The sequence below is a fragment of the Camellia sinensis genome, chromosome 4, assembly GCF_055761805.1.
Source record: "Camellia sinensis isolate YWXY chromosome 4, ASM5576180v1, whole genome shotgun sequence".
In the NCBI taxonomy this organism is placed as follows: Eukaryota; Viridiplantae; Streptophyta; class Magnoliopsida; order Ericales; family Theaceae; genus Camellia; species Camellia sinensis.
The window spans coordinates 6,101,715-6,173,803 of record NC_138964.1 but is presented as its reverse complement, the minus strand read 5'-3'; the positions used below and the strand labels follow the sequence as shown (position 1 = coordinate 6,173,803).

Below are 72,089 nucleotides of genomic sequence, written 5' to 3'. Positions count from 1 at the left end.
AATGTTGGCTACACATTTTGTACTAAGCCAGTGACAATCCGACGCGTGGCGAAGTGAGGGTAATATGGGGAGACCAGGTAGGTCTTCGATCTTGATCATACACGTGGCAATTAATATTGGTTGTTATAAGATCTGAGTAGTAGCAGATCAACAAAGAGACGTACAGTGACGTGGCTTCAACGGTTGCTCACATTTCAAATTCGAATATAAGGGGGAAGCCTAACCGCAAGTGAAGGCGTAGTGGAACTACTTATAAGGTAGCATGATCAGCAACTACGGAGGAGCAGTTCGACGGTTTGAAGTACAATTCGATGGTTATCTTCGGAGAGTATAAATAGCAGGAAGGACTTCAGAGAAGGGACGAAGAAAAATCTAAAGAATCACTTTACATATTCCAGTGTTATTTCCTGTCCTTTATATTCCTGTATTTTAAGTTTCTGCGCTGCACTTCATTTGTAGGAGTAGTTGTCGAGTATATTGCCGCTGTAATTCTCTACGGAACTGAGATCATTGTAAGTTCTTTTTATACTAATGAAATACTCCAGTTTAGTTAACTGTTCTTATGTTCAAATTTTCTGAAGTTAAATTACCAGTAAGCCACCAGTAAAAGTCCTCTTTATTGAGGTCGAAAGAACCATAACACAATCGTCTGAATAATTGTTTGGCAATTCTGTAAGGACTGATTGATCCTTGCTGGCACGCTCATAATTACGAAAGTAACCTTCGAAAGCCAAAAAAGCCAACAATATTATTATTCATTGTCCATGCATGGAGAAGAGTATGGACCACTAATCTCTCTCTCTCTCTCTCTCTCTCTTAGCCGTTGGTTGCAAATCCAAATTTTCAATCTGAATTTTCGGTGGGTTTGATGAATGATTAAGATAAGTGAAATTTAAATATTGATTTACAACTAATTACTAGATTTTCAGCAATTAACAATTTTATGGGTATTTTTAAAAAACAAAAATACATGATAAATGTTTTCATTTATTTGCTTTATATAATAGTATAATAGTATTCATATATGTTATTAACAAAATGCTTAATCTAGTTATCGAGAATCTAGCAAGCTCTGTTTATCAGATCAAGTTTCAGATCCTAACTCCCTCCTCTATATGTGGAATACTATAATTTTTTCTTGGGGTTTGAAAAAGAAAAAAAAGAAAGAAAAAGGAAAAAAAAAAAAAAAACACAACTTTTTCCATTTCTTTGATCTGTTCTTAGGTCAAAGAAATTAAGCAATCTGCTCCCAGTTGGCTTCACAAAAATTTGCTCCTAATGTGGTGCCAATCACATCAACGAAGTTGTGTCAGCCGACTGCATTTTGATTAAAAAATGGTTCAGAAACAAAGCACATTTTTCACTTGAGCGTCCAGCCTAACACTCCATTTAGATTGTAGGGTGAAAAAAGAAAAAAAAAAATTTGAATTAGATTGTAGGGTGAAAAAAGAAAAAAAAAAATTTGAATTTTCTCGCAATCAAGTTTGGATGAGCGAAAAAACAAAACATGTGAAAAAAGACCTGAGTAAATTTTTTTTGAAAAAAATTGCAAGAAAACTCCAGAATTCGACTAATGTAACAAAATAAACATTAAAGTTTTAATTTAAACAATTTAAACAACTCCAATATTTTGATTTGATTTCAATCTAAACCATCAACTTATTTTCGTTAAGTAAAACTAACGAAAAAATGATAAGAAACTCTCATATGTAGATTATGTACAAGCCAAGCTACACTAGTACTACTAAGAGAAATCTTGCTTTTTATTATTTTTATTTATTTATCTAATGATACGATTCTGTAGGAAGTAACAGAAACTTCCTTTAATCTAATGATATTACGTCAAATGAAAACAATCAAAACCAGAAAGAACATGAGACATCAAAATAAAAAATCGATAGCCAAGTCTTACATAATAGTAATACTACGTGCTCTCTCACTTTTACTGTTACTGTCCTTTCCTTTTGGTTTTGGGCACATTTGGAATACACGATGACCAAAAGAGAGGCAAGAGTGTGCAAGCTGCCTGTACAATAAGGCCACATGACAGGCCTGAGAAATCATTCCCCGTCACCCCAACATATGATGCAAGTGCAACACCCAAGTATCCACTCACTATAAATGCAAAAGCAATGGAAGACGTGAGAAATGCCATTAGTGATCCCTCACAGCCTGGTGGGCAAAGCTGTGCCACAAGAACACTAAATGGTAGAATCTTGAAGAAACACATAACTTCAAGTAAGCATGAGAAGACCACAACATACACCGAATTCGGCACTGGGCTGTTTTCCAGTCTCTGCAACCATAGCATCATTTGCAACCTCAACTATTGAAGCACCAAAGTTCCCAAGGAGGAATAGGATGATTTTAAAGAACGAGATATTGGAAGGAGAAGGAATAGCAATGGCAATCCAGGACACCGCTTGTAAGAAAGTTGCACAAACATATGAATAGTATAAATTAGCCAAAAATAAATTTAGATAGCAAGGGCTTTAGCAGATCATCATAAAACATTTTTTTTTTCCTTCTGTCAGACATGTTTTTCAGCATCAGTTTTAGTTGTCAATACCACGAGAAGACCATGCAGGATTCATAATGCTGTTCCAAAATCAACTAAACACTGCTTCAATAATAAAGATCCATTTATTGCCATCATTTTTTCAAGAAAGGAAGGCAATAAGAGATCTCAAACTCACGTTTTTCATTTCTTTTTTTGGTAAGCAAATTACAGACAAATCAAACCTACAAAAGACCAAGGATGCCTGAGAAGTGGACATCCTTTTGTGCTCCCATTTTAAGCCAATACAATATTGAGATTTTTTACAGCCCAAGAAGACATTATTTTCAGAAGTCTAGCCATAATAGCGAAACCAATGCCATACATAACAACTCTAGCATTTAGTTTTGTCATAAGTAACCATATTTTATTAAATTGGATAATTTGTTATTAGAGTATTATCATTTTGTTTGTGGGTATGCTGAAAGTTCGAGATATATCTGTAGTGAGTAAAATCACTACAAGAAAAAATACTTTCTGTGACCAACATTTTGGTCGCGAAAAGTACCATATTTGGTTGCTAAAACCTTTTCGCAACCAAAATATGTTGGTCGCGAGTTGGTCGCTAAAGCCTCGTCACAGATAGTTTTCTGCGACCAAAAAAGTCTTTGGTCGCTAAAAGTGACCATTCGCGACCAACTTTTTTTGTCGCGGAAAGTCCAATTCATATTAGCCAAAAGTAAACTTTTAGTGACCAAAGATAAGTTGGTCGCCAAAAGTCAGCGCCTTGACCCCAAAAAATTAATTCTTTTGTGCTGCCTAGGACTTGAACTCTTGACCAATGAGTCGCCATGCACCCAATCCACTCTGCCAATAACGTGCTTCTTGTTCATATTTGACAAAAAATATATATAACCCATAAAAATTGGATTATATATTATTTTATAAAACTTTTAATGCCTAAACAGAAAAATAGCATGTAATTCCAGTAGTATCATTTTTTTTAAAATTTATCCCACCATAACTTTCCGCGACCAACTTTTTGTTTTGGTCGCCAAAGGGTAATCTTCCGCGACCAAAAAAGCCTTTCGTCGCCAATAGTATACTTTCCGCGACCAACTTTTTTTTTTTTGTCGCCAAAAGGTGATCTTCTGCGACTAAAAAAGCCTTTGGTTACCAATAGTATACTTTCCGCGACCAACTTTTTTTTTTGGTCGCCAAAGGGTAATCTTCCGCGACCAAAAAAGCCTTTGGTCACCAATAGTATACTTTCCGCGGCCAACTTTTTTTTTTTGGTCGCCAAAGGGTATACTTTCTGTGACCAACTTTTTTTTTGGTCGCTCAAAGGTGATCTTCAGCGACCAAAAAAGCCTTTGGTCGCCAATAGGTATACTTTTCGCTACCAACTTTTTTTTTGGTCGCCAAAAGTTTATTTTCCGCGACCAAAAAATTGTGGTCGCTAAAAGTTAAATTTTGGTCGCAGAAAGTGAACTATTTGCGACCAAAAAAAATAGGTGGTCACCAAAAGTGTTTTTTCTTGTAGTGAATCCACTTTACATCCTGTTATGGCATTAGAGCACTTCACCCCCTCACACTTATGAGCTCCACTCTGTGCAGGAGCACTTTATATTTGATTTCTATATACCAATTCTTTGCACTTGAATATATACTCTATCATCAGAATCTTGTGATTCAGCTATTCACAATTTATCAACAATCGATATGAATATATGGGTGAATATGTTTTTTTTTTTTTTTTATCAGCAAAGAAAAGGAACTTTATTGATGAAACAGAAAACTATTACAACAATAAAGAAAGAGGAGGATGAGTGCAAAAAGTATCATAGCGAACCTAATTAATCCCAACTAGGTTGGCACCAATAAGACTGCCTAATCATATGCTAGCACACCATCACGAGTTGGTGAGGAACCAACCACAAAACCAAAACAACCTCACCCAGAAAACTAACCAAAACAGATCAAAAACAGAACAAAACAGCATTCCATATTTAGTAGTTACTCCTTATGACAGTAGCCCATCTCCAGCATAGAGTAATTGCTCCTTTTATCAGTAGCCCAGCAGCAATACAAATTAGATCAAGCTCAAGCCTCAGAATACCTCAGAAGCAGAATTAGCACATATAGGATACAAGTCAATCAGCAATACCACAGCAATACACACAGCATACACAGCTCCAAACCATTGAGTTTCCATCAGGCCAACACTACTGCAGACCCCAAACATCATTTTATCACCACCATTTTATCATCCCATAGAAGCTGCACAGACCAGATCTGCCACAGACAGAAGTAGACCAGAGCAGAACAACCAAACTTACAGCAGCTCTTCAGGCCTGTACATAGCAGCATACACAGCAGATCCCAAACAGCCAAAACAGCCACCAAGTCAAATAATAGGATTCTTGGCAGACCAACAGATCAAACAGAGATCAGCACAGATAGATAGACAAGCCAATTCATAAAGCAGCCACCAAAACAAACGGAACAAAGTAGACCAACAGACCACAGCCTAAGCAGCCAAGAAGCAACCCAGATCAAACCAGACAAGGCCACACCAAACCTGAGGCAAAATTGACCAAAGAGACCGAAGAAAACACCAGTAAATCAGATAAGCCCCCTATCCTGTTAAACAATCACCAAAACTTGCAGCTAACTGCTTCCAAACAGAATCTGGATTAAATGCAGCAGCAATAGGATAGGTGATCTATTATCAGTTCAGCCTTTTTCATAAAGCACCAAAACAGATAGCCTCAAGACCATATATCAGTTCAGCCTCCTACCTTAGTAGGCCAATAGATTTGGTCTTTGGCTCTACCTATTTTCACCCATCCAGACTTTGCAGCCTTCTACCTACCAAACAATACCTGATGTCTCTGAGAATAGAAGTGGAAACCTGATGGAAAACTCACAAACAATGAAACCTAGTTGTGCAACCAATGAAACCTGATCGATATACCTGCTTTATTCAAGGGCCAGTTTTACACAACTGGGTGTACCACAAGCCACAATTACAGCATATTAGAACAAAACAGATCACAATAAGATCACAGCAGAACAGATTTAATCAGCCCCTGACAGCACAGCAGAACAAAATTAATCAGCCCTACTCAGCCCGTGACACCTCCACTGCTGCACCCACACAACACAGCAGTACAGAAAAGCTCCAAATCAATGAGAGTCCAAAAAAAAAGGCAGATCACAAAAACACAGCAGCTCACAGCTCGCAGCTCACAGATCACAAACAGGACTGTTCTCAACTCCCCTGCCTAATACAATATTGAACCTGAGGCAAATTGAAAACTTCATCATTCATAGAGAACACCACTTTGGCTGGGGAGGATTTAACCCACAAAGCTATTCTTACTTTGACAGTTTCACATAATGCTTCCAAGTTAGGCTGAGAGCCCTTAAAGACACAGTCATTTCTATGTTTCCATGTGGACCAAAAAACAGCCAAAGGCACAACCTTCCACAGCATTTTCTCATTCTTTTGGGTGAATATGTTTTTGGGATAGAAATTATGGTGAATCAGACGATTCACAATCGATTCACGATTTGATTCACTTTTATGATTCATACAATTCTTAAAACTATTGTGTCTGATAGGTTCTAACCTTTTTTTTATAGTGAAAATGACATAATACAACTTTGAAGAGTGTTTAATACGAAAACAAGTAATACTTGTGCATCATTTGTCGTTATTTTGGTAATCAGAGACTATTTAAATAGTATTCAATTAGATCCCGCCAAACCCAACATGATCTTGTACTTTTTTCTCAATTTTTTTCTCCAACAAATGTCATAATACATCTTTTAAAGATGCTTAAGGTTAAAGTAACAAACATACATGAATTATCTATTGCTAATTTCAAGAAATAAATATGGTTCAATAGTATATGGGTCAGGACCGTCAATGATTTCATTTTTTTTTATATTTTTAAATAAGGCATTTTTTGAACAATAACCACACACCCGTTTTAAAGTGTTTTGGTTAAAAAATAAACAATTTCATTTAATTCTTTCTTCATATTACACTCTATATAAGGTTTCTATGTCCATTTTTTGAATGTCGAGAGAGATTATATTATGGTTGGTAAGATTTGGCATACATCTCTTGACATGAAGTTAATGCCCTCCCAATTGGATGGTGTAATTATATCTTTATAGAACAATTATTTTATAAAATATGTCAAAATCAATTTATTTCATTCTTTTTCATATATACATTTGTTTAACAATCTGTTTTACAGTTTGTATTGAATCTTAACGATTCTTGATTCACAATACGATTCTTGATTTGACAACTATATATATATATGTATATGAAAAAAATGCAATTAAGTTAAAAATGAAGGATATATAGGTATATGTACGACATAGGAGAGAGAATGTGAAATAAGAGAAGGAAAAAGAAGAAGCCAGAGAAATATTAAGATCATTTCACATTTGTCATTAGCGGTGTTAGTATTGCATTTTAGTCCAAAACACATAAAACCGTTTTGGCTATTTATAAATATTAGGGATGAAATGTTCCAGGGTCATGCCACGAGGGTAGAATGAATTTTTCCCTGAATTAAATTACAAGATGCTTAAGGGAATCTCATTAATTTAAATGGCACAATATATTCAAGTTAATTAACTTAATTAATTATTTTAAAATAAAAATTCCATATACTGAAATCTCTGAATGACAATCAGATTAGAACATACATAGATTCAACTAAAACTCTTACTATTGATATCGTGACTAGTTCATTGATTGCCATTCATGTCAATATATAATATTTTTAAATATAGTCATTTTAGATTTCATAAAGTAACAAATCTGGTGTTTGTGCACGTGGACGTGTAGAGCATGCATGCATTCTTACATGTGTGCGCATCAGTTGGGGGTAATGACTTCAACACATTTTGAACCAACACTTCTATAGTGTAATTAGATCAATTGCACCTATTTCCCGTGACCACAAGCACATAGTTTTGGCATATACAAGTTTTGTTAGCAATGAAGATTGGACCACAACCAAAAACAATTGAAGAGGAAACTTTATTAATTCTTTCTATTTCATTCCATTTTCAGTCAATTCAATCTTACATGATGTTGACAACTTGTTACAGAGGAGGAGCCACATCAAACAATATGGGAAATGTGACTTGGCCAAAAATTTTGAGAACAAGTACATAAACAAGGGACAAATTTAATGAAAATTATTTTAAGCAAAGAGGAAGGAATCATCATTGAGAAGAAGTAAAAGTCTAAGAAAGCATATTACCCAAAAAAAAAAATGGTGTAAAAGTATTAGAGCACATAGTAGAAGGAACTTCTACTTAGTGGTGTTTCTTACTAAGAAACTCGATTCTACGCTCTCAAGTAAGAAACTTGCTTCCGTCAAGAAAGAAACTCGCTCCCAACTAAGATAGAAACCTCTCAAATATATAAATCTCATAGAAACAGAAGAAAAATAACTTAAACTTATTCTTTAAATTTTTTATTTATATTATATCTATTTATACTTAATAAAGACAATTTGTACTTGATATGAATCTCTAATATTTATTCATAGTTTAATACAAATATTATAACTAAGTAGTAAAAAATAATTGTTAGAATATCTTTACATATTTAATAAATAAATATATACACGCTCTCATAGGTGTTACCAACCTAAGAAACTTCTATATACCATCACTCCTCCGCCCCCGCTCCCGCTTCCGCTCCCATCCCGCCCCTGATTCGTACAACTAAGTTAGAGCACCTCCTTCCATTGCTTCAAATCCGATGTGGCATACTAATAGTAACATTTGAAATCAAATAAAAGCTCCACCTGGTGCTTCAAAGGTTGACGTGGCTTTTGGCAGCAACACAACTGTTATCACCATAAATCTGCAATTTTATTTTTTATAATTGTAGGACACGTGGCATCCTCTTATTTATTTGGAAGTTAAAAGAAGTTATGGAGATGATGGAGAATATGAAGGACAAAGTGGATGAGTGGAAGGATACAGGGCAAGACAAGAATGAAGATGGAAGAAATGGGTAGTTACTAATTAGTTATTGCTGTATTTTTTCCTCTATAAATAGCCATTAATGGCTACATTGTAAAGATCCAGAATTCAAATCAAAGACAATTGATTTCAATATTTCTTGTCATTTTCCTTATCTTAGGAGTAGTTTAACATAGATTTATATTTCGAAGCATTTTATGCACTTCCTTTTCGAAGCATAGGAGTAGAGGTAAGTAATTATTACTTTGATTGTTCACTCAATCGTCTTTCTCCGTCCCTCTTTCTTCTTTTACTTTTTCTTTTCTCTACACTTGACAATTTTGAAGTCCTCTTCGTTGAGGCAAAAGAACCGTCAACACAATCGCTTGATAATTGGCTTGAATTTAATCTGTAAGGGCTTATTGATCCTAGCTGGCACGCTCGCATTTATAATATTTTCCTTCGTAGGAAAAATAAGCCAACATATATTTTTGGCACGCCCAGTGGGACGTCAAGTGTAATAAATGGAAAATGAATTGGATTTGTCCATTTCAAATAGCCTAGATGAAATTTATTGGCGTAAACAAGAAATTTTGGATATTCAAGAAGAGATCCATTTTCTTGATGAAATAAATTTTCATCCCTTACAATATTATTTGGTAGAAGAAAGAAGACACCATTTAATTGGAGAAATTCATCAACTTGATATGGAAATTCGCCAATGGAATGATGAGTTATCAACTCTCACTACCAAGTCTTTAACTGAGGCCTTAATGGCCAGAATTGGTGAATTTTTTCAGAATTTTTCCATGGTTAGAAATAGCAAAAGTAAAGAGTTGATTTCATCAATGGCTTGGGGGGTTCAAGAGTCTGTTTTTAAAGAGCCAAATTATGAAATTAACATAACGAAAGAGCATGCATGGCTCGGGGGGTCTCAAAACCAATTTTTAGAGAGTCAAGTCATGAAAATAACATATCTATGGGTGATTTTCATAAGCCATTAATGGCTAACATGGAAAAACAACCCACTTTGCCAAATAATTATGAAAATCTATTCGGCAAAAGTCATGTTTTTAAACAAACATGGTCAAAAATAATGAACAAGCCACTGTTCATGAATTCAAATTTTTTGATATTTTTCAAAATATCAAAAAGTATGAATTTTCATGGTCACACTATACCATGACTTTTGTTGTTCGAAATCCATTTTGGATTTGTGGATCACATCAAACGTTGACTTTGATGGAATGACTAACAAATAATATTTCGTTATTGCAATATATTGAGCCAAAAATGTTGTTATTAGTTGATCCATAAAACCATCACCATTTGGTTTTGTGGTTACCTTCGAAACATGTCTCAAGACACTTCGAAGTAGATTATTCATTGAAATAGCCATTAATGGCTAGTTAAAATGCCAAACTAATTTCATCATAATCCAACTCTTTGGATTTAGTTCGAAGAGATGTCATGAGCACTTTCGAAGGACGACTTTAATCCTTTAGTAACATATGTGACTTTTGAAGGGTAGTTTTGTCATCAATAAATACTTTCGAAATGTAAAATGGGACGAGAAAACTTTCAAAATGTGTACCTCCCTTCAAATATATGTAAAATGGCAATTAATTAATTGTCGAATAATGCCTATTTTTGGCATGATAAGTTGGTTCGAAGAACAACAGTTTTGGTGTCTTTGAAGAATTAATAATTAGTTCGAAGCACAAAATTAATATTTTCATTAATTATGTGTGAACCAAAACATACAAAATTTGAATAACCATAATATTGGCCAAAAGTTGCTTCGAAAGCCCTTTTGCCATAATTTTGTAAGCTTCGAAGCATTCCATCTTGCATTAACAACAGCTTCGAAGAAAAAATAATGATAGTTGTGAACCTTCGAAGCTTTGCCGAGTATTTCCAAGGATGTAATTCGTCCTTTGTTGGCATTTTCGACCTTCGAATGATAATTTTAGTCCTCTATGCCACCTTCGAAGCTGATTATTTAGCATGTGTAACAGTTTGCTAAGGTGAATCATTGGCTTTGTCTTGAAAATATGTGGTTATCCTTCGAAACTTTTCTGTAATAATATCCCTTCAATGCATATATATAATTCGCAACATCTAGTCATAATTTCATGCTCATTCGAAGCACTTTATTGGTGCTGTTATATCATTCGAAGCACTTTGCTGCTTAGGTTAGTCATGTGCTTGGTTTGGCCCTTCAAAAATTCAAGTAAACATCATGTGCTTGGTTCGACCCTTCAAGAATTCAAGTAAACATCATTTTTAAGGGCCGCGGGGGGTAATGTTAGCACCATAAATTTGCAATTTTATTTTTTATAATTGTAGGACACGTGGTATCCTCTTATTCATTTGGAAGTTAAAAGAAGTTATGGAGATGATGGAGAATATGAAGGACAAAGTGGATGAGTGGAAGGACACATAGCAAGACAAGAATGAAGATGGAAGAAACGGGTAGTTACTAATTAGTTATTGCTGTATTTTTTCCTCTATAAATAGCCATTAATGGCTACATTGTAAAGATCCAGAATTCAAATCAAAGACAATTGATTTCAATATTTCTTGTCATTTTCCTTATCTTAGGAGTAGTTTAACATATATTTATATTTCGAAGCATTTATTTTCAGCATTTCCATTTCGAAGCATTTTATGCACTTCCTTTTCGAAGCATAGGAGTAGAGGTAAGTAATTATTACTTTGATTGCTCACTCAATCGTCTTTCTCCGTCCGTCTTTCTTCTTTTACTTTTTCTTTTCTCTACACTTGAAAATTTTGAAGTCCTCTTCGTTGAGGCAAAAGAACCGTCAACACAATCGCTTGATAATTGGCTTGAATTTAATCTGTAAGGACTGATTGATCCTTGCTGGCACGCTTGCATTTATAATATTTTCCTTCGTAGGAAAAATAAGCCAACAACAACATGTCAAAATTGACTTGCTAATATGCTATAGAGTTGTAGCTTGCTTTTTGTGCTCCTTTCGGATACGACTAGCCCTATAGTTCAGACTCCTGTGGTTCTAAATCTGATTCCACAAGTGCAATGTGAAATAAATAAACACAAATGAGTCCAAATCCGACAATTCTTTTGGAAAATTGATTTTGAATCAAAATGCCAAAAATGGACTGCTTTGCCAGATTACAGAGTCGCCACCTAAATATTTTTAGAAAATTTAGGAAACCCGGGACTCGTGCCAAAGGCCACTTATCCGTCATTACCAAAGTGTCTCGGCTCGGGAACTTAGGTATGAGAGGGGAAGATTATGAATTGAGCACCTCAGTCACCCGATCAAAGATCGGCCTCTACTAATCATGATGTGATTTTTATTTACATTATATGCTCTTGTTCCGGTTATTAGGCTATCTTTACTATGTGATGCACCCAAGTTATAGACAAATTTTGCAAAAGTTAGAACACTTTGATTTTATGTTTGTTTTGAAAATGTGTTTTGAATACATGTCACTTGGAAAAAGCGAGCTCGTATTTTACATTAATCAATTTATTCCAAGTTAAGTAAAAAAAGCCTTCATCCACTGGCATTCAAACATGTATATCACTTAAGCACTTAGCCTCATAGAAAGCGTGCTCGATATGGCAACACAAAACATACGATGTGATATGCTAAAACACAAAATGCTCACCCAGTACTCCGAGGCAAGTCAAACAAAATAAAATAATTAGAAAAACACGCATACTCCTAAACAATGCAAAATGACTAATGTGACACATACAATCATGCAATTAATAGGCTCGGCTACTAGCATGGTATATGATTCAATTTAAGACATGCGATAAATCATGTATTCAAGCAATGAATTTGAAATCGACATTAGTTAGTATGATGAGCCGAATCCAAATGTATGTGAGACGAGTGTATGCAAACGTGAGAAATGCTAAAGAAACATGATACTCTACACTACCAATATAAGTGGGTAAATAAAATGGAGAAAGAAATAGGGTTGGAAGACATACACCGTTATTACATATTTGCCCTCATGCAAGAGGGTTAGGATGGGCGTCCAAGTGTCCGGATTAACTAATTATTACAAATTCGAATAAATGAATTAAAACTAGCTAAGTTAATTAGTTAATTAACTACTTATTACAAATTCAAGGGACACTAAGATATTATAATTTATTACTATCTAATTTATTACAACAAAGATATTATATCAATACTAATTACACAACAATAATATCCAATGCAATTGCAACAACAATTAATATTTACAACAATAACAATAATTACAATAATAAGATAATAATACAAATACAAGTAACAATGAGGCATAATGATTGCATGAACAGTGTCTAGAAGCTGCTTTGTCTGCCCAGACTGTTTTGCCTCACCCTTAGCCACTGCTCTCTGTTTTAGCAAAAAACTCACTGCTTGCCAAACATTGGGAGCCAGCCGGCCCCAAATGAGACCCGACTAGGCCAAAAAAGTGCCGGTCTTGCCGTAATTTTATGCCAAAAAAAGTTTTGTGCTCTGAGGTGAGAACAGTGCAGACAGAGTCTTTCTAGGCCATATTTGTCCTTTCTGCACTTCTCTGTTATGTAAACTCAAGAGAAGAACAAATTCGAGTCCGAAATAAGCACAAGTTGATGGCTTGATGATCTCGAGCACGTTTGGACAATATTGAATAAATACAATCGAAAACCACCACCCCGCCTTCCTATCATGAAGGCTCAAAGAGGGAAGTAGATACGCTCTAAGTCTCATCAACGTATCATGGATTGATAAGTGGCAATTCTCGGAGCGATGGACTTGGCATAACATCTGGCCAAATCCAACCATCTAAACATTTTCTTTATGTCAGTTTCATTCCTTTTAAACCAATTTTGTTAATCCTTTCCATTCTTTAATCAATTTGTCCAAAGTGATGTTTAAGTCCACTAAATAAAGAGAAACATCAAACGAGAAGTGATCCATAGCATGAAAGAGAGATTATGCCTTGACGATGAACCTCCGAAGAGATTAAGCCATTAAGTATATGTCTCTTTCTCATGCCTTGAATAACAATCAATCGCTTGAAATGACTCAAACGAAAGAAAAGAAGAAAGGAGGGAGGGCGCAGAAATTATCATGCGAACTTGATTATTAGGATGAGACTCTTGATATGAGAACTAAGTAAAGAAAAGCCATCAACTTAAATGACTCGGTGTCTAAGGCCTAAACAACCGAAGCCATGAGAACTTACAACACAGCAAGCTAGATGTTCAAAGCATAAGATATTTAAATAAATTAAAACAGCCCCCTAAACAGCCCCTAAAGTGTAAAAATAGTGACAAAACTACTTCAAAAATGAGAAGAAAGTGAACACAAATAGGAGAGGACAGGCTAGACAAGCAAGCTTGCACTACAAACATGATATTCAAAGCATAAATTAATTAAATGAGTCAAACAGCCCCTAAAACCAAAAAACAGTAGCTAAAATGATGTTAAAAGAGCACAAAACAAAGCCAAAAGTAAGGAGGCACAAAGCTAGCAAGCAAGACTAAGGAGGGGTGGCTAACCCCTCCTCTTTTTGGACTTCTAAACCATTTTTTTTAGCCCTTTAAAACTCTAAAATTTAGTATATAAAGACAAGAAAAATAGAGGAAAAGAGTAGAAAAAGATAGAAGAAGAAGGTGCAAAATTATACCTTTTGGAAAGAGAGGTAAGTTGTTAGTTAACAAACTTGAGGGTGTTGGAGTCAAGTTTGTGTATGTATAGTTGATTCCAACACCCTCAAGTTTCTAAAATTTAGTTTGAAATCTCAACAAAAAGCTCCAAGAACAAGCTCCAATGGTGTATGTATTGTGTATGTATAGTTGAAGAAGGTTTGAAGGTGAAGAAAGGTTTTGTAAGGAAGTTATGTCTAAGCTCCTACAAATATCTCCTAGAACAATTTTCTAACCTCTAGGTTCTGAAAATATGCCTTGAATTCTCTAAAAGAAAGCTTTAAATCCAAGCTTTAATGGTGCATGTATTGTGGGAAACTTGAACGTCCAAAAGCTCTCATCAATGTCTAAGCCTCTTGGAAGGTTTTTCTAACTTTAAAATCTGAAGTGGGAGGTCCCATTTATAGAATTTGAGCCAATTTGGTCGAAAATATCTTCAAACAAAGCTAGCTGTCCAATTCCCGCCAACTGTCTATTTGGCGCTATTGAGAGCCGGTCGGCCCCCAAAACATACGGTCGGACCCAAAAATGAAAGGCCGGTTCTAAAAGGCACAAATTCACTATTTTTCATTGAAAGCCGGCTGGCTCTAAATGAGCTACGGTCGGATCTAAATGTACCTGGCCGGCTCCAAAAATCTACATTTCAGGCCCGACTTCAAACCGGCATATCTCCCTCATCCGGACTCGATTTTAGGTGATTCTTGAGTCTAAATTGAAGCCCTGGAAGTATACTTTCCAATGGTGGTGGCCTCACAACTAAATTATAATTTACAAAGAGATATGCCTAATTTAGTGAAGGCTGCTCATTTCTATCTTAACGGATTGATGCCCAACCTTTTCCTAAACTAGTTTTCTTCCTTTCCCTCCTATTTCCTTCAAATCTAAACCTATAAATAAGATGTTTTTAAATATTTTTCAAGGAGTTCACTTCCCTTCCATGTATCTCCACTTTGTCCTTACTCAGTTTATCGAAAAGTGCCATATTTTAAATGAAATGCGAGCCTCAGGACGTCGTAGAAACATTTGGAAAAATATTTTGAAAAGAGGGTTTTAAGGTCTAAAATAGTTTTGGTCAAAATGGGGTATAAGGTTTGGGATTAGAACTTGAATCCAAATTTTCTCTCTGAGAATTCAAAAGATTGCACAGTGTAACTTTCATCATCGGGTGTTTGGAATAAAGTGCCCAAGTCTTAAGGGCGATCAAAAATGGGGTGCGTACAAGAGTTCATGCCTTTCTTTATTTTGTTTATTTATATAAATGAAGTCCAATTAATTACGATGCAAGAGAGGATGAAGTTGGTGATGTTGCAGTGTCACACGACCACACAAGGAAATTGCATACCATTGGTTGATACACATCAGAATTCAGAGATTTCATTTAAAGCCACTTGTGTATTCACGATAGAGGATCACATTCTCAATTCCAAAACGAATTAGTTGAACATTTGCGGCATTTTCAAGGGGACAATTGTAGTAAGTGATTTATTATGATATTTATGTATTGTTATGTTTTATTTAAATATGTGTTGTACTCTAATTTTACTTTTTTACCAAATAAACAAAGTATTTTATGCAAACAATGAATAAAAGTTTTGAATTTTATGTAAAAAATTATTTTATAACTGTAGCACTTCTTTAGAAATAAAAATACTATTTAAATGGGGATCAAATCTCATTTAAAAAGAAATTCATTTTAATTAGTAAAATAAAAGAGTTCAAAAATTATTAATATAAAAAATGATAGAATAATAGATTTGACATATCGAGTGGAGAGATTTTATTTAGAAATGTCAAATTAGCATATGCTAATTTGCCACCCAAGCCTTTAAAAAAAAAATTGACATACCAAATTTTGAAGGTTTGAGTGAAGATGCTCTAAGCACAATAGCTTTCCAAAACTGATTGAGCATACATTTGTTTTAGTGGGTTCTAACAAATTTGGAAAGAGATATGTCAGCTTTTAATGGTGATCATAATGTTGTTAAGATTCAAAATTAAAAAATGATGAGCTAGGTTAGTTCTTCCTAGGTTAGGGAAACTTGATATTTTTTAAAATGGAAGTTTCTTGTAGTCATTCAAAAATGAAAAGGTTTAGTTCATCTTTCTAGAAACATGACTACATTGATGATATTTCTCCAGAATGTTTGACTATACTCCTGGACACCAAATGAAGAGCACATGTCCTGATCATTATGATCAATTATTAAGTTCATATGTTCACATTCATGTCCTTATGGGTCTAACATGGTTTTAGCTACCTAACGCAACCACCAACCTTGATCTAGGCTAGGGATTAGTTGTATAAAGTTTAAGCAAGCACTGAGCACATACAGGACAGATTATTATGACCAACTCCTAAGTCCTTGTTATTTCATAAGAGGGGTTTTCTGTAACACAAGTTACTAATTAAGAAAATCAACTAGTTGAAATGGTAGAGAGACTGATGAAATGTTAGGATGATAATTAGGTCTATCGGAGTTCCCTTGGCCATAGTTATATGGCATATATTTTACGCTATGTACACATGTGCCCAGCAAAGGGACAGCAAGACTTGCCTCTTTTACTTGCTTTAGCATTAACATTAGCATTAGCATTTGCGAAGGGAAACCTATTGACCTTCAACTTCAGAAGGGGATATTCCAGATGTTAGACAAGTTGCCATGACCTAAACTACTAAAAACATAATTTATATCATCGAAATTGTATGATAACTCACAGAAACGAGTTTATCATATGTAAAAAGGTTCTGATTTTGGGGGAATAAAAAATGATGCTGATCAGATGAATCGAATTTACAAGATAAAGTAGTCAGAAAGTAAATCATGCCTATAATATGCTATTTTAATTAAACAAAATAAAAATAAAGAAGAAGAAGAAGAAGAAGAAGAAGAAAACAATCAAAGGAGGAGAAAGGAAAGTGTGGATAAATGTGAGAGAAGCCAAGAGAAAAACTCAAACTCCACCAAATCAAATTTTGTTCGGTTCAAAACGTAGAGATTTGAAAGGGTTTTAAAGAAAAAATTTGCAAGAATTGTTGGGTAACTCAAGGAAAGGAAAAATCTAGAGAGAGAGGGAGGTTAGAGAAAGAGAAGAGAGAGTTTCGGCCTTGTGTGTGTGTGAAATGAGGGTTGATTTGTGTTTAAATCAACCGGGGTGTATGGTTTGACTAAACTACCCCGTGCCGCTATCGTGACCCAGACGCCTTTATTAGGGCTCGGCCGTGTTTCATTAGGGCCCGGCCGGCCCCAAATGCAACCTAGTTTGTTTTTTTTGGTTTTGTTTTGTTTTGTTTTTGTTCTAGTTATTTTGTTTTGTTTGTTTCAATATTGGGCCTTGCTGTAGGTTTGGAGAGTGAAAAAGAAAAAAAAAAGCAAGGAAGAAAAAAAAAAAAAAACAAAAGCAAAAAGAAAATAGGAAAAGGAGAAAAATAGTAAAAAGAAAGGAAAAAAAACAAAGCAAAATTGAGAAGAGAAAAATAGAAAAAGAGAGAGATTTGTTCCTTTTGTGTTGTTTTATTCACATAAACTTGTTAATTCAAGCATCGTTTTGATTATTTTGATTTTATATCTTTGACTAGTTTGTTAAGATTCACATTTGAAAGCTTCGTTAAAATTCGTGTTTAAGTTTTGTACCTAACTTCGTGTTTGCATTTTGTACCTTGGTTCGCGTTTTAATTTTGCACCCTGAATTGGGCTATCTCAGCGGGCTTTATTTTTCGAGGCCTTCCAATCTTGCTATGTCAAGTGTTGAATGGTTTGCCCTTTTATCTATCCCACCTCTCATCCTATCGCATGCAACGTGTTAGGATTGTTCCTCGGTTAAAAACATTGGGCGTGTCCCGGTGTTCACACCACTTTTCCTCCTCTCACGTACGACATGTGAGGATTGTTCAACTCGGTTAAAAACAACAGGTGCGCCTGTTTGTTTACGCCACATTTTCCTCCCCTCGAGTGCGATACGTGAGGATTGTTTACCTCGGTTAAAAATAACAGGTGCACCTGTTTGTTCACACCACTTTTCCTCCTCCCGCGTGCGACACGAGAAGATTGTTTACCTCGGTTAAAAACAACAGGTGCGCATGTTTGTTCACACCACCTTTTCCTCCTCTAGCGTGCAATGCGTGAGGATTGTTTACCTTGGTTAAAAACAATAGGTGTGCCTGTTTGTTCACACCATATTTCCTCCTCTCATGTGCGACGCGTGAGGATTGTTTATATTTTGGTTTTGGTTGAAGAATTCACCATGTTTTGAGTAGAACATCTCATTTGATCATGATTTGGAGACTTGGAATCTCATTCATATCATGCATGTTATGTTCATGTTATGTTTTTAACAATTCAAGTTTGGTTTGTGTACAATTGGCATGCTTTTGGGCCGTGATTTTGTGAATGGTTTGCAATTCAAGATGTATTACAAGTTTGTACATGTTTTCTTAAGTTTTGGGCCCAAAAGATGTGTTTTGAAGCTTTTAAAAAATGAGTTTTGAACTTGGGAGTACAATCTGAAAATTCTAGATTTTGAGCTCTTTGCTTGAGCATAAATAGTTGTGCTCGAGCGAAGATGTAACAATCCCGACCCCTGATTAACGTTAATTCATGATTAAATAAGCCTAATCAGTAATTAAGGTGAAATTCTGAATTAATTGCATGGGTGTCGCATTATTGTGCTTATATTTGTTTATCGTAGAATTATCTATTTGCATTTCTGTTTCGTTCTGCGAATAGAAGGCCTTATTGGCATCTGATTATGAAATTGACTTGATTTATGTGCCATTTAGGATTTTTAGAACATTATGGTAGGTTTAATTAGAATTCGATTCGGAACGATTAAATTATAATAATTAATGTCAACTAATTAACCAATTCCTAATTAAGCCTATATAAGGCACCTATTGTACCTCCACTCATTCTTTTTCTTCATTTCAACACATCTTTGAGCTTACACACACAAACCAAACGAGGGAGAGAGAGAGGGAAGAGGAGTTTGAGCTTAAATCAAGAGGATTGCTAGAGAACTTATAGATTTTGACTTGGAGCTTCCAACAATTGTTCATTTAGAGCATCGTTGACAAGCCTAGGTAAGAATTCAACCTTTAGATTGTACAATTATGATGTGTAGGACATGAACTCTAGAGAATTAAGTTGGATGATACAAAAATTGAGTAGTGTAATACAAAAAATTGAACTTAGATGGTTGACTATAGGAGTGTATCATGCATGCATACATATATCATGGCATATTCATAAATTTCAAGTTGGAGTTTTGATCAATTGGCATGCTTTGGGGCCTTGATTTAGTGAAATGATCTTCAAATCATGGTATTTTACAAGTTTTTAAATGTTTTTTGGAGTTTTGGCCTAAAAAGATGAGTTTTAAAGTGTGTCATTCGAGTTTGAAGCTTGGGAGTGTAATCTGGAAATTCCAGATTCTGCACTTCCGCTTGAGCGTAAAATGCAAGCTCTCAGAAGTTTACATGTTTTACAAACCGCTCGAGCGACAAAAGTTGCGCTCGAGCGAAGACCTCAGTCATACGCTCGAGCGACCGTCGAGCGAAAATTTCATACAACTAGTACTTTTGCAGAATTTATAGACCGCTCGAGCGAGGGAATTTGCAGTCGAGTGACCCCTCACATGTTTGTATGTCCACTCGAGTGAGGAAAATTGCGCTCAAGCATGACCCCTATTTCCAACAAGTTTTGTTAAGAGTTCCAAAATGCATTTTGGCATCCACATTGCATCCTAGGCATTCCTAGGTCATCATTAAGACACAATAAGAGGTTAAGACCTAGAAACACACTAAGAATGAAATGAAAAAAGTTAAGTACCAACTGAGTGTGTGTTTCATTATGTGTTTCTGCTATGTGTGTGTAGGTCACGCACTACAAGTTATCTGATTTGTTTGTTCTATAAGTGGAGCCATCTGTGAGTAATAACTTTGTAAAGTTATATTTAATTTTAATTATTTTCTGATGTTATGAAATGATCAGTTTTCTGAAATGCGATGTTTTGTATGAATGAATGATTGCTCGAATTTCTGAAATATATTCGTGGCATCCTTAGTACAAGGCCCTTGCCCAGGGGTAATAATACCGTGGTCTACAAGTACAAAGCCCTTGCCTGGGGATAATAATACCGTGGTCTCATGGCCCTTGCCCGAGGGTAATAATACCATGGTCTTATAGCCCTTGCCCAGGGGTAACAATATCGTGGCTCAAGTATGTTACAAGTTCCCGGTACCGGAGGTTCCTTATAGAACTAACAAGTATGATAACGTTATTGGATGTACTATATATGATGAAGCATGAACTCTGACTTCTATATATAGTTTGAACTAGAATATGAATATAAATATGTTTTTGATATAAACTCTGGTTTCTGAATCTGTTATGGACATCATTCATTTAAATCCATTACTCTGTTATTATTCACTAGGCTTCCGCTCACTAGTTATATTATGTATGTAGGTGAGCAGACGCGTGACCATGCCTAAGTTGCTACCTGGAATGTTTTGAGTCAACCAACTACTATGCCTTCTAGGGACGTTCTTCTTTGAGAAGTCAAGTTTTGTGAACCTGTTGAAGATGTTTTGTTGTTTATTTTGCTTATCTATATGTTGGGCTGGTCCCTCATGACGTTGTATGTATGGTGATACAAGTCTTATGAAAGTTTGACATTATATAAGTTTAAAACTTATTTGTCTTATGTATGTCTTCATAGCTCTATGGATCTTATATTTCTGCTTCCGCAACCCCTTATATTCTGTTATTCTGTTAAAAGGTCTTTGGTAATCCCAAGATTACTGGCCGGTTACGTCGCTAAACCTAAACGGGCGGGTTTGGATCGTGACAGAAGAATTCGTGCAACCAGTACTTTTGCAGACATTGGCCCTCTGCTCGAGTGACTAAAGTTGCGCTCGAGTGAGGACCTTTCCTTCTGAGTACTGGCTTGAGCGAAGGAAGTCAAGCGCGAGCGTAAAATGATAGCTCCCAGAAGTTTTGTAGACTACGGAGTCCACTTGAGCATAGGAAGTGGCGCTCGAGCGAAGGGCCCAAATTTTGAAAATTTAGCTAAGTATTCTAAGGCATATTTTGGCATCCTCATTGCATCCTAGGCATTCTTAAGCCCTAATTAAGAAATAATAATGAGGATAAAGATTAGAAACACACCCAGACAAGAAAGAAATAAATTAAATGAATTCCGAGCGTGTGTTTCAATGTGTATTTGTTCTGTGTCTGTGTAGGTCACGTGCCGTAGGCTATCTGGTTATCTGCTCTATTTGTTTACTTTATATGCACTGTTTGTCTACTATTGGAGCCAACTGTGAGTAATAACTTTGTAAAGTTATGTTCAATTATAAGTATTTTTTGAATGATATAAGATGATCTATTTTTTAAAATATTACTTTATGTATGTTATCTAATATTTCTAAAATGTATTAATGGCATCTTTAGCTTCAGATGACATCTATTATCTGTTATGTTATGTCCCAGTTATAGGCCAAGTGTACATCTCACGAGCCAATTGTTATGGATCCTTTTGTATGCGTCCCATTTATGGGCCAACTGGACGTCTCATGAGCCAACTATATCATCTCCGTGCACGTGAGTCAACTGTTTGCCTTTATGGTCGTCTCTTTATGGATCAACTGTTTCTGTTAGTACTAATGGATGTACCATGTATGGCTATCTGTAAATTCTGATTGTGGATATGATTCTGAATATGTTTATGTTATATACTCTGTTTTCGGAATACAAATATGAATCTGTTTCTGATATGAATTGGAATATGTTTTTTGAATCTGTTATGGACAACATTCATTAAACCCTTTACTCTATTATTATTCACTGGGCTCTAGCTCATTCTATTATTTATGTATGTAGGTAATGAAACGTGTGACCAGGTTGAGAGAAGATCGCCTGGATTTGTGTGAGTCAGCCAAACTATTGTGCCTCACTAAGAGGTTCCTGTAAAGCTTAAGTGCGGTCAAGTTTTTGGTGGACAACTTCTGTGATGACAGTTTCTGTTTTTGTTCACTGATTTTCTCTTTGTTTTGTATCTGTATATTGGGCTAAGTCCCATTCCGTTTTGTCTATATATCAGGTGACGTAAGACTTCTGTCTATATAACATCACTTATATGTATATAAAGTTTTAAATTTTCGGTCTTATGTATGTCTGCATAGTTCTTTGGACATTACTTTCTTATACACTACGCCAAAATTGGGCTTTAGCGGCAGTTTTTTACCGCCGTTAAAGGCTGTAAAACCACCGTTAAAGCTTTTAACGGCGGTATTAACGGCGGTTTCGTTACCGCCGTTTATGCGCGTGTCGAAAAAAGTACATTTTTCAAAAAATAATTCTTTCTTCTTGCACTCCCCAAGTCTTGAACCCTCAACCTCTCATCCACCCACACCAACCACTCCACCACAGCCACTCTTCATGAAATATATTTCCTAAATAAATATTTAAACATTACTTTTACTTTATTATAGATGGCCATGTTCAACCCTAGCCGCATGTGGTCACCACTCACCGTAGCTCCGCCGGAGCTCGGCCGACAAAGACCGCCATCATTAACAACGGTAATGAGAGGGCTTTAGCGGTGGTTTCATTACCGCCGTTTAAAAATGGCTTTAGCGGCGGTTTTTTAACGGCGGTTTCATTATCGCCGTTAAAGGGTCATTACCGGCGGTTTTGTTAACGGCGATAACGAAAACCGCTGTTAAAGATACATTAACTGCGGTATTAACGGCGGTTTCGTTATCGCAATTAATAGTATCTTTAAACGGCGGTAACGAAACCGCCGTTAAAAAAACCGCCGTTAATGCCCTATTTTGGCGTAGTGATAGTTGCTTCCGTTAGCCCCTTAATTATGTGTTATTTTATACAAAGGTCTTTGGTAATCTAAGGATTACTGGCCGATTATGATGCTAAACCTATAGGGGCGGGTTTGGGTCATGACACTTCTTCTCATCTTCTTCTTCTTCTTCTTCCTCTTTATTTTTATTTTGTCTAATTAAAATAACATATTATAGACATGATTTACTTTATGACTACTTTCTCTTGTAAAACCGATTCATCTGATCAGTATCATTTTTTATTCCCCCAAAATCAGAACCTCTTTACATATGACAAACTCGTTTCTGTAAGTTATCATACAATTTCGATGATGGAAATTATGTTTTTAGTAGTTTAGGTCATGGCAATTTGTCTGACATCTAGAATATCCCCTTCTAAAGTTGAAGGTCGGTAGGTTTCTCTTTGCTTTTTGCTTTTGCAAATGCTAATGCTAATGCCAATGCTAATGCCAATGCTAAAGCAAGTAAAGAGGCTGGCCTTGCTATCATTTTGGTGGGCACATGTGTACATAGCGTAAAATATATGCCATATAACTATGGCCTAGGGAACTCTGGTAGATCTAATTATCATCCTATCATTTCATTAGTCTCTCTACCACTTCAATTAGTGAACTTGTGTTACAAAAAACCCCTCTTAAGAAATAACAAGCACTTAGGAGTTGGTCATAATAATCTGTCCTGTATGTGCTCAATGCTTGCTTAAACTTTATACAACTAATCCCTAGCCTAGATCAAGGTTGGTGGTTGCGTTAGGTAGCTAAAACCATGTTAGACCCATAAGGGCATGAATATGAACATATAAACTTAATAATTGATCATAATGATCAGGACATGTGCACTTCATTTGGTGTCCAAGAGTATAGTCAAACATTCTGGAGAAGTATCATCAATGTAGTCATGTTTCTAGAAAGATGAACTAAACCTTTTCATTTTCGAATGATTACAAGAAACTTTCATTTTATAAAATTTCATGTTTCCATAACCTAGGAAGAACCAACCTAGCTCATCATTTTTCAATTTTGAATCTCAACAACATTATAATCACCATTAAAAGCTGACATATCTCTTTCCAAATTTGTTAGAACCCACTAAAACAAATGTATGCTTAATCAGTTTTGGGAAAGCTATTATGCTAAGAGTATCTCCACCCAAACCTTCAAAATTTGCTATGTCAATTTTTTTTTAAGGCTTGGGTAGCAAATTGGCATATGCAAATTTGACATTTCTAAATAAAAGCTCTCCACTTGATATGTCAAATCTATTATTTTATTATTTTTTATATTAATAATTTTTAAACTCTTTTATTTTACTAATTAAAATGAATTTATTTTTAAATGAGATTTGATCCCCATTTAAATAGTATTTTTATTTCTAAAAAAGTGCTATAGTTATAAAATAATTTTTTAAATAAAATTCAAAACTTTTATTCATTGTTGCATAAAATACTTTGCTTATTTGGTAAAAAAATAAAATTAGAGTACAACACATTTAAATAAAAAATAACAATACATAAATATCACAATAAATCACTTGTTACAATTGGCCCCTTGAAAATGTCACAAGTGTTCAACCAATTCCTTTTGGAATTGAGAATGTGATCATCTATGGTGAATGTGCAACTGACTTTAAATAAATCTCAAGCACAGACAAGGGATTTCGAACTATTTCCATCAGTCAACCCAAACCAAATCAAATAGAACCTACAAAACTAAAAGCGAAAATCAACAACACTGGCAGCAGACTAAAAAATAGTAGTTTAATCGAAAAAAAAGTTAAAAAGAAAATATTGAACAAGATTCATAAAAATCATTTATTCGAGGTTAATTGAGAGAGAGAGAGAGAGTACTGGTGGGTTGGTGGAAGAAGGTAGTAGCAGATATAGAGTCGAAGCTCTTCTGAATAGGAGGTACGAGATCAGGTGGGACAGGTTATGCAATATGCATTGCATCACCAAGGATCCTCTAGAGTGAAATTTTTCTAAAGTTTTCTAGAGTGTTATATTGTGTGGTTGAGATTTACTGGCAAGTTGATGTGACTTGCCAGTAAATCTCAACCACACAATGTAACACTCTAAGAAACTTTAGAGAAAAATCACTCTAGAGGATCCTTGCTCGCATTGCATAGCGTGTCTTTGTGCTGGTCGATATTATCATCGTGATGTCGTCCTCCAAGATTAACAGATTAAAAAAAAAAATTGAATAAAAAAAAGTCCAATTTATATGTTAATTAGTTGGATAAAAAAAATTACAGTAATTTTTTAGGGTGCTCAGTTCATAAATTATTTTTATAAACTTTCAAGGTCATAGATCCACGCTCCTTTTGTTTGGATTCGTAAGGACAACGTATAATTTGTTTGGGTCCATAAGGATAGTACTTATTTGTAGAAATTCTTCCTTCTTCACATTCTCACCTTCTCTCTCTACAAATCCATTTTTTCTTCTTTCTCTCTCGCAGCAGCACCAAAGCTCCGCCACCCCTTTCGGGCACTGTCGGCAACCTCGCAGCCCTTCTCATTGTCGCCGGAGACGACACCACCACCGTCATCATTATCGCCGAAGCTCTTCTCAAGCAAATCTTATACCCTCGTTTGATTTTCTTGGCTTATGGTGATGCTCACAACTTGAAGAGTACCATCAATATTGTGAGTTCAGATGCGGAGGAGGCGGAGTAAGGAGAGTTGAGATTGGCGATGATGTGAGCTCGAATGGCAAAGGCGATTTTTCGATGAGATGAATGGTTTCTTCTCAGATTCGTCGCTCTCCCATGCCCTTTCCTCAGATTCGCCGTTCTCCTACCATTAATTCTTTCTTTCTCTATCTGTTTTCTTTCTTTATCTGTTATCTTCAATTTTCTCAGAACCAAGGGCCATAGGTTCATTTTCTTTCTCTATTTGACAAGGCTCTTGATTAGAATAATAGAAATGTTAGTTTCAATAGATAACATTTATGTCTCTTCGTGTTCTTCAGTGTTGTCTGTGTTTGAAGAAATTAGTCTCTCTATAATTGTATTGTATGCTGCGGAGAGAAGGAAACCCAAACCCTGTTTGGATTGAGAGAAACGGTGAAAGAGAAAGATGAAGGAGAGAGATAAATGGATTTGATTTGGAGAGAGGCCAATTTCAACAGATAAAATAAAAATTTAAAATCAATTTGTGCAAATCTGTGTGAAATCAATTTGTACAAATAAAAATTTGGACAAATGTACAATAGATAAAAATTCAATAGATAGAAAATTCAACAAATAGAAATTCAACAGATAGATTTTTTTCAACAGATAGGCTTTATATAAAAATTTCAATAGATATGTATTAATGGACTTTTGACCAACAAATGTCCTTGTCACCAAATAATATTTCCCCTTCAAGCATCATTATCAAGTTCATTAAACTATTCTCTTGGCTATGTTATAGCATAAAATTATAAAAATACACTTCATCAAATTCAATTCTTACCTGGCTACTTTAGTTGAACATCAAATTACTAGTTACATATAGTTAGGAAAAGATGACTCAACAAATGAAATAAAGAATAAAGAGTTTGTTGGAGAATGTTTCATTTTTTGGAGAATGTATTTGAAAGATGGTTAGCTAAAATAGAAAAATAAACTTTCAGTTAAAATTTAACTAAAAAATTGACTATTTTGATGGAGATGCGCTTAGATCTAATGTCTTATACCCTCTTTAAATTAGATTTTTCACCAATTTTAATTTTTTTTATTAATTATGGCTAATAAAGTTAGATGCTCTGCTATTTGCCTTTTTTTTGGGTCTTTTTTATTTTATTTATATTTTTTGTGTCGATTTCAATCCCCTCCCCCCCCCCTCTCTCTCTCCCTATATATATATATATTACAATCTTATTATAAAAATTCAATTTTATCATTATTCCTAACTTCTCAAACTCTAATCTTATCCGAACCTAGCCACCACTCACCATCACCACTTTCTGCCCCCACCCATCCCCAATTTTGACTACCCTCCACCACCATCCCCTATCCATCATCATCTCCAACCAACCTCCTTGACTTTCCTTACCACCCCCATTCTCATCCCCACGGTCTCATGCATTGTTCTCCATTATAATTAGTAATTCGAGATTTGAATCGTTCAATTTGTAAGACTTTGTGTGGACCATTACATGTGGTCAATCCACCTTATCCAACCCAATTGCTTTTTTAAGGGCTTCAAATTTATGTTTTAATTCATAAGCCACACTTAATTGTTAAATTAGTTTTAGTGAAATTTGTTTTGTTTGCTGCTTAATTAATTTTGTAAAGTCATGCTTGTAATATTTCCTTCTTGTTATAGTTAGTTGTTATCAATCTAGCTAGCACTAGGCAGTACTCTATGCTAAAAATAAGAATGGAATGGTGATGCCAATTGATATTTGATACATTCAACCCTCATCTCTCACTCACAGTCACAGCTGCCTGCCCCTCTACCTGACAATCAGCAAGCACACGTGATGTGATGGGCTTGCTTGCATGATATATATATATATATATATATATATCAATAGTTACTTGCTGGCTTCTAAATCCAAAATATAAATTAGCTTTGATGAACATACATATTAATGCCTACTAACCACCAGAGGGGGAAGGGGGTAAAACACTAGGATGGGTGGCTGCTAGAATGCAGGTGACATTCGTTGGTGGGGATCACCGCACAGATTGGCAAAATGAAAAAGTTGATGATGAATGTAGTATAAATGTAGGGTCCAATTGCTTTTAGGCTTCTGTATCATTGCATGGGGCACTCTATCCCCTATATATTATTCGTTGTCCATGCATGGAGAAGAGTATGGACCACTAATCTCTCTCTCTCTCTCTCTCTCTCTCTCTCTCTCTCTCTCTCTCTCTATTAGCTGTTGGTTGCAAATCCAAATTTTCAATCTGAATTTTCGATGGGTTTGATGAATGATTAAGCTAAGTTAAATTTAAATATTGATTTACAATTTATTACTAGATTTTCAACAATTAACAATTTTATGGGTATTTTTAAAAAACAAAAATACATGATAAAACTTTTCATTTATTTGCTTTATATAATAGTATAATAGTATTCATATATGTTATTAACAAAATGCTTAATCTAGTTATCGAGAATCTAACACACTCTGTTTATCGGATCAAGTTTCATATCCTAACTCCCTCCTCTATAAGTGGAATACTATCATGTTCTTCTTGTGATTTGAAAAAAAGAAAAAAACAACTTTTTCCTTTTCTTTGCTCTGTTCTTAGGTCAAAAGAAATTAAGCAATCTGCTCCCAGTTCACTTCACAAAATTTTGTTCCTAATGTGGTGCCAATCACATTAATGAAGTTGTGTCAGCCGGCAGCATTTTGATTCCAAAATTGTTCAGAAACAAAGCACATTTTTCACTTGAGCATCCAACCCAACACTCCATCTAGATTGTAGGGTGAAAAAAAGAAAAAGAAATAACTGTATTTTCCCAAAATCATGTTTGGATGAGTGAAAAAACAAAACATGTGAGAAAAGACACGAGTAAAATTTCTTTGGAAAAATTACAAGAAAAACTCCACAATTCAACTATTGTAACAAAATAAACATTAAATTTTTACTTTAAACAACTTAAACAACTCCAATATTTTGATTTGATTTCAATCTAAACCATCAACTTATTTTTGTTAAGTAAAACCAATGAAAAAATGATAAGAAACTCCTATATGTAAATTCTGTACAGGCCAAGCTACACTAGTATTGCTAAGAGAAATCTAACTTTTTATTATTTTTATTTATTTATCTAATGATACGATTCTGTAGGAAGTAACAGAAACTTCCTTTAATCTAATGATATTACGTCAAATGAAAACAATCAAAACCAGAAAGAACATGAGACGTCAAAATAAAAAATAAAAAATCGACAGCCGAGTCTTACATAATAGTAATACTATGTGCTCTCCCACTGTTACAGTTACTGTCCTTTCCTTTTGGTTTTGGGCACATCCGGAATACACGATGACCAAAAGAGAGGCAAGAGCGTGCAAGCTGCCTGTACAATAAGGCCACGTGACAGGCCTGAGAAATCATTCCCCGTCACCCCAACATATGATGCAAGTGCAACACCCAAGTATCCACTCACTATAAATGCAAGAGCAATGGAAGACGTGAGAAATGCCATTAGAGATCCCTCACAGCCTGGTGGGCAAAGCTGTGCCACAAGAACACTAAATGGAAGAATCTTAAAGAAACACATAACTTCAAGTAAGCCTGAGAAGACCACAACATACACCGAATCTGGCATCCCCATCCTTCGATATATCCCTTCCACAAACAAAACATCCGACACCATGAAAACAGCCATAGTCGACTGAATGGCTGAGATTAGTTTCTTCGGTGGAACGAACTTCAGGTGTTGATTATATGCAACACCCCAGAGCAACATTGCTACCTGTCCAAACACCTTAGAGACCCCCAATACAGAAGAGTCAATCTCCAAATGTTGCGTCTGATAGAAAAACATGGTGCCTGTTAAGGCTGGAATTATGGCATAAGACACTGCAAACCAGGTTATTGAGTGAGCAATTTCAGGTTTCTGCAATGCAACTAGGAGCTCTGAAAGCTGCTTTCTGATTCCGACGTTTGATGGACTCTTGGGGAGATTAAGTGAACTTTCACGAATCAAAACTGTTATAAAAAACTGCATAGCAAGGATTACGCCAAACCAAAAGAACATTGCTTGGGGGGAGAATCGGTCAACAGCAACACCACCAAGCATGTTTCCGAGGACTCCACCAATGGAGGAGGCTATCCAAACAAAGGACTGCAGCTCACCTGATGAAGACATCTGGGAGTTCTTGGAAGAGGCACTGGGCTGTTTTCCAGTCTCTGCAACAATAGCATCATTTGCAACCTCAACTATTGAAGCACCGAAGTTCCCAAGGAGGAGACATAGGATGATTTTAAAGAATGAGATATTGGAAGAAGGAATAGCAATGGCAATCCAGGACACTGCTTGCAAGAAAGCTGCACCAACATATGAATAGTATAAATTAGCAAAAAAATAAATTTAGATAGCCAGGGCATCAGCATAGCAGCATAAAACATTTTTTTTCTTCTTCTGTCAGACGTGCTTTTCGGCATCAGTTTTAGTTGTCAATACCAAGAGAAGACCATGCAGGATTCACAATGTAGTTCCAAAATCAACTAAACACTGTTTCAATAATAAAGATCCATTTATTGCCATCCTTTTTTCAAGAAAGGAAGGCAATAAGAGATCTCAAACTCACATTTTTCATTTGCTTTCTTTGGTAAGGAAATTACAGACAAATCAAACCTACAAAAGACCAAGGATGCCTAAGAAGTGGACATCCTTTTGTGCTCCCATTTTAAGCCAATACAATATTGAGATTTTTTACAGCCCAACATGACATTATTTTCAGAACTCTGACCCTAATAGCGAAACCAATGCCATACATAACCACTTTAGTATTTAGTTTTGTCATAAGTAACCATATTTTATTAAATTGGATAATTTGTTATTAGAGTACTATCATTTTGTTTGTGGGTATGCTGAAAGTTTGAGATATATCTGTAGTGAGTAAAATCCATTTTACACCCTGTTATGGCATCAAAGCACTTCACCCCCTCACAATTATGAGCCCCAATCTGCGTAGGAGCACTTTATATTTGACTTCTATACACCAATTCTTTGCACTTGGATATATACGCTATCATCAGGATCTTGCGATTCATCTATTCACAATTTATCATCATCGATATGAATATATGGGTGAATATGTTTTTGGGATAGAGACTGTGGTGAATCAGACGATTCACAATCGATTCGCGATTTGATTCACTTTTACGATTCATGCAATACTTAGAACTACTGTGTCTGACAGGTTCTAACCTTTTTTTATAGTGAAAATGACATAAACAACTTTGAAGAGTGTTTAATACAAAAATAAGTAATACTTGTGCATTATTTGTTGTTATTTTGGTAATCAGAGACTTTTTAAATAGTATTCAATTAGATCCCGTAAAACCCAACACGATCTTATACTTTTTTCTCAATTTTTTTCCCCAACAAATGTCATAATACATCTTCTAAAGATGCTTAAGGTTAAAGTAACAAGCATGCATGAATTATCTATTGCTGATTTCATGAAATAAATATGGTTCAATATTATATGGGTCAGGACCGTCAATGATTTCACTTTTTTTCCCCCCCTTTTTTCTCTTTCTTTTTTTTTTTTATTTAAAAAAAAGGCATTTTTTGAACAACAACCACACACCTGTTTTAAAGTGTTTTGGTTAAAAATTAAATGATTTCTCTTAATTCTTTCTTCAAATTACACTCTATATAAGGTTTCTAGGCCCATTTTTTGAATGTCAAGAGAGATTATATTATGGTTGGTAAGATTTGACATACATCTCTTGATATGAAGTTAATGCCCTCCCAATTGGATGGTGTAATTATGTCTTTATATAAGAATTATATTATAACATATGTCAAAATCAATTTATTTCTTTCTTTTTCATATATACAATTGTTTAACAATCTTTTTTACAGTTTCTATTGAATCTTAACGATTCTCGATTCACAATACGATTCTCGATTTAACAACTATGGATATATATATGAAAAAAATGCAATTAAGTTAAAAATGAAGGATATATAGATATATGTACGACATAGGAAATAAGAGAAGGAAAAAGAAGACGACAGAGGAATATTAAGATCATTTCACATTTGTCATTAGCGGTGTTAGTATTGCATTTTAGTCCAAAACCACATGAAACCTTTTTGGCTTATTTATAATGTTAGGGATGAAATGTTCCAAGGTCATGCCACAAGAGGGTAGAATGAATTTTGCCCTGAATTAAATTACGTAATGCTTAAGAGAATATCATTAATTTAAATGGCACAATATATTCAAGTTAATTAACTTAATTAATTATTTTTAAAATAAAAATTCCATATACTAAAATCTCTAAATGACAATCGGATCATAACATACATAGATTTAACTAAAACTCCTACTATTGACATCGTGACTAGTTCATTGATTGCCATTCATGTCAATATATAATATGTTTAATTATAGTCATTTTAGCTTTCATAAAGTAACAAATCCTGTGTTTGTGCACGTGGACGTGTAGAGCATGCATGCATTCTTGCATGTGTGCATATGAGTCGAGGGTAATGACTTCAACATATTTTGAACCAACACTTCTACAGTGTAATTAGATCAATTGCACCTATTTCCTGTGACTACAAGTACATGGTTTTGGCATACACAAGTTTTGTTAGCAATGAAGATTGGACCACAACCAAAAACAATTGAAGAGGAAACTTCATTAATTCTTTTATATTTCATTCCATTTTCAGTCAATTTCAATCTTACATGATGTTGACAACTTCTTGTTACAGAGGAGGAGCCACAGCAAACAATATGGGACATGTGACTTGGCCAAAAATTTTGAGAACAAGTAGATAAACAAGGGACAAATTTAATGAAAATTATTTTAAACAAAGAGGAAGGAATCATCAATGAGAAGAAGTAAAAATCTAAGAAACGATATTACCCAAAAAAAAAAATGGTGTAAAAGTATTAGAGCACTTAGTAGCAAGAACTTCTACTTGAGTGGTGTTTCTTACTAAGAAACACGATTTTGTGCTCGCAAGTAAGAAACTTGCTCCCGTCAAGAAAGAAATTTGCTCCCAACTGAGATAGAAATCTCTCAAATATATATAAATCGCATAGAAACGGAAGAAAATTAACTCAATCTTGTTTTTTAAATTTTTTATTTATATTACATCTATTTATACTTAATAAAGACAATTTGTACTTGATATGAATCTCCAATATTTATTCATATTTTTAATACATATATTATAACTAAGCGGCAAAAAATAATTGTTAGAATATCTTTATATATTTAATAAATAAATATATACACTCTCATAGGCACTACCAACCTAAGAAACTTCTATATACCATCACTCCTCCGCCCCCTGCTCCTGCTTCCGCTCCCATCCCGCCCCTGATTCGTGCAACTAAGTTAGAGCACCTCCACCCATTGCTTCAAATCCAACGTGGCATACTAATAGTAACATTTGACATCAAATAAAAGCTCCACCTGGTGCTTCAAAGGTTGACGTGGCTTTTGGCAGCAACACATGTCAAAATTGACATACTAATATGCTATAGAGTTCATGCCTTTCTTTGTTTATTTTATTTATTTATTTATATAAATGAAGTCCAATTAATTATGATGCAAGAGAGGATGAAGTTGGTGATGTTGCAGTGTCACGTGACCACACAAGGAAATTGCATACCATTAGCTGATATACATCAGAGATTTCATTTAAAGTCACTTGCGCATTCATGATAGAGGATCACATTCTGAATTCCAAAAGGAATTGGTGGAACATCAGCGGCATTTTCAAGGGGGCAATTGTAGCAAGTGATTTATTATGATGTTTATGTATTGTTATTTTTTATTTAAATATGAGTTCTACTCTAATTTTACTTTTTTACCAAATAAACAAAGTATTTTACGCAACAATGAATAAAAGTTTTGAATTTTATTTTATAATTATAGCACTTTCTTAGAAATAAAACTACTATTTAAATGGGGATCAAATCTCATTTAAAAAGAGATTCATTTTAATTAGTAAAATAAAAGAGTTCAAAAATTATTAATTTAAAAAATAGTAGAATAATAGATTTGACATATTGAGTGGAGAGCTTTTATTTAGAAATGTCAAATTGGCATATGCTAATTTGCTACCCAAGCCTTAAAAAAAAATTAATATACCAAATTTTGAAGGTTTGGTTGGAGATGCTCTACGCACAATAGCTTTCCCAAAACTGATTAAGCATACATTTGTTTTAGCAGGTTCTAACAAATTTGGAAAGAGATATGTCAGCTTTTAATGGTGATCATAATGTTGTTGAGATTCAAAATTGAAAAATGATGAGCTAGGTTGGTTCTTCCTAGGTTATGGAAATTTGAAATTTTGTAAAATGGAAGTTTCTTGTAATCATTCGAAAATGAAAAGGTTTAGTTCATCTTTCTAGAAACATGACTACATTGATGATATTTCTCCAAAATGTTTGACTATACTCTTGGACACCAAATGAAGAGCACATGTTCCAATCATTATGATAAATTATTAAGTTCATATGTTCATATTCATGTCCTTATGGGTCTGACATGGTTTTAGCTACCTAACGCAACCACCAACCTTGATCTAGGCTAGGGATTAGTTGTATAAAGTTTAAGCAAGCACTAAGCACATACAGGACAGATTATTAGGACCAACTCCTAAGTCCTTGCTATTTCTTAAGAAGGGTTTTCTGTAACACAAGTTTACTAATTAAGAAAATCAACTAGTTGAAGTGGTAGAGAGACTGATGAAATGTTAGGATGATAATTAGATCTATCAAAGTTCCCTTGGCCATAGTTATATAGCATATATTTTACGCTATGTGCACATGTGCCCACCAAAGGGACAGCAGGACCAGCCTCTTTTACCTGCTTTAGCATTAGCATTTGCAAAAGCAAAAAGCAAAGAGAAACCTACCGACTTTCAACTTCAGAAGGGGGATATTCCAAATGTCAAACAAATTGCCATGACCTAAACTACTAAAAACATAATTTGCATCATCGAAATTGTATGATAACTCACAGAAACGAGTTTATCATTTGTAAAGAGGTTTTGATTTTGGGGGTATAAAAAATGATGTTGATCAGATGAATCGAATTTACAAGAGAAAGTAGTCAGAAAGTAAATCAAGTCTATAATATACTATTTTAATTAGACAAAATAAAAATAAAGAAGGAGAAGAAGAAGAAGAAGAAGTACGTACCTCCAATAGCAATGTAAGGAATGCGGTGTTGGGAGGCAATGTAAACAGAGTCAGAGAAGAGGCCATAAATGGGTTTGGCAACCATGGGGAGGTTGGCAGAGTTCTGGAGAAGCTGGAGGGTGGAAGAGTCCACCTTGAGATCGTCCTTGAGGAAGAAGTTAACCCCCATCCACGGGAAGCACCTCATCCCCTGCACCCAGAACCCTAATCCCAGCAATACCTTTCGCATCCACATCTGCATCCTATTCTTATTCTCTTTAATATTAATATTATTATTAGTGTCATTACCGTTCGACTTCGACTTGAATCTCGACCTCGATCCCATTTCTCTATCAACACCACCCAATATTTCTTTGAACCTTTTTTTTGTAAGAGGAATCGAATACAGATTATATGTATATATAATAGATAGATCAACTTGAACTGAACCACGTCAATTATACTTAGAATGAATGAATCCCTATGGTAACCGTCACTACTTTAGATAGAGAGAAGAGATAACAATACGGTGTAGAGGAACAGGGAGAGAGTGTGAGTGAGTAGTGTTGATTAAATGTTCGCAAGCACAGTGGGAGATGAATCCTCACTGGCATCAGATGGACTAGACAGAAACAAGAGTGAGAGAGACAATTTTTTACTCGTGAGTGAGAGCTCGTATGGGGAGAAAGTGGAAGGGAAAACCGGAGAGAAGGTTAATGCCAAGGTTGTTAAGATCGGGATCCTACACAGAATTGTTTTGGGGGTCTGCCGAATCGTAACATCCTACTAAAATGATAAAAAAAAAATGCAATAATTTTTATGCATCCAATAAGAACTTGCCACATCAGTGACTCTTTAAAACTAAAGGAACAAAACACTTTGTATGTGCATAACAGGGAATTAAATCTCTTAGGGCATTCGTTTTTCCCATTAAAAAAATACAAAATGAAAACGTGAAACAAAAGCAGAAAAGAAACGAAGAAAGAGGGAGAGGGAGACGCGCCTGCGTTCCATCGAGCACAATCACCATCATCTGTGTTTTCCATCGGCGAGCACCATCCTCCGTCGTCTGCCGTCGTTAGCCAATGTTGCACGCCAGAGCGAAACGAAGAGAGAAGAAATCTTTTGAGAAGAATGTCAAAACTCAACCATTGTTGTCCACTCTCACATCATAGATTGAATCAGGTTCGTCCTCCAAACTCTATCTAATTCCAAATCTATATTGAAAAGTTAGGGTTTTGATTGATGAACTAAATTTTGATTTGAAGTTTTGAAAAATTAAGGTTGCGTGTGGTTATGTGTTGGAATTATGATTCCAACACAATTTTCACGACATTTTTTAAAATTCATAACCAAACACACAACTCAAAATTACTTAAAACTTAATTCAAAAATTATTTTCAAAACTCATAACCAAATACAATTCAAAACTCCTTTCAAAACTCAAAACCAAACTCTTTTCAAAATTCTATTTTAAAAGAAAAATTAAAAAAATACTTTTTATTTTTTTTAAATATTATTTTTAGAATCATGATTTGAGTGTAGAGTTGTGTTTTGAGTTACGAGTTTTGAATTGAGTTTTGAAAAGAGAATTTATTCGGTTACGAGTTTTGAAAAAAAAAGTTGAGTTATATTTTGAGTTGTTTTTTTAAATATTTAAAAAATTTCTTAATTTATTTTTTTTAGGATTTATTTATTTATTTTAATGTGCACTATTTCATATATTTTTGTGTTGTACTTTTTAAAATATTAAAAAATTGAAAAAAAAAACATATTTTTTATTTAAATATATAATTTCTATTTTAAATATTTTATTTTGTTTTATAAAAATATTTTTAAATATCTTAATTTTTTTGTTATGTGTTTGGTTATGATTTGAGTATAGAGTTTTAAAAGTATTATGTGTTTGGTTATGAGTTTTGAAAATAATTTTTGAATTGAGTTTTAAGTTATATGTTTGGTTATGATTTGAGTGTGGGGTTGTGTTTTGAGTTTAAAATATTAAAATTAAAAAAATTAAAATATTTACAAATAAAATAAAATAAAATATTTAAAATAAAAAAAATTAAAAATATCTAAATAAAAATTATACATTTAAAATAAAATAAAAAAATAAAATTTTCTTAAACATTTTTTAATATTTTAAAAAAATACATCCAAAAAATTTAAAATACAATTCAAAATTAAAAAACTCAAAACTCAAAATACAATTTAAAACTCTTTCTAAAACTCAAAACTCTTTTCAAAATTTAAAATTTAAAAGCTTCTTTCAAATCTCATAACCAAACAAACTTTCTTCTTCTCTCTTCGTTGCGCTCTGGCGTACAACATTGACCGACGATGGCAGACGACGGAGGATGGTGCTCACCAGTGGAAAACGCAGATGATGGTGATTATGCTCGACAGAACGCAGGCAAGCTCGTCTCCCTCTCCCTCTCTTCATTTCTTTTCTGCTTCTGTTTCACGTTTTCATTTTGTATTTTTTTAATGGGAAAAACGAATGCTCTAAGAGATTTAATTCCCTGTTATGCACAAATCGAGTTTTTTGTTCCTTTAGTTTCGAAGAGTTACTGATGTGGCAACTTCTTAATGGGTGCTGTCAAAAATTATTGTATTTTTTTATCATTTTAGTAGGATCTTATGATCCGCAATCCGATCCGACAGATCCCTAAAACGATCCTATGTAGGATCCCAATCTTAACAACTTTGGCGTTAACCCTCCCTCCGGTTTTCCCTTCCACTTTCTCCCCCTACGAGCTCTCACGAGTAAAAAATCGTCTCTCACTCTCGTTTCTGTCTAGTCCATCCGATGCCAGAGAGGATTCATCTCCTCTTGTCCTTGCGAACATTTAATCCACACCACTCACTCACATTCTCTCTCTCCCCGTTCCTCTACACGGTATTATTATCTCTTCTCTCAGTCTGAAGTAGTGATGGTTACCACAGGGATTCATTCATTCTAAGTATAATCGACGTGATTCAATTCAAGTCGATACATCTATTATATATACATATAATCTGTATTTGATTCCTCTTACAAAAAAACATTCATTCTAAGTATAATCGACGTGATTCAATTCAAGTCGATCCATCTATTATATACAGATATAATCTATATTCAATTCCTCATACCAAAAAAAAAAAAAGATTCAATGAAATATTGGATGGTGCAGTTGAACCTATACTTCCTGATGAACCCATATTCCTATAATATAACCATTAACAAAATAATTTGTGAATTCTTTCGCATCATTCGAGTATATAACTTTTCAAATATTTAAATAACAATTTTTTTATCGTGTCTACTACAGTCTACAACAGTAAAAAGAGGGCAAAGTTAAATAACAGAGACGTCATTTACATTACCTTTTTTTTTTTTTTTTGAAGATGATTACAGAGAAGGCTCAAAACTTGCAAGTTGCATGAAATTCCAGGGCTGTGGGGAAAATAATAATAAAATATATGAAAAAAGGAGAGCTCAAGAAAAAGGAAGAAGAAGAAGGATCAAAGAAAGAGAAAATCAAAGAGGGGAGAATCGAATCAAAAAAACGAAGGGGGGGGGGGGAATAAAAAAAGAACAGATCAATTTGTTTGCTGCGAAGGAAGAAAAAAAGGAAAAAAAATTAAAGAAAGAGAAAGAAGAATTGAAGAAAAACGAAGGAAAAAAAAAAAAGAAAGTTATCTTTGTTCTTCATTTGCTGCCGAAAGAGTACAAAATTGCCCCCGCGGGGGGTGGGGTGGGGTGTTTGGAGGATAAAAAAGAGGAAGAAAAATCGAACAAAATATGCGAAGAAAGAGTACAAAATCTGCGAAGAAACAGACCAAAAAAAAAAAATGAAAGAAAGAAAGAAAGAGGAAGAAGAATCGAAGAAGAAGAGAGGGAAGAATCGAAGATGAACTTACCGGAATGTGGCCTTTGAAGGAGAGAATCAATCAGCACCGATTAAACCTCTTCAATCGCACCTTCGAAGGAGTGCTTCGACTCTCTTGGGAGTATTTCTGAAGGAGATAATCGAATAGATCTAGAACCCAAAAACGTACCCAGAGTTTAATGTTTTATTTATTACAAAAGAATCCCAGATTTATATAATTTTTAAAATAGATTAAAAAAAAATTTGCTCTAGTACACTAAATTTGTAGAAAATCTCTTTTTTACCTCCGAAGTACCCAAAAACGTACCCATTATGTACCGATCGTGTGCCATCCTGTACCCATCAGTATACTAATCGTATAAAATGTACCTGGAATGTGTGTAATTGTACCGGTATACGTACCCACACTCGAAGTACCCATGCTTCATAGAACACATAACTCAAAATTCAATTAAAAAATTATTTTTAAAACTCATAACTAAACACATAACTCGAAACTACACACTACTTTCAAAACTCTACACACAAATTGTAACCAAACACATAACAAAAAAAGTAAGGCTCTGTTTGGTTGTTAATTCAAATCAATTTTCAATACATGAGCTCGCGCATGACGTTTGGATACGACATTCAAAAGTTGATTCCGCGTGTTAATTCAAATTACATTTTGAAAATCTGTTTGGCAGCTTGTATCTCCCTTTCAACGTTTCTGCCTTCTTCATCGTCTCTACAACTTTCGCGTCATCTACATCAGTCCTTCAGATTCATCACGGGTGGCTTTTCTGTATCAAACATCCGTACTTCAGATTCATCACGGGTGGGTTTCAGAAGTCAGACTCATTTTATAAATAATGAATCCACCCAACCCGCTCTGTATTGGTATCATATTTCACAAATCGACTGAGTTACGATTTGTGCGTTGCGGACGATTCTTATTACGGGCAACCAAACAACGACGACTGCGAGGTGAAATTACTCACAAATTTATTTACATATTTTGTTATAGGGAAATTATTTGAGAAATTCATCTTAATTTATTTTTATTTTTTTCAGGTCAAATTTATCAAAATTTATTGTCAAATCCAACGAGCAAACAGTGGCACATTCAATCAGTATACATATTCCATCACCGGCGATAACTATTCAACTCCCACTAATCTGGTAAATAAATCCTTCATCCTTCATCTGAAAATGATTTCAGATGAGTCGATAAATGATTTCATTCTTCATCCTTCATCCTGAACTGTTTCAACTTTTTTGTTCTTCAAGAATAGTCAGTAAATCAATCTATTATGTATAAATGATTTTGGAGAAGTAGAAATCAGTTCCTAAATGGTTTATGAGAATTTGTAGAGGCGTATTTTCCATTTCAGATCGGTTGTTATTTTAAATTATGAACTGTTTAAACCTTTCATCGATCAGAACCTGAAGCGGCAGTGCCTGGGACACCCGGCCGGTCGTCTCTCGGGTCATCCGGCCGGTCAACCACCCGGTCCTCCCACCTCTTCCGGTTTTGTCTTCCGATTTTCCATTTCTTCCTTAATCGTTTGAACCTACCGGTCTTTCCCTCAATTGTTTGAACCTACCGGGCTTTTTTATTGATTTTTTTTCTTTAATTTTTCTTTTACTGATTTGTTTCCTACTATTTAAACACAATGTTAACTGATTTTTTTATTATTATTTGTGGTTATATTTCTACTATTTGAATTTTTTTTTTTGTGGTTATATTTCTGCTATTTAAATTCAATTAATCTGCTACGTACTTTTTTCCTCGAAATAAAATCATCTGTTCTTTTTCCTTTATCTATGTTCTCCTTCAAACCATTCTGCGCTGTTATTCTTGTATTTCCATCGCAGACTACTTTAAAATACTCTGTTATGCTTGTATTATCCATTCCAAACTAGTTTAAATATAATTTGTATGTTTATAGATGGATGGAAATAATTCTGATGACAATGAGAACACCAAAATGTGGATGCCCAGAATTGAAATGAAATTAATAAATATGTTGAGAGATGAGGTTAGAAACAATCAAACAACGGGTCGCACTACTTCGTGGACAATTAGGCATTGGAATCATTATGCAAATCAGTTGCACAACATATATGGATTTCGGTATACAGGTGTCAAGGTGCGCCAAAAATATCAGCGATTGAAAGCTGATTACTAGACATTTAAGCGACTACAGGCACAGACTAGTCTGGGATGGGATCCTATTATAGGCACTGTTATTGCACCCGATGAATTTTGGGATAAGGTTTTCCATTAATCTGTACTATTTTCTAATTTTATTTTAAAGTTTTCATGATATATACAGTGCTTAATTCTTGTTTTGTAATTGTTGTAGGCTAGCAGAAATGTGAAGAAGTTTAGGACAAATGGGTTTGAATATTTTCAAGAAATGACAGAAATTGTTGAAAATTGTTGTGCCACAGGGGCCCTGTCTCGTGCATCCACACAAGGACCCCTTGACTCAGAAGAAGAAGATGACATGTTAAATAAATTTTGGAACGCTGATGCTGGTGGGAGTAGCGCTGCTGAGGTCATTCCTGTTGACTTATTCGGGGATGAGTATATGGATCCAGCAAAGGGCAAAAGTCACAAGAGGGGCCCTGCAACCAGCCAGACTGACAGTGGTTGTTCCAAAAAGTCACGATCAAGTGGGTTTGATGATGTGTGCGCAGCTTTCGCATCCTATGTACAAGCCAAAACAGGACATTCACGTGCACGAGAAAATGAGACTGAGGCTGTAAGTGCAGGTGGTGATGATTATTCCCTTGATGTATGTCAAAATGCATTGCTTGAGCTTTGGGACATATCACCGTTGCAGTACGTTAGGGCACTAACATTGTTCAAGGATAAGGAATGGCGAAGGTTTTTTATGCGTACTCCTACTCATTTGCGCCTAGTCATGATCCTCGCTTTGCAGTGAACTGAGAAGTTCTGTTTTGCTTGTGTTAGCAAATTTTCTTGGCTGAACTGTTTGATGATTTCATTATTCCTGATTTGGTTTTTATTATTTTTTTTTTCACTCCATCATATCCTCTTTCCTTTTTTATGTTTGTATGTTTTTTTTTTTTGAACTTTTAAGTGTTTTCTGTTATATTAAAACTATGTTATGTTATTATAATATGACCACGTGTTAAATAAATTTTGTTCTCCTCTGAATTTTACTGTTTCACCAATAACGCTAACTGTTACAGCATGAATAACATATTTTATAATTATGTTTTTACTGTGATGTAGACAAAGGCATATGTCATCCGACAGAGAAAACAATACAATGGAGCTCTCATCAGAGGAGGATGAAGTTGTTGATGATTTTGTGGATTTTTTGATGATTGCTTTAATGCATGACCATATCAACACGTCAAGTAGTCGTCGATCGCAGCGAACATGTCCATTCAGAGGTGATGATTACATCTTCGGCCTATTAAATGGCCATCCAGAAACAATGATGAACGTTATGCGAATAGATGCACAAACATTCATTTTATTGAAAGACACTTTACTCCATAATGGCTTTATCGATACTGAACATATGCATATCAGTGTGGAGGAATCGCTTGGAATTTTTTTATACACTTTTGCACAAAATGATTGCCATCGAATAATGGTAAATAGATTTCAACACTCCACAGAAACAATTTGTCGGTACATAAAAATTGTTATACGGGCATTGTGCAAGCTTTCATCATCGGTTATCAAACCACGTAACCTAGAGGACATGCCGGGAAAAATTTTAAATGACGGGAGGTTTTTTCCCTGCTTCAAGGTACGAACAGTATGACTGTCCTGTAAGTTTGTTCATATCAATAAGTGTTAATAAATATTATTATTATTTTTTTAATTATGAAAGTAATATCGAAGTTTGTTTCGCTTTTAATATCAAACAAATATCTGTCAATTAGGATTGTGTCGGTGCTATCGATGGCACATTGGTGGATGCATGGGTCCCTGCTTCAAGACAAAATACATTCCGCGGTCGGAAAACAACGGTATCGCAAAATGTACTCGCAGCTTGCGACTTCGATATGTTGTTCACATTTATTAATTCTGGATGGGAAGGTAGCGCTCACGACAACGCTATTCTGGTTGACTCTATTACACGAGCTGATCTACAGTTCCCACACCCATCCAATGGTGACTGTCCCTGAATAACATACGATACACTTTTTTCCTTGTCTGTTTTTGTACATATCAATTGACAGAACTGTGTATTCATTATTTATATGTAGGTAAGTACTATTTAGTTGATGCTGGTTTCACGAACATGCCTGGATTTCTTGCCCCATTTCGGTCTCAACGGTATCACTTGCAAGAGTTTCGTGGCCATCGTTATGCAGGACCTAAGGAATTGTTTAACCATCGACATTCGTCATTACGCAATATCATAGAAAGAACATTTGGTGTTTTGAAGAAGCGCTTCCCAATATTGCGGTCCATGCCAAATTACAAGTCTACACGACAAGGGCCTCTCGTGATTGCATGTTGTGTAGTGCACAATTGGATCCGTTTGCATGCAGCTATGGATCCATTCTTTATGGAAGCTGATAATGAAATGGCCGTAGAAGTAGAAGTAGACGGGCTTGTTGGAGACCATGCTGACTACGTTGACATGTCACAACATGGGTTAACGTCCCAATCGAACGTTAGGGATGCAATTGCTACTGCTATGTGGCAAAATCATGTTCACCATGCATAGAAAAGGGATGTGAACAAGGCAAGTGAATATCGTACTGACTACTAGTTGTAAATGTGTAATTATTTTACTAATTTCAGTCATTATGACACCGTTACTACATAACTTCGCCTAACCATCATTTCTGTGATTTACTGACTTCGTTTTGTTCTTGACATGATGACTGCAAAAGTGAAAGAAAATTGTATATTAAAACATATGAGAGGTAAGAAAAATGTATGAAAAATATATCAACCATTAGTACATTTTTTGTCCATACAAACTTATTTTTATGTAAAAAATAAATATAAAAAAATTTGGTGACAAAATTTAATTAGGCAGATGCCATAGAAACAGATTTTTGTACAAAAAAAAAAAATCATAAGGAATGATATTTCTCATTTATATTGGGTTTGTTTCATACAGTTTATTATAACTTAGAAACTGATAATCAGAAAAATAAATGATAGTGTGACAAAATTAGAACAGAAATCAAAAAATATAACAGATGAAAATAGAACAGATATGAAACAAAGCCAACAGATACAGAGGTGGAATGTTGACTGGGCCGGGATGACCGGCCGGATGTCCCGTGGGATGATCGGCCGGTAGACCGGTGGGATGACCGCCCGGTTGTCCTCCTCTTCCCCTCTCTTACCCCTCTGAAGCTAATGTCTGAAGCTAATATCTGAAGCTAATATGAAGACGAACTGGCATCAAAACTAACCTATAAATTATGGAAGTAGAGAAGGAGGACCTAATGAGATGGTGGATATGCTCTATTTCTCTAATTTTTGTTTTATGATGTAACTGGAGAATGTGTTTCTGAGATGGTGAAGTTGGTGTGGTAAACGGAATGAGATTCAAATTTAATAGAAAGGGTGACGTTCAAACGGTTCATGTTGTATTTTTTTTTATTTACTTTTTATTTGTTAAATATTATTTGTTTTCAATATTATTACTTTTTTAATGATATCACATCCGTGTACTGAGTACACAGCTGCAGTCTCTCCTTTTTCTTTACCTCAGTGTTGAACACACAGCTATGAAACAATAGGGGGTAGGTAGTAAGTAAGTGAAATTACTATCTTACCCTTTATATTTTGTTCTATGTAACCACTTTCCATTTAAGTCAAGAGGGGCATAATAGTCATTTCGTATGTCAATCCCCACAATTATATGAGCTCCACGGGTACAATAATGCATTGCATTTCTGTTACCACATCTGGACGAAATTCATAACATGTAATAAATGGAAAAAAATTTGATAATGTTTTGTAAGATTTACGTTATGATTTGTATTTTAAAATATTAAATTTAGTGTATTTATTCCTTCTTTATTAATATGTATTTTCAAAAGTTGTTGACTTTAACAAAATGTTAAAAAAAAATTAAAAACGTATTTTACAAATGAATTGATAGAAAAATTAATTGAAAGAAAATAATTGACATAGGTTTATTTTAAAATGAAAAAATTATTTCAAAAAAACAATTATTCAAAAAAATTACAAAAAAAAAATAATTGACAAAAAAAATCAATTTTTAATTTCAGTGTTTTAAAAATAGTTTGGTTATTATTGTTGATAAAAAATATGGATATCAATATATGAGTTGTGTGTTTGATGATAAATTATTGGTTGAATTAAGTTTTGATTTTTATTTTCAAAACACATCACCAAACAAATTTTCACCTTTCACATGTCACATCAAACTTTCAAAACTTAATTCAAAATACATTTTCAAAACACAATTCAACACTCTATTTAAAAATCATAACCAAATAAATTTTCTACACTCAAATCATAATTCTACAACCCACAAACTCAAAATACAACTCATACTCTCAAATCACATTTACAAAACACAACCAAACGCAGGCTAAATTTTTTGTAAAACAAAATAAAATATTTAAAATAAAAATTATATATTTAAATAAAAAATTCAATTTTTTAATATTTAAAAAATTGTAGCACAAAAATATATGAAATATAGTGCATATTAAAATAAATAAATAAATCCTAAAAAATAAAATTAAGAAATTTTTTAAATATTTTAAAAAATAAATTTTAAAAAACAACCCAAAACTCAAAATATAACTCAATATTTTTTTCAAAATTCATAACCAAACAAATTCTCTTTTCAAAATTCAATTCAAAACTCGTAACTCGAAATACGATTCCACGCTCAAATCATGATTTTAAAAATAATTTTAAAAAAAATAAAAAGTATTTTTTTTAAAATGGAATTTTGGAAAGAGTTTGGTTTTGAGTTTTGAAAAAAAATTTGAATTTAGTTTTAAATTGTGTGTTTGGTTATAAGTTTTGAAAATAATTTTTGAATTGAGTTTTAAGTAATTTTGAGTTGTGTGCTTGGTTATGAATTTTAAAATGTGTTGTGAAAATTGTGTTGGAATCATAATTCCAACACATAACCAAACGTGGCCTTAATTTTTCAAAGCTTCAAATCAAAATCTAATTTATCAATCAAAACCCTAACTTTTCAATCTAGATTTGAAATTAGATTTGAGAGTTTGGAGGGCGAACCTGATCCAATCTATGGCGTGAAAGTGGACAACAATGGCTAAGTTTCAGCATTCTTCTCAAAAGATTTCTTTTTCTCTTTTCGTTTCGCTCTGGTGTACAACATTGGCCGATGGCGGTAGACGACGGAAGATAGTGCTTGCCGGTGGAAAACGCAGATGATGGTAATTGTGCTTGATAGAATGCAGGTGCGTCTCCCTCTCCCTCTCTCTTCATTTCTTTTCTGCTTCTATTTTACGTTTTAATTTTGTGTTTTTTTAATGGGAAAAACGAATGCTCTAAGAGATTTAATTCCATGTTATGCACATACAGAGTGTTTTGTTCCTTTAGTTTTGAAGAGTTACTGATGTGGCAACTTTTTAATGGATGTTGTAAAACCCATCTTTCACGCTTCATCCGTGAATAATTGTTTAGACCAAAAATGTTAACTGGTAGCAATGTAGTAAAGGTTTCATTTGGAATGCGAGTTGATTTTTTTATCAACTTTTTAATTATTTGAGTTTGGGTTAAAAAAATTTGTTTGGGTTGGGTTTTTTTGGATTTTTAATTTTTATGAGAGAAAAAGTAAAAGGATTATGGTTTAAAAATGACATTTTGTTTTATTAACTTTTTATTCTATTTTATCTTTTTGTAGCTATTTTAGTCTTTTAATCTCAAAAACCTTTAGGCTAAACGAGAGGCAAAATAAAAAAAATTACACTTTGTTCCAGCAAAATTAATAAATTACACTTTGTCATTTTAAGTTGGGTAAATTACACTTACCTCCCCTGAGTTTTAACTTAATTGCAGATACCTCATGTAGTTTCAAAAATTACATAAACCTCCCTTACTTTGAAAATAATAGTCAGATTTCTCCTTCTGTTAAAAGCACATTACTAAAGTAATAAAGAAAAAGTGACATCAGCCACAATAAACGCTCAAATACCCAAATACCCAAATACCCTAATACCCTTCACATCATTTATAAAACAATTCACATCCTTTTAACCATTTCCCTCCAATCTTTCAGTACCTATTAACTTTCCCTCCAAACTCTCTCTCTCTCTCTCTCTCTCTCTCTCTCTCTCTCTCTCTCTCTCTCTCTACAACCGTGCTTGACATGGATGAAGATTTCATGTGAGCTCTCTCTCTCTTAGTTCTTTGTATATCTTTTTTTTTTTTGGTGAACTATGTTTTTTTTTTTTTTTTTGTATGCCCGTGCACAAGTACAGTGATATGTTATTCTCAAATAATGGAACCAACATACTGAAATATAGAAGCAAATCATGTCTTTGTGGTCAAATGATAGCTATCAAGGTGACATAATCTGAAAGAAACAAAAACAAAGAAAAGTTGTATTATGTTTATTCAAAAAGAAAATGCAAATTTTGGGATTGGTGCAAACTTGTTAACTCAACTAAAGAAGCTATTGATACAGTTGAAAGGCCACTACCTCAATGCAATTTCAAGGATGTGCATACAAAAAGTTCAAATATTTGAAGACAACCAAGGAAATATGAAGCTACTAATAATCATAAGTTTGGTCATAAGTTTGTTTACATTACAAAATAACCTACTCATCATATGTAAAGTTTGTTCTATGGGTTATGTAATGCAAGTATATCCAAAAAAGAGAAACTTGTGGTAGTTTTTGTGTAATGAAATATGTAAAGCCTGTTCTATTTAAGTGTAAGACAGTAAGCTTGTAGTAGTTTTTGTGGAATGAAAGCATGGCAAATCCCAAAATATGAGTGCTTCATACCTATGTTACCTGAAAACGCTAATACCCTAGTGATTTACGTATCGGTAAGCACGTTCTGAAATATGGTGCATTGTCGTTCCAAAACGGTAAATTTAGTGATCCGAAGCGATCCTAAAAGTTTTTTCCAATATATTTCTTTAAATGTTACTTTAGGAGAAAAAAAAATCAAATATTTGAACTAAAATCTAAGGTGAGTTAAGTTTTGACGAGACAAAAAAATCAAAAGTTAGTCATAATTTTCATAGAAATGATTTGCTACATGAAAATAAGAAAAAAAAAGAAAAAAAAATTGGATACCTAATAGCTAAAAGAAATTTACTCTACAAGTACTTTAAATTCTTAAGTGTAATATATATAAGTCTACTCCTATTGCACCATATTTTAGAGCATATGACATACCACGTTCCCATTCCCGTTCCATGTACCAGAACGATCCACGTTCTAGGTAACATAGCTTTATATATATATATATAAACAAGTTCAAATATCAATGCTTCATAGTTAGTTCATAGATGCTTCATAGTTATTTCACTATTACAGCCCAAAAAAGTGTATAAATGCTTCATAGTTCCATCTCCAAAAAGAAGCAATCACTACCTCACAGTTAAACAAAAAAAGTGCCTATATCTCTATATCTTCATATACAAAAGTATGATCAAGATGCCTATAGCAAAAAAACAAAAGTAGATGCATCATCCTACAGCTCAATAAAGCACCACACACTATGTACTATATATTCTGTACCTGTTCATTGTCCAACATATGTACCAAAAACTATCATTAAGTAGTCAAGTTATTTGATTCCAAGCCATGCATATGCTTCATTTGAGGTACCTTGAATGGTTTGCATAACCTCATCATATGCCCTATAATTCCAAGCCCTTGCTGTCTTCCAAAAGTTCTTCCTCAAGATTACTCCAAAAAATTTAGCCCTAAAGCTGTTAAACAAATGCATACAACATCTTCTATGGCTAGCCTCTGGTAGGATTTCACTAAGAATTTTGTCAAGACCTTTTTGTCTATCAGACATGATGGTCCAAGGCCTAGTGGGCAATGCATTACTAAGTATTGTTCTAAAGTGTTCTAGGAAAAATGTCCAGCTCTCCTTACATTCACACTTAACTACTCCTAATGCTAGTGGAAACAACCTATTATTTCCATCTAGAGCAATTGCTAAAATTAGCACTACACCATAAGGACCTTTCAATTGATAGCCATCTACCTCTATAAAGGGTCTACATTCATTAATAAACCTTGTTTTCATTGCCTCAAATGAAATGAATAATCTTTTAAACACTGGGTTAGAACTAATTATACTCTTTTCATCCGATGTGGGTTCATCCTCTGAGATTGGCTTGGGTAGGTAATCATAATTGATCTTCACAAAACGACCAGGATTTGTCTTCTTAATCTCTGCAGCATATGTTGGTAATAGCACATATTGGCTACCATGATTACCCTATGTTTCATTTCTACATCTTTTTAAAGTTCTATACAGCTGTATCTTTGAAGCATTAACCTCATACATCTTATTCAACTTGCCTTGCATTGTATCCAACTTCATGTTTGGATTTTTTTTAACATTGTCACTCAATTTTTTTACTATCCAATCTGAAGTTGCCTTAGTATTTTGGTTCAACCTATTGTGAGAACCTGAATATACAAATCAAGTAAATAATTAAATAATAATAATTTTACAATCTCAAATATTTTGATGTTGAATCCTAAAATGCAAATTAAATATTTGGAGGGTCTTTTAATTAATTTTAAACCTAAAATAAATTTATGGTGAAAGTCTTTAATTAAGAGGCAAGATTTATTATTAAAAAAAAAAATGTGTAGAGAGAAGGGTGTGACTTGAACTCTAGACCATAAGGTTAATAAATAAGGCTTTTACCAGTTGAGTTGCATATAACTTATATATATATATTTATCTATTTATTTGACCTATGTGTGCCGACTACTAGTATAAAATAAAATAAACACAAACCCCACTCTCTTATTTGTTCACAACACTAACAGTCCTAGCAGCCAGCCGTGGGTTTATGAAGAAAGGTGAGGGGTGGTTCAATCATCAAGATTATTGTTGTAGCCAAGAAGGAGAGCTTTGTGTGTGCTGTGCCTTGTGGCCTCTTAGGTTTTCTTCTCTTCTTTCTTCGTTCTTTATCCTTATTCTATTGTTATTTAATTCATTGATGGAGAGGTTGTAGGTGTATGATACTGTTAAGAAATCTGAGGAGTTGTAATTCTTAGTCCAAAAATTTTGTACAAAATCACAAACTTTAAAAATCAAGAAATCATATCAAACGAATGAATTTTGAATTGAAATTTTTGTAGTAGATTAATTACATATTGAATTGCATATCTGAATTTTTTCATAATTTTTGGGATTCAAAAGGCATATAAACTGATGCATTCAAATCTGTCCAGAAAATTGGTTTAAAACAGTAAATTCGGGAGTGTTGTTCTCTTTGGGTATAAATTCGAAAATCTCAAATCAGTGTTATTAGAACCGGTTACAAGTCTAGTTTCGTACGTTTTTGGCTTTGCGTTGATTGCTCATGTATACTAAGAGAACCATTAATTTATTTAAAGTGTTGCAGAAAACAACCTGTTTGGGCATAATTAATTGTAAATAATTATTTTGATAAGCAAATCAAGTGAAACCATTTGGGTTTGAAACTTAGGATATATTAGTTGATATCTGGAGGGTTTTGGAATTTTTTGAAAGTGTAGAGTGGGTTTTTAATTTTCAAAGTTAGGGAATAGATTGGGAAAACTAGTTTAAAATTCTATTTTATCTTAAAGTTACTTTTAATTAAGTTTCGATTTGAACCCATGTCTTGGGTGATTTTAGACCTTGAAGAACATGAACTTAAGTAATATTTAAGAGTAACGGTGAGTTGGGTTGAGCCGTGTTAGTGCACTTTAGTTTAGGGTTACTTAGTTTATTATTCCTTTTAGTATGTTTGAATTAGTAGTGATGTATAGTTTTAATACTTTGTTCAGAGCACTAGTTGGACTTTCATACTTTATTTGAGGATTATATTATATCGTGTTCAGGTGAGTAGTTTCATGCTACATATTTTTATAAATGTTCCCCTACCCTGAACTGTTGGAAAAATTAAATTGTTGTTTCATGACTAAACTGTTTTGATAAATTATTATATTACCAATGGAATCAAATTATTTCTGAAACATGTGTGAACTTGGCATATTGTAAACTATTTGTTTTGGTCTCATGTTTATAATGATGAACTACCATGTTTTGCGGAACTAATGTGTATTGATTATTAGGACCATATGTGCATTTAGTCCAGGAAAATTATTCCACTGTGTGTGGTGACTCTGGCCACTAGGGAACAGATCCGGGTTGGGCCGTGATGACTCTAGTGCTCAACGATTGTAAGGAAAAGACCTAGGTTAAGTTAGGTGACCTTCAATCGGATCGTCTTAGAGAAAAGGCCCAGGTTGCCACCCTGAGGATGACTCTTATAGCCTTGAGAACTGTGTGGCATATTACTTGTTATTTCTTGGTACCCAGAAAATTATTGGTGTTCATGTTATAATGTGTTTTAAGTGGAAAAATGCCATTTATCATGTTCTTGAGAGACATGAGTATTTTAAGTGTTGAACTGTGGAACCTTCTTTTTGAAATAAATTGTATTTACCAAACTGTATGCCAATCTAGTTTTTGTGATATATATCTTATTTTGGAATTTATCCCTGTTTTCAAAACTGTATTTACTATCCATGTTGCTACTTACTGAGCTATCAGCCGACTTAGTTTTTTTTATCACTGCCAGGTGTTAGAAGGACTTAGAGTGGATTTATGGCGTAGCGGGGACTCAAATGCATGGACCTCTAGGTCATTCATTTATTTTGTTTTAGATTGTTATGTCAAGTTTGTGCATATTTCTCTTTATTTTGTGGGAGATTTGTGTGCTCCATTTAGGATATATTTTTGGAAGTTGGTTATGGTTGCTTTTACCATTTATAATTGGGACTTGTCACTGGATTGAGTTTTGATTTATTTATTTTTGGGCTATCATTAAATTTATTCTTCGTGATTTTTTTTTTTTTGGTTCATGTTAAGGCTTACGTGTGCCTTGGGCTTAGTCCCTGTGGGCCACGACCGGTCATACCCGGATTTGGGATGTGACACCTACTGCATGTATACTGGGGAACTAGGGTTTTTATCTTGTAAGTTATCCCATCTGGACGAGGGGATGCATGAATCCACCAAGGACATCCATCAACAGTATAGTGGGCAGTTACCCTAGACTTCTCATTTTTGTCCCTCACAATCTTGAACCCAGTTTCCACGGTATAATCTTGGGTAAATTACCAATAGGTCCTAATAGTTGAACTTAATTTTCATCAAGTCCTATTGAAAATAAGTCTTAGTAAAATTGTTGCTAAAAGTAATTTTTATGTGACAATTTTTTACATATGTCGTTAAAAATTAACAATTAGTGACTTTTTTTGTCATGAGCACTTGTTTTCTTGCATGATTCTTCAAAATTGAAGAGAAAACTCCATAGATATGGAGGAGGAAGCTGTTGCTGACTAGAAGACGACAATCCCCGTCGAGAACATAAAGAGGAAGAAGAAAAGAAGTGATTGTAATCAGAGGAGGAAGGAGGAAGAGCAACAAAGAAGTCACAATAATGACTTGCAGGTAAATGCGACTTCTCCCGACTTTCAGACAGTTGTTAAAGAAGAAGAAGACATGGAAAACAAGGCAAAACCTATATCCTCATTTGAATTAAAGAATGTTATCTTAGCTTTTAAGAAAGGGGGATGCAAGAGAAAGAGAAAGAGGAAGAGGAAGAGTAAGATGAGCAAAGAAAAGGAAGAGGAACCGAAAGCAAGTCACAATGATAATCATGGCAGATGAAGTCTTGACACCTGTAGATAAGTTCAACTTCTCCCCACTTTCATAGAATTGTTCAAGAAGAAGGCAGACATTTTGATGAGCTTATTGTCTACTCAATTAATTCAAATATAGATGTAAAAGCATTCACTGAATCCAATGAGACTAACGGGCATCTACAACTAGGCAGTTCAGCTGTGTTTTCAGCAGAGATTAGTGCAGGTGGTGGCATTAAAAAGAGGAGAAAGAAGAGTGAAAAATCTAGAAATACCCTAGATGTTGATTTGTGATTATGTATAAATTTTAAGCAGTATATAACAATCCCAATCAAACAATCAAGACAAATCGACACAACGATTTTACGTGGAAAAATCACAATTGAACACCTCCAATTGTGATAAAAAAATCACGGGCAACAGCCACAAAACAATCCACTAAGAAGATATATATGAATTACACAGGTATACTCTCAATTACCTAGCGAATCCACGCTCGAATTGAACCAACCTCTATGTGTCTCTTCCAATCCCGTCTTCACCTTGGAATTGTCTTGACGATGAGCCACTCCGGAATCCACCAAAGTTTCAGGCTCGAATTCTTCAGAATCCACCGAAGAACAACTCTTTCTTTTGTGTAGAATAAACAAACAAACCTTTGATGTATGCTTCTTAAATCATGAGTTGAATACTCAATGAAAACATCAAAGAAAACTAGCAAAAAATCCACAAATATAAACCTTAGAACCCAAAAAGAAGATCTGGAGGAGTTAGACCAAGTTTTGGAGGAGTTAGACCAAGTTTTGGGAGAAAACCAACTACTTATAGAAATCCAAAGTAATCCTAGTTTTGGAAGAAAACCAATTCCTTATAGAATCTGTGTTCGCGCGGTCCGCTCGAGCGTGGGAATTCCCGCTTGAGCGGAGGCTTCAAAATTGTGTGATTCATATAGGCTTCACGCTTGAGCGTCGAATCACACCATCCAGTACTTTTTCAGGTGAAGCAGAGATACTGTGAGCTTGCAATCCCTGCTCGAGCGTCACTTTCCCCGCTCGAGCGAGGAGACCAAAATTGGAAAATCTAGAAAACTAGATCCTGTTACAACCTCGGTTTTGATCCATGGAAATTGACAAAGGCACGATTCGGGTTGGATTCATATCTAATAAATTCATAGCCTCATTGAAATAAAAGGTGCGAAAACAAATACAAATTAAAGGAGTTTTGTCAAACGGGATTGTCAAGAATAAAACCTAACAATCTCCCCCTTTGGCAATGCCGTGACAAAACACACCTAACAAATAAAATCCTAAATACCCCAACCCATTACAGCCAACAAAACCCAACTTCTTTCTCAAGGTCATGATCTGCAAAACAGTTATTAGTGCCACAATCTCCAAAACAACTATTAGTCCCACAAGAGTATATGAAAAAACAATAGACATATGACACGATTATCTTGAAACATGAGATGAAAAACATGAATAGATGAAAACTAAGACTCATGAAAAACAACTCTTAAACAACAAAAGTAAGATCATAAACCAACCCAAGTCAAGATGAACCAAACTCCCCCTCACTAAAAGCAACCACAAACACTATAAACAGTGAGCAAGAAGAAAATGACAAAAATAATATGGTGGAGCAAACAAGGAATTTTAGATTTATACCTTAAAACACACAAGATTATCCAAGAAGCACAATTACTAGTAAACACAATGTGCATAGTCTGTAGAAGATTCCTCATGAAAGAAAGTGATGCATTATGTGAAAAGCATAGATCCCATGATAAAAGTGTGTGTGTGACTCTTGGAATTCGACAAACACTAGATTCAATCCTAGTAGTGATCTGAAAATTGGACCTCCGTCAAGAGAATTTAAACACAACAAAGGAAAGTCAAACCACTAGGAATCAAGGGGTATTGGTGAGTAAAGGCGGAGGCTCCCCCTTAATCAATGAATCCTTTATTATTATTTTTTTTACATCTTTTTCTTTTCTTTCTTTTGCATACTTTTTTCTTCTTCTCTTTCTCTTTCTTTTTCTTTTGCACATTCATTGGCGGCTGACACGCTCAAGAGTATGGAAACCGAACCAGAGAAGCATGAATATAATAAGGATGGCCTGGTTGGTGACTCTAAGGTAGCCTTTTCCTCATGGCTGGACTACAAAGAATAGAGGGGAAAGCTGTGGAGATGCAAAAAGATAGTAGGTGGTTAAGAGACTCAACATCACCCATGATATGCTAGTATAGGTCAATTCCTCTAGAAACGCAAAAGATTAATGACAGAAGTCCATAGAAAAAAAAATCACTAAGGCGGAAAACTCCAAAATTTGCTAATCCAAGAGTGTGTACAGAATGAGACATACTAATCAAAAAACACGCACTCCAAAATGAGTAATGACCATAGAAAGCACACATATATTAACATGTAATGGATATTCTCATCAATTCCAATATGCACCAAGGACCACTCAAAAATTTCAAGCTTGCAAAATCATACTAAGAAAATCTTTTTGGGATTTTTTTTTTCCAAAAATAAAGCAAGACAAAAAAAATGAACAAGCACACATGTAATGACAAAAAAAATACACAGAAACCCAAAAACTAAAATGACAAAACAAATTAACACAAGTCAAGTTTTCTCACCCAAACTGCTTTAGTATGAACAAAGTTGTGAGAATTGCAGTTCTTGGGTGGTGTCTTGACGTTGTGGTTCCTTTCTCCTGCAATGGGAACCCATCTCGACTTGGCTTCCAACTTTCAATTTTTAGGTCTAGGCAAATACACTCACACATGCAACTTATAACAATAAGGGCGAATATGACCATGCATACCACAATGATGACAAATAAAAACAGGGTGTACAGGGTGTACTTTCTTTTCTTTTACCTTACCAACTCTAGGAAGTTTGAGAAGTCCATCCTTATGTTGAATTTTTTGTTCCCCCTTTCCTTGAGTTCTTATATCATGAGATGTGAAAGCACTCTGTTTTTTCTCTTTCTTACCACCAAACCCAATGCCACTCTTGTCAGAACAAATTTGTTGAGACCTAATGATATTGTCCAAAGTCTTTGATCCCCTGTTCCAAAGACCAATGGTAGCCATAGCACACTTGAGTTCTTCCTCTTTCTTGATCATTAGTTCTTCCAAAGCAACTTGAGACATCTCGAGAGTTTCAATTTTTTCTTCATATGTTGCATAGATTTCCTGTAGCTCATTCATTTCTGTCTCACAAGTCAAGAGTTTTGCACAAAGAGCTTGTCGATCATTAGCTATCTTGATGGCATCAATCCTAGCCTCGAAAATCTCCTTTTTTAGTTTGATATTCTCACTTTCACATGCTTTGAGTTTCATAGTGAGTTTGTCATTTAATTTGGATAACTTAAGAGATTCCTTATACAACTTTTCATAAGCTTGCTCAAGCTCTTCATCATCACTTCCCGAGGATTCATCATCAGTGGCATTCTCAACTGAGCTCTTCGGAGACTCTGTTCGTCCTTCAGTTTCGGAAGCCGCCATGAAAGTAAGGAATTGTTTATGTCCCTCTTCGCCTTGATCTTCGTTGTCACTTTCATCTTCATCAGATTCTGATTCATCATCCCAAGTGATGGCGAGGGCTTTCTTCTTCCTCAACCGAGTGGGGCATTCTTGAGCAAAGTGGCCAAATCCTTGGCATTCATAGCATTGGACTCTTTCAGAGTTTCCTTGTATCTTTCCTTTCTCCTTCTTGGCTATAAAATTAATTTTGAGTTTATCTTTGCCTTTGGATTTATGAGTATGAGTAGAGTCCAAAAGATTAGGATTCTTTTTTAAAAAAGATTTTTTAAATTGTTTAACAAAAGTAGCCGTAATCTTAAAATCTATTTCACAATCCTCATCAGAATCCTCTCCAACTCTATGAGCACTACTAAAAGCAATATCTTTTTGTTTCTTTTTGAAATTCCTATGTGCTTCATAAGTTTGGAGATTTCCAACCAACTGATCTAGCTTGAGGTTGTCAACATCTTGAGCCTCCTCAATAGCCGTAACGTTTGGTTGGAACTGATCGGGCAAGGATCTCAAAATTTTTCCACAACTTTGGATTTTGGTATTTTTTTACCTAAATTGAAGTTGGAATTTAAAATGTCACTCAACTTCGTATAAAATTCGTCAAAGGTTTCACTATCTCTCATTGAAAGGTTTTCGAAACTAGATGTGAGCCTTTGAAGTTTTGAGCGTTTCACAGAAGGAGTACCCTCATGAATAGTTTGTAAGATATCCCAAGCCTCTTTTGCGACTTCACAATTACAAATACGACTAAACTCTTCAGGTGTGACAGCGCAAAAGAGAGAATTGATAGCTTTACTATTCCAGCTACTATTTTGGTAATCAATTGTGTCCCACTTTTCAATTGGTTTGGGGAAAGTTACTCCATCAACGGTAATTGTTGGTTCGGTCCACCCATTCATGACAGATTGCCAAACTTTTTCATCTATAGATTTCAAAAACGATCTTATCCGAGCTTTTCAAAAAGAATAATTGGATCCGTCAAGTAGGGGTGGACGAACCATAGAATTTCCCTCACGAATTGAATCCATTATCACAAATCAAACAAGATCTCGTTCTAAAAGAATATATATATATATATATATATTTTTTTTTTTTTAAAAATAGAACGACCTGCTCTGATACCAATTGAAAAATCTAGAAATACCCTAGATGTTGATTTGTGATTATGTATCAATTTTAAGCAGTATACAACAATCCCAATCAAACAATCAAGACAAATCGACACAACGATTTTACGTGGAAAAATCACAATTGGACACCTCCAATTGTGATAAAAAAATCACGGGCAACAGCCACAAAACAATCCACTGAAGATCTGGAGGACTTGTCCAAGTTTTGGGAGAAAAACCCACTACTTATAGAAATCCAAAGTGATCCTAGTTTTGAAAGAAAACCAATTCCATATAGAAATTCAAAGTAATCCTAGTTTTGGAAGAAAACGAATTCCTTATAGAATCTGTGTTCGCGCGGTCCGCTTGAGCGTGGGAATTCCCGCTCGAGCGGAGGCTTCAAAATTGTGTGATTCATATAGGCTTCACGCTCGAGCGGAAGTTTCCAAGCTCGAGCGTCGAATCACACTATCCAGTACTTTTTCAGGCGAAGCAGAGATGCTGTGAGCTTGCAATCCCCGCTCGAGCGTCATTTTTCCCGCTCGAGCGGGGAGACCAAAATCGAAAAATCTAGAAAACTAAATCTTGTTACAACCTCGGTTTTGATCTATGGAAATTGACAAAGGCACGATTCGGGTTAGATTCGCATCTAATAAATTCATAGCCTCATTGAAATAAAAGGTACGAAAATAAATACAACTGAAAAGAATTTTGTCAAACAAGATTGCCAAGAATAAAATCTAACAAAGAGAAGCAAGGATAAAAGAATACAACCTCAAGGCAGTTACTCTATGTTCTAAAAAATTCTCATGTGAACAAGAGAGGAATTACACTCGTAACGAGGGAACAAAAAGGGAGGGCGACTCAACTTCCTCTCACTTTCAGCTAGTTGTTAAAGAAGAAACGAAAGGGGTGGATGGACCTGTTGTCTCCTCAATTAATTTAAATACAAATCCAGGAACATTTACTGTACCCACCACGACTTGTGGAAAACTAGCCAGTGAGGCTGTGTTTAGAGTGGAGATTGATGAGAGTCATCGCAATGGCAGTGGCAATGGCCAGAGGAGAAAGAACAGAAAGGAGGGCAAACATCACGAGAAAACTTCAAATGAGTGCAGTGATGGAGAAAGGGGGATGATATCTGGTTCCTCTATTAAAGTGGAACTTACTTCTCCCATTATTGCCATTAACAGTAACCAAAATGAAGTCAGTGGGGCTGTGCATTTGTTTGACCATAATGAGGAAGATGTCAAGAAGAAGAGGGGAATGGATGATGGCTGTTGCTCTAAGGACTTGAATTCCGAGATAGTGTCTCCATATCCCCCAAAGGGAGTGGAAAAAGTGATAAATGTGTTGGAGAAGACTAGGCAATCCAGTTTTTTGATTAAGGGCAAGGTTAATACCCTTAAACCAGTTAATAATGGTGAAGACATTGTAGTCAATAGACCTCGGATTGAGGATGTGTTATCACAATTTATATACAAGGGTAGCTTTCAGCAAAATGGTCAGGACAATAACTGTGTTAAATCACCGGTTCTCCATCCTCATAGTGAGAAGGTTACAATTAAAGAAAATGGGGATGTAGAAGACAATAAACAGAAGAGAACGGAATCCTCATTTGTTGCTAAGAAGAAGATCGACCCATTCAGTTCCACTAATATGAAGGGAGGGGAGGAAAATTTGAATGAGACAGTAAGTGAAAAGATCTTATCCAAAAAAATAAGAAAGGATGAAAAAGGTAAGAAGAAAGCACATGAAAAAGTTCGGGTGGTTTCTAGTTACTTCAATACTTCGACAGGGAAACAAGTGATGCCAGACGAGGAAAAACATCTAAAAATCAAATTTCCCAAACAATGCATGAAGAAATGTCCCACAGAAGTGCGGATTTCCCACTACTTTCACAATGTATCACCAATGGAAGAAGAGAATGCAATTTCTGATTCATCGGAAAGTCGAACTGAATGCATAGTACTGCCCAAGAAAGCCCAAAGAGCAACATTGGTTAAACTTGTTCTTTCTGCTGCTCAGAATCGAGGTCAGGCTTACAAAAGAAGAACTCCAGATAACACATGGAAGCCTCCACGCTCTCCTTTCAGTCTCCTCCAAGAGGATCATGCCCATGATCTTTGGAGGGTCTTGGTCATATGTATGCTTCTTAATCGGACAACTGGTGTGCAGGTATTTTGTTGTCCTTTTCTTTAGCTTTCTGAACTTCATTAGTGGAATAATTGGTTTTGGTATTTTTGTAACCCATGCTTATGATACTGCTGCAGCAGCTACCTTGACAAATTATTTCACTATTTGTGAGAAATGTCAAAAAATAATTTTGACAAAATGAGTGATAACACTCTTCAGGGAGTCAATAGACCAATTCTATGAGGATCTCTGCATGACACTAGATAAATACTTCTCCAAATTGCACAAATTATTAGGGACACTACCTGGTGAGGAGCAAAGAATGATTTATGTGTGTCACCTAGTCTTACACAACTAAATTATAGCGTATCTAAATATTCTGCACAATTTGAGTGTCTTAAGAAAAGAGGAGACCTTAGTATTCAACTTTAGATTATTGTTAAACAATTACTTAATGGGTTCAATGGGTTAAGAAAAAATTGTAGAGAGATATTGCCCTCTTATACGGTTGTTTTGGGAATTAGCTTTTTTATTGGCTTTAGGCTTTTTACGAAAAGACGTGCAAAAAAGTAGAGAGAATAGTGGACTTTTACAAAAAGAGTTGACATTATCTACCTACAAAATTCACCATTATAAGTAGCTCCTAGCAAGGTGTCTACTAAGGCTCTACCTAGTCATTTGTTGTTGCACCTTTGCTAGTCCTATCCTATCAATAGCATAACCCTCGAGCGTCAAGGTGTCCTCGAATTGAATCACCACCTGTTACAGCACTCGAGGAGCAACCTGTTGAATCAATGACAATGCAAAATATTGATCTAATCATTGATTCTACTGCTGATGAGAATACTTATGGGTGTGTCATATTGATGTCGAACAAAATTCACTACAGCTGCGTCACATATCCTATACTCCTGCTGAGTTTGTCACTCTTAACTGTCGTATCCTCTTATCTGAAGGGGTTGGACAACTTATCCCGATGCAACACTTTTATTGCAAAATTCCAAAAATGACCTCCTTAGGATAACTTATTCACCTAATCCTGTCCGCAAATCAAAAATCACCTTGACATTATTCTTGACCATTCACCTAATAAGTATGTTAAAACCATGTTTCTTTTAAAACCATGTTTCTTTGCCTAATACTAATAGTTCACTTGAGGATAAAACTACACCCAGTTTAGTCTCTATTTGATGGGGGTCTGGGAGGGCTACATTGGGTACAATCCTAACATTTGGCATAATTTGCACAAAGTGGCTGCCCTCAGTTTCAAACCCACAACCTCAAGGTAGGCTGAGTTTTAACCACTAAGACAGTGGTCACTTATTGAGGATGTTCGTGGTGGCATAATAGTTCTCTTGAGGACTATGAAGCATGGACACTTCTAAGAAAGTGGCAGATCTGTGTTGTGTCCTTGTCGGACATTTTCCGACATGTGTAAGACACTTGTCCAAATCCCATTATTTTTTGCTTTCTTAAGACCTAGACACTCGTCCATCATTTTGACACACATGAAACTAATTATAAGTTTAAACAAAAATAACCTAGGGTACAAAGATAAAGAAAAATAAAAAAGATTTACAAAATTTAGTATTATGTTGCATTTTTCTATTATCTTTGAATGATATATTCATACATATGACATATAATAAATATGTGAAACTATATATTTTGTGTGTTCCCCATATATCAAATCCTACATTTTTTGAAAATTGCCATGGCTGTGCGTGTGTCCGTGTATATGCTTCTTAGTTTGAGGATGTTCTTGATTATTTTAAGCATCAAGGCATAACCAATACACCTTTGTGTCAAGTTTATTCTCCATCCAACTATTTTATGTTGACATCTAATGGGTACATCTGTGTTATTCTGGATTGTGTGTGGACCCAGTGCACATTTTAGTGATTTACCATTGAGTTTAAATATTGGTCCAGTGTTTCAAATGAAGAATTTATTACTAGATCAAGGCACCTTGGAGCCTCTTTTTTTGTTTGTTGGTGTTTTTATAGGGATTGCTACATTTCTACCACGAACATGTTCTTCTATATGTTTTATTTTAGTCATTTTATGGATGCCTAACCATTAATGCTAGAGTGTTCATGCAAACTTTCTTTTTTTAATAATAGTTTGGGGCTTCTTGATCTTGACTTTTTGAGGGCGTATTTCTTTGCTTCCCCAAAACGTGAGCTACACCTTTTGAAGTACTTTTCATATCTCAACTCTTCTGACTAGAGTTTTTCTTATCCAGGGAGAAATGATAGGGAGAGAAAATGAATTGGATGGATAATAGTTGGAGAATACAAATTTTAGTTTTAATATGATTTTCCTGGTTTTAATATTTCTTATTTTCTTTTTGTTTCCTAATTTGATTGATAGCGTTTATTAATCTACTACATATACGGATGTGACATTTGTTCAGCAAGATTGGTTACTGGAAAATACAACTTTTCTCTTTCTAGAATTCCCTCTATTGTTTTCCTCTGATTCTACACCAATTAGTCAGAAATCTTAAGGAAGGTCAGTGTGATTTACCCTTTTTTACCCAACCCCAATACCCTGCTTATATCTTTCTTAATTGTAGAGTGCATAAAATTTTGTTGCATAAGTGCAACTACACATTGCTGAAATTCTCTCTTTCAAAAGTACAACATTCTTTTCTTTAATAGGGTGTCTTTGAAAATGTTTTGGTTGCTTACTTTCTATTTCCTTCCTAATTACATCTATGTATTATGTTAGATGGACTCTTCTAAATTTGTGAAATACCCTTGTTGAACTCTAACACTGTGGAACAGAGGGTCTATATATGATACGCATATGGCATGCTTAGTTGGACATGCACCCACTAAATAGTTTTGTTTGTTATATAACTATGCTTAATACTCACATTTTATGCACAAAATGCTCTAATATGTTAGTTTGTAAACACCATTTTGTCTTAAAAAATATAAAATCTAGCCACGTCTTAGTGTCCTTAGATGAATCCAACACTCGAGTCCTGTCATGGTGACAAGTCATGATAAGGATCAAAGTTTGCTTTAGTTTTGTGGACACAAGCACAAGCAATTCAGTTTGACTTGGATGTGCAGTGTTGGTGATTGTAAAGTTTTTAATTCCTTAAGAGATGGACAAATAGTTTGATGTTTGTTTGGATGTGTGTGGTAAAATCAGGAATATTATTAGTGGAGAAAGTATAATTGTATAGTGAGAGATTCCTGAATAGTTCACCTATTTCTAGTCAATTCCTTTGTTTTATCTTAAATGTTTACTAAAAAGGCTCCTCTTTTTCACAAATAAATAGAAGCAAATTCTCGTCCATTTAAGTGTCTAATCTGGTGCGGAGAGATTCAAACTAAATGTGTGAAGGGAAAAAAAAATCCATTGTTGGAGAGAATGTCTTTGTAGGTGTGTTTATTTGGAAAATTTTACCGTTTGCTCACATTTTGTATCTTCTTTACTAGTTTGACCTAAGGTGATGGTGACAACTACTTTTTGACGTTAATTTTCTTGATATAGATACAAGGTCTCAGATACTATAATTCCTCAAGAGCTCGACAATAAGGTGAAGCTATGTATTTGTGTACGTGAATTATGTGGAAAAGTCATTTTCAGAATATAAGAAAATTAAAGTACTAAGTGTAGCTTACAGTAGATTCTTTTTTAAAACAAGGTCTCTCATTTTCGAAGCGGAAGTGGATTCCCCACCCCCCCTCCCCCTCCCCTCCCCTCCCCTCCCCTCCCCTCCTTTTATAACAAGTGTCCACCATGGTGGGTTTACACTGGTAAATGAAGGGATTGTTTATTGGTGCAAAGTGTTTGTAGTATCATTATCTACAAATAAAGATTAAGTAGGGAGAACTGTTCAAAATCACGGTTAGCATTGCGAGGAAAATTGAGAAATTGATGAGAGATTTTCATTGGAAAGGGTGTGATGAGGGTAAAAGGGACCATTTGGTTAAATGGGAGATCGTTTCTCTCCTTAGGGATGGGAGCTTCTATTTGCACACACCCATTCCCCTCTTTACACATCTTTTTCAATAAATAATTGGTTCGGAAGTAGATTTCCAAAAATAAACAATTGGTTCGGAAGTAGCATTCCGAAAATAAATAACTTGTTCGGAAGTAGAGTTCCGAATTTTTTTTTATTTTTTCGACATTCAACTTCCGAATGTGTTTATTTAATATCCATAATAGTAATTTCACTTGAAAATAAAATTATAGTAAAAATAATTTTTATTAAATGTGTGTAAAGAGGGGAATGATAGGATGTGCAAACAGAAGCTCCCCCTAGGGATAGAGGGGTCCTTGCTATAGGGAATAGCGTTGCTAGGAACATTAATCTCTTAAGCATGTGGTTGTGGAGATTTCCTGATGAAAGTAAGTCGCTATGGTGTTCTATTGTAAAAAGCAAGTATGGAGTTCAACTCAATGGTAGAGATTCTAACGTGGTTAATAGAGGCAATTGTCATTCACCGTGGAAATCCATTTCTCGATTGTATCCACTTGTGTCTAATTTTCTTTCATTAGAAGTGGGGAATCTGGTGAGCATCCATTTTTTGGAGGATGTTTGGTTTGGGGACAGCTCATTTGATAGAGCTTTTCCACTTCTATATCGGTTGGTTCATTCTCAAAATGTTTCAATAGCTTCAAGGACATGTTCTTCTATAGCACCTATCTCTTGGAATTTTGACTTCCCTACAAACTTAAATGAAAGGGAGGTTGTTGAGTTGGCGTCTTTGTTGGTATTGCTTGATGGGGTTTCTCTTTCTTCCTCTCGTGACACTAGGGTATGGAATATTATTTATTCAAGGGTCTTTTCCTGTAAATTTTTATTTGATAAGTTTATTGATAATCCCTCTGTTCCTATGTTTCCTTTTCATAAGAAAATTTAGAAAATGGTAGTTCGTCCTAAAGTGAAGTTTTTCATGCGGTCTTTAGCTCAAAGGGGTGTCACAACTAATGATGTTTTCCAAAGAAAAAGGCCTAATCAATCTCTTTGCTCTCAATGGTGTGTGATGTGCTAGAGGAATTCGGAGGTGACGAATCATTTATTCCTTCATTGCCCGATGGCTTTTGCATTATGGCAGCATCTTTTTGGCTTATGTGAGGATCAGTTGGTTGCCCCGTGGGATTGCATTCAAATGCTTCTTGTTAGGTTCAAAGGGTTTGGGATCTCCAAAAGGGCTAAAACATTGTGATCAAGCATTGTTTTTGCTATTTTCTAGACTTTATGGTTGGAGAGAAATGCAAGAATTTTTTATGACAAGGAATCGAATATAGCAGATTTGTGGGATAGGGTGGGGTATTTGGCTTCATTTTGGGCATTTGTATCACCTCCTTTTAAAGGAGTCCCTTTGTTCTTGATCTTTAGGGATTAAACTGTTGTTTGCCATCCCTAGTGCTGGGAGTTTTGTGCTTTTGTTTTGTTTTCTCTCCTTTGTATGAGGACTTCTTATCCTCTTTCATTTTTTTGATTTTTAATAAAAAATTTTGTTGATGCTCAAAAAAAAAATAAAAATAAAAAGTAGGGAGAACTGTTCCACATATTAAAGTGTTTCCTAAAAAATGGGGGTTTTTTCAGAGTACTTCTTCCAAAAATAGTTTCAGAAACAATTTGCCAAAAAAATTCTATTTGCAGTTCCCCCCCCCCCCCCTTGTTTGATGAGAACAGAAAACAGTTTTGAAAATGATACCAAATGCGCTTCTTAGATTAGATTAGATGTTCAAAAAGTCTACAATTGGAGAAGATTATTGTTTGCGTGGAATGAACTGTAACTAGCTTTAGTAATAAATGAATATGACTGCTTGCAGACAGGGCAAGTTATATCAGAGCTATTCAGTTTGTGTCCAAATGCGAAGACTGCTTTGGAGGTTGCCACAAAGGAGATAGAAAAGTGATACAAACTCTGGGTTTGCAAAGGAAGCGGTCAGTGATGATTCATTGCTTCTCTCAAGAATATTTGGGAGAATGCTGGACTCATGTGACTCAGCTGCATGACGTTGGCAAGTAAGTTGGCATTGGCTCTGCGGTGTTCAATTTTGTCGAACACTATTTTTTTATTTTTTATTGATGATGATGATCTATGATTACTTCAATACAGTAACATTTGATATTTTTTAATTGGCGAGACACCACCCAGGTATGCAGCTAATGCATATACAATATTTTGCACAGGGAAGTGGGACCGTGTGAGGCCCACAGATCGCATGCTAAATAAGTACTGGTCATTTCTCTGCAGCAATAGAGCAACTATATGAAATGATGTTACCCTAAGCAGCAAGATGGCTGGCTGGCTAGCGTGTGTGTATAAATCATTGTACTGTACGCATCTGTTTTGAGTTTCAGCACATGAATAGAGGGGTGGGTAGAGTCTATTTTAAGTGCAGGTGAATTTTATTTATATATAAATATTTATAAAAGGGGGAATTCTTTTATTATCCTATGACCATTTTGTTATTTCTCTCTGTCTCTGTCTCTCTCTCTCTCTGATTGTGTGCACGCGTTGGCAAGAACTTCTATACTTAATTATTAACTCATTAGCAAGTCAAGTGTTCAATTCTTGCCATGGGCAAGACTCTCCTCTCTACGCTGCCCTGCCCAAGCTACAACCTGAACTATGGTTGAGAAAATGTTGTTTGAGGGATCCTTGGATAAAGAATGTGAGCAAAGGCATTGCCTCAAGCCAAGTAAGCTTACTTCCCTTCCATATATAAGCGTTAGATATCCTTCAAGGCACTTCAAGAAGAGGATATATGTGGGAGTAGTATTGTTCTTTTTCGTGGAATGAAGGTCAAAATTCAGGCTGGCATGCGTACTCTCTTTTTGGCCTTATATACAGTCACAAATAACTAATTTGAGCGTAAGAGTCGCATGTCTCTTGGAGCCACAACATGTCTCGCTTGCATTCATTTGGTAAACTCTTTCCTGTGATCTTTTTTGGGGGATTCCAAAGTACTGTAATCCATGAAGAATTGTTGCTAATTTCTAACATCAACTATTATTAAATGTTACCAAAATAAATATAAAAAACATGTTTAAAACCCCAACCCAATGGTAAGCTTTTAAGCTAGCTACTCACGTTGATAAAATAGTCTTAGCACCTCATGCTTGGGCAGATGCATATCATGCAAGTATCATGCAAGCAAGCATGACACCATGTGGGACAAGCTCCTGCCACGTTTTGTGTTTGCCAGTACCCAAAATTGGGTAGAAACATATTACACTGGCAGAGCTCTGAAGACACCAATTTGAATGTATGTTTTCTTGTCCCTCCAAAAACAAAAACAAAAGCGATGATAATTGATAGGAGGCTCTTGCTTCAGAGCTCGCTCTCCTGTATCTCTGAGGTGCAAAAGCTATGCTTCAGCCAGCAATATACTTAAGCACCATGAGAACAAACTCTATGGAAGCAACTCAAAAAAATGGCTGCCTAAAGAAAACTCTGAAGCTCCAATGAAAACAAAATCAAGTATAAAATAGGTGAGGCACCAAGTTTAAAACTCTGAAGCCCCCATGCAAGGATATGCTCTCTCCTTTGAAAGACTGTGTAACGCGAGGCTGATACTGTTGCTGTTATGTGTAATGAGGACTAGTGTTTTTATTTGGTAAAACTAATTAAAGATACAAGCAATGCTTTTATGTAAGGTGTATTGAATTCTCTTAATAGAATAGATGTCAAATGAATGACAAACGTGTGCTTGTTAGAGGCTGGCGGAACAAGACAGCTTCATGCTTGTTAGAGGCTAGCTGGCGGACCCGCGTTTCAGTGATTCCATTGGAAAGGGCCCCTGTATGTCTCCCTAGGGATCCACATAATGCCATGTTTGATATTGACAATTGTCCACCAGCATCTTCAACTTCTTTATCATCACTCACTTCAATCACCTGAGTTGCCACAACCACCTGCTTGTGCTCATCAATCTTTCCATGAGAATCCTCCTCAAATTCTTACAAGCTCATATGATGCATCTTCTTATGTTCTTGAACAAATTGAGCTGGTTGATCTTCTGCATCATTATCAATCAACAAACAATACGAGTTCCAAGTGAAAAACACTTTTTCATGTAAATAAAAACCTCAACAAACAATAAATTAGGTCTAAAATTAATTAAAAGAATTCTCCCTTTTTAATTATTTTTTCTGCTTTTATATTTTTGGCCAAACATATTAAACAAACTGACAAGGTGTCTCCCCAGCAGGTGCTGATATGTTAATGAACTTCTGAATGCTTGATTCAATTAAAAGTAGATTATGGAAACATTCACACTTATGGCTTATGCACTCATCTAGTAGATAATCAACTAACCATGCTTGGAGTCGTGACTGGATAAAGATACCACCATTATGATGTACTAATATATTTGCAATATTAGGTTCAATTAAGGGTTTGTCCAGTGGATTATGTTTCTTATGTCACAATGGATCACAAGTTAACATATTGACATATTTAATTCCATCAAGAAAAAGATCAAGCGTTAATAATTTTTTTAGATGCATTAAGCTCATCAATTTTTATTGTCATATTTTGATGTCTTAAAAGCAACTTGTATTCCTAAAGAAATTAAAAGAAAAATTATTGATTATTCAAAGCATGGTTTTAATCTTAGAATCTTCACTACTCTGATTCCAGTTATCTTTATATATTACATTACAATCAATAACAATCAATAAAAAAGCCCCAATGGTCATATTGACTTCCTATTTATGTAAAAATTCTAAGGCCACAGGCTTCAAGCAACAATCGGTTGTCCCTTCAAATCATACATTCACTCAAAGATTTCAACCACTCATTACTTTTCATTAATGTAAATAAACAAACAAACAAATAAACAAAGGGTTAATTACATGGAAGGATCTAACAAATGTAGGGATCTCCCTTGAAATTTCTAAAATTACAATATCCTCCTTTGTCTGGGTTTTTGTCGGTTAACTGACATTAATAGTAAATGGGCAATTACCCCTTTGCCCCTTTACTAAACCAATTTTTAATTACACTATATTTTTATTTTTATTTTAAATTTAAATTACAAAAAAAAAAGAAAAAAATATTACACCTAATTTTTCCTAATACCCATATCCAAACACCCATATAACCTTCTATGCCTCTTTCTCTCTTCTCTTCTCTCTACCAAAACTTTTACTCTAATCCCTCTTTCCTCTTCCTATTCTTCTTCCACAACCCCCCGAAGCCCCTTGGGCACTGGCACCACAACCACCCAAACCCCATTGGGCTGCCACGAATTGTATTGTTTGCAATTTACTGGAGCCTTGCTGACCCAAAACGCGATTCAGTCGAGCCCCAAATAAATCTAATACCTTGTTTTCTTGTGGAAATCTGTTTTTTGTACCTGAGGTATTCCTAGCCATGTTTGTCTTTTCTACCCTTCTCTATCATAGAGAGTAGTCAAGAGAGGAGCGAACTCGGTTCCCAAACTATCTTTGGTTGCAAGTTGATTTGCAAGATGATTTTGGACACAATAGGACAAAGATCAATAAATGCAATGCATAACAACCACCCCTCCCTCCTATCATGAAGTGAATTAAAAAAAGGAAGTAGAGACGCTTCAATGTTCATCAAAATATCATGAATTGATGTAAGACAAGCCTTGACACAATAGACTTCGGCATAACGTCTGGCCGTAAAGACGCTTCAAGATTCATCAAAACATCATGAATTGATGTAAGACAAGCCTTGACACAATAGACTCGGTATAACGTCTGACCGAATCCAGTCAATCATATTGGTTCTTTATGTCGGTTGATTCATTTTAAACTCAATTTTATTAGCCTCTTTTATATTACCTTTCCTTTTCTTTAATCCATTAAGTCCACGGTGATATTTACATCCACTAAGTCTGGAACACAATAAAGGGAAACAAGTGTCGACTTAACCCGAGGAAATAAACCTTATTTTCTTCGGGGGAAATTACAAAGGAAGATTCAAACTTATTTACAAGTTAGGGATTTTAAGTCAAACCCAAGATGCGCAACAAGGACTAGTCAAACTCAGAAGAGTGATAATGACTTAGAAAAACCCAAAGTGAGCGATAATGACTTGAAATCCAAACTTGATAATAAGCTATAATGACACTTTCCTTGGTGATTTCCAAGGGTCAATTAGTCCCTTAAAAGTAAACACACTGGCGATAAAAAGAAATAAAAAACAAAAGATTGGCTTTAGTATAAGGAAGATGTATGCCTTTGGTAATGAACCTCTAAAGAGATTAAACCATTAAGCATGAAATTTTTTTATGCCTTTGGTAATGAACCTCCGAAAAGATTAAATCATTAAGCATGGAAAAATTTCTTTCTTGTACTTGAATAACAACTTTAATTTTTCACAACTTTTTAATCAAAATAATCAAAGAATTGAGGGAGATTGCAGAGATGATTATGCAAAGTTGATTAATTGGTTATTACGACACAAACATAATATTCAAAATGAAACTATTGAAATAAATTAAACAACCCCCTGAATAGCATAAAATAGTGCTAAAATTAAGCTATAGAAGGTGCACAATCATAAAGAGATTAAAGCTAATAAACAAGTTCAAGGAAGGGTGGCTAACCCCTCCACTTTTGTAATTTTAAATCACATATTTTAGATGTTGAAAAACAGTCCGAAATCAGTCCCAAAACAGTGGCAAAAATTAGAGAAAACAAGTAGGAAACACAAGGATAAAAGCTTGGAATAAGGTTCAAGCACGGTGATTAACCTCTCCACCTTTGGGTAGCTTTAATCACAAGTTTCAGCCCTTAAAACAGTCCCAAAATAATATGAAAACACAAGAAAAAGATGAACAAAGATTGAATTGAAAGCGAGGAAGCTTTACCTCTTGTAGAGAAGGTATTCCTGTTGTAAACCAAACTTGATTCCAAAGCACCCTCAAGTTTGAGTTATGATCTTCAAGTCTCAATCCAAGTTCCAAGTTCAAGCTCTACTTTGGTATGTATGGATGATATGAGAGCTTCAAGGCTATGGAAGAACAAGATGGATGGTAGCTTTGATCTTTTCTAACTCTTGATCTTTTTAACTCACTCGACATTGATTTGTTCTAACCTTTGATCTTGTTGTCTAACACTTGATATATCTCTCTCTAACCAATTCTATATATGTTTTTCAACCTCCTTTAGTCTGAACCCTACTATTTATAGGCCTCAAGCAGGTTTGATCAAAATATCCGCAAATTTGGGCAGCTGGCAGATTGCTGCTGATACTGCCTGAAAAGTCAAGAGGTCCGGCTGGACTTCAGTGCATCCCCACTGTTCTACACTTTCAGGTTCAATACAGGTTGGTCCAAGGTGCAATACTGAAATTCTGGGATAGAAATACAGTGGGCATGGCAGGTTGGAATTGTTTAGAGCTCGAACTCGGATTCCTTTATTGAGAATTCAAACCACTTGCTCAGTGTAATCGTCATCATCGAGTGCTCGAAATAAAGTGCCTAAGTCTTACGAGTGGTCAAAATTGGGGTGTCTACAGTCTGTCACTGGCTTTAGTGATGCTAATTGGGCCTGTAGTCGGAATGACCATCGTTCTACATCTAGATATTGCACCTTTGTTGGAGGTAATCTTGTTACTTGGCGTAGCAAGAAATAACCAGTTGTTCCTTGTTCAAGTGCTGAGGCTTAGTATCGTGCCATGGCTCATACAACCTCTGAGATGTTATGGGTTTATTCGCTTTTGCAGGATTTTGGTATTTGTATTCCTATTCTTATGAGCATGTACTATGATAATCAAGCCGCTATTTTCATTGCTAACAATCCCAATAAAGCTTTTTCTTCTTCTTGTTCTCTCTCTCTCTTTTTAACCCGAATCTAAATTTTTCATACTTTTGCACTTCAACTGTAAGTTATCTAATGACATTTAATTTTGGTTTATACTTTACTTTTGGCATTAAATGTGAATTGTAGGTTAGATCTTAACCAACTAAACCATTTAACTAATTGTTGCATTATTTCAATTTAAAAATAAATATTTTTATGAACGTAACAAATTGTACCCATACCCTACTTTTTTAAGGTTTTACTGCATTAACATTTCCATATTGTAGTAGTACCCTACATGTGCTTCATAGCAGCTGGTTCATGACCACCATAAATGGATGAGAAGGGAGAGGGGGAAAGGGAGGCCTGGTGCTCAATTAATGGAGGGAGGAAGGAAAGCAAAAGTGTATTGCATGCAAGAACTTTGGTGGAGATAAGAGGAGATAGAGAAAATAGAGAATGGAAAAGAGGTGTTTGGTTATGGGTATAGGCATAGTTGTAGATAATGGAGAATGGGAAAGGGTGTTTGGTTATGCGTATAGGCATAGTTGTCAAACTAGGATTTGAATCGGGAATCAAAATTGCCTTGTACCGAATCAAAACGTGAATCTAAAGGTTCAATCACATTTTCTAAATTACTTAGAAAAATACATCTCCACACTTAGATTTTAAATATATCTTATAAATATTAAACTTAAATCAATGAAAATATTGTTTAAATGATGATCACGTGGTTGCCTTTCCTCCTCTCTCCTCAGACCACCTCAGCTCTCACTCAACTCACATTTGGTGCCTATTATGTGCCTACCACACTTCCCAAAAGGCTTCCTCAGCCACTGACTCACCTCCAACCATCCACCAATGGTTACAAATAATATTAGTCGTTGGCAAAGTTAATGGGGTCCATCAGTAAAAGGCGATTATCTAATGTCACTCCATAGCCTATCCCAGAGATTGTGTTAA

General features: G+C 34.9%; 2 protein-coding genes across 8 annotated transcripts; one reads left to right on the top strand and one right to left on the bottom strand.

Moving 5' to 3' along the window:
- Positions 1 to 28,764: 28,764 nt before the first annotated feature.
- On the bottom strand, positions 28,765 to 38,932 carry LOC114290425 (putative folate-biopterin transporter 7). 7 transcript variants are annotated; one of them, XM_028234332.2, is made up of 4 exons: positions 38,769 to 38,932; positions 38,232 to 38,301; positions 34,887 to 35,128; positions 28,765 to 30,030 (listed from the first exon to the last, which is right to left on the bottom strand). In XM_028234332.2, exons 3-4 carry the CDS (start codon positions 35,125 to 35,127, stop codon positions 28,979 to 28,981), a joined length of 1,293 nt encoding a protein of 430 aa, XP_028090133.1. In that variant the 5' UTR covers position 35,128; positions 38,232 to 38,301; positions 38,769 to 38,932; the 3' UTR covers positions 28,765 to 28,978. The 7 variants fall into 7 exon arrangements, with proteins under 7 accessions (XP_028090133.1, XP_028090134.1, XP_028090132.1 ...); XM_028234333.2 differs by having other exon boundaries at positions 34,887 to 35,121; positions 38,769 to 38,930; XM_028234331.2 differs by having other exon boundaries at positions 34,887 to 35,130; positions 38,235 to 38,301; positions 38,769 to 38,923.
- Positions 38,933 to 52,370: 13,438 nt separating this feature from the next.
- LOC114290416 (uncharacterized) lies at positions 52,371 to 65,257 on the top strand. The gene is made up of 7 exons (XM_082922830.1): positions 52,371 to 52,381; positions 52,647 to 52,798; positions 58,050 to 59,407; positions 60,082 to 60,218; positions 62,876 to 62,939; positions 63,625 to 64,146; positions 65,171 to 65,257. The coding sequence occupies exons 1-7, from the start codon at positions 52,371 to 52,373 to the stop codon at positions 65,255 to 65,257; spliced, it is 2,331 nt and encodes a 776-aa protein (XP_082778956.1).
- Positions 65,258 to 72,089: the final 6,832 nt, after the last annotated feature.

Excerpts from the sequence above, each read along its gene's own strand:
- LOC114290425 (XM_028234330.2), bottom strand. The coding sequence starts at position 35,211 with ATGGGATCGAGGTCGAGATTCAAGTCGAAGTCGAACGGTAATGACACT. Across the intron at positions 30,031-34,886 it reads TCCTTACATTGCTATTGGAG|CTTTCTTGCAAGCAGTGTCC; the intron begins GTACGTACTTCT and ends ATGTTGGTGCAG.
- LOC114290416 (XM_082922830.1), top strand. Across the intron at positions 59,408-60,081 it reads ATCGGACAACTGGTGTGCAG|CATAACCCTCGAGCGTCAAG; the intron begins GTATTTTGTTGT and ends TCCTATCAATAG. Across the intron at positions 62,940-63,624 it reads AGGTGAAGCTATGTATTTGT|GATGTGCAAACAGAAGCTCC; the intron begins GTACGTGAATTA and ends GGGGAATGATAG.